The 60,948-nt window shown below is 37.5% G+C and overlaps 1 pseudogene; it reads right to left on the bottom strand.

Moving 5' to 3' along the window:
• Positions 1-18,871: 18,871 nt before the first annotated feature.
• Positions 18,872-30,671, bottom strand: LOC133081790 (serine/threonine-protein kinase D1-like; annotated as a pseudogene).
• Positions 30,672-60,948: the final 30,277 nt, after the last annotated feature.

Raw genomic sequence — 60,948 nt, 5'->3', positions numbered from 1 at the left:
GCCAGTCTGTGTCTTTTGGTGGGAGCATTTAATCCATTTACATTTAAGGTAATTATCGATATGTATGTTCCTATTCCCATTTTCTTAAATGTTTTGGGTTTGTTATTGTAGGTGTTTTCCTTCTCTTGTGTTTCTTGCCTAGAGAAGTTCCTTTAGCATTTGTTGTAAAGCTGGTTTTGTGGTGCTGAACTCTCTCAGCTTTTGCTTGTCTGTAAAGATTTTAATTTCTCCATCAAATCTGAATGAGATCCTTGCTGGGTAGAGTAATCTTGGTTGTAGGTTTTTCTCCTTCATCACTTTAAGTATATCCTGCCACTCCCTTCTGGCTTGCAGAGTTTCTGCTGAAAGATCAGCTGTTAACCTGATGGGGATTCCCTTGTGTGTTATTTGTTGTTTTTCCCTTGCTGCTTTTAATATGTTGTCTTTATATTTAATTTTTGACAGTTTGATTAATATGTGTCTTGGTGTGTTTCTCCTTGGATTTATCCTGTATGGGACTCTCTGTGCTTCCAGGACTTGATTAACTATTTCCTTTCCCATATTAGGGAAGTTTTCAACTATAATCTCTTCAAATATTTTCTCAGTCCCTTTCTTTTTCTCTTCTTCTTCTGGGACCCCTATAATTTGAATGTTGGTGCATTTAATGTTGTCCCAGAGATCTCTGAGACTGTCCTCAGTTCTTTTCATTCTTTTTTCTTTATTCTGGTCTGCAGTAGTTATTTCCACCATTTTATCTTCCAGGTCACTTATCCGTTCTTCTGCCTCAGTTATTCTGCTATTGATCCCATCTAGAGTATTTTTAATTTCATTTATTGTGTTTTTCATTGTTGCTTGGTTCCTCTTTAGTTTTTCTACGTCCTTGTTAAATGTTTCTTGCATTTTGTCTATTCTATTTCCAAGATTTTGGATCATCCTTACTATCATTATTCTGAATTCTTTTTCAGGTAGACTGCCTATTTCCTCTTCATTTGTTAGGTCTGGTGTGTTTTGACCCTGCTCCTTCATCTGCTGTGTTTTTCTGTCATCTCATTTTGCTTATCTTACTGGGTTTGGGGTCTCCTTTTCACAGGCTGCAGGTTCATAGTTCCCATTGTTTTTGGTATCTGTCTCCAGTGGCTAAGGTTGGTTCATTGAGTTGTGTAGGCTTCTTGGTGGAGGGAACTAGTGCCTGTGTTCTGGTGGATGAGGCTGGATCTTGTCTTTCTGGTGGGCACGTCCACGTCTGGTGGTGTATTTTGGGGTGTCTGTGGCCTTATTATGATTTTAGGCAGCCTCTCTGCTAATGGATGGGGCTGTGTTCCTGTTTTGCTAGTTGTTTGGCATAGGGTGTCCAGCACTGTAGCTTGCTGGTCGTTGAGTGAAGCTGGGTCTTGATGTTGAGATGGAGATCTCTGAGAGATTTTCGCCATTTGGTATTACGTGGAGCTGGGAGGTCTCTTGTGGACCAGTGTCCTGAAGTTGGCTCTCCCACCTCAGAGGCACAGCCCTGATGCCTGGCTGGAGCACCAAGAGCCTTTCATCCACACGGCTCAGAGTAAAAGGGAGAAAAAATAGAAAGAAAGAAAGAAAGAAAGAGGATAAAATATAGTGAAGTAAAATAAAGCTATTATAAAGCAAAGCTATACAGACAAAATCTCACCCAGAAGCATATACATATACACTCACAAAAAAAGGAAAAGGGGAAAAATTAATATATCCTGCTCCCAAAGTCCACCTCCTGAATTTGGGATGATTCGTTGTCTATTCAGGTATTTAACAGATGCAGGCACATCAAGTTGTTTGTGAAGTTTTAATCCGCTGCTTCTGAGGCTGCTGGGAGAGATTTCCCTTTCTCTTCTTTGTTCGCACAGCTCCCGGGGTTCAGCTTTGGATTTGGACCCGCCTCTGCATGTAGGTCACCTGAGGGCGTCTGTTCCCTGCCCAGACAGAACGGGGTTAAAGGAACAGCTGCCTCGGGGCCTCTAGCTCACTCAGGCGGGGGGAGGGAGGGATACGGATGCGGGGCGAGCCTGTGGCGGCAGAGGCCAGCGTGACGTTGCACCAGCCCGAGGCGCGCCGTGCGTTCTCCTGGGGAAGTTGTCCCCGGATCACGGGAGCCTGGCCGTGGCGGGCTGCACCGGCCCCCGGGAGGGGCGGTGTGGATAGTGACGTGTGCTCGCACACAGGCTTTTTGGTGGCGGCAGCAGCAGCCTTAGCGTCTCATGCCCGCCTCTGGGGTCCGCGCTGATAGCCGCGGCTCGTGCCCGTCTCTGGAGCTCGTTTAGGCGGCACTCTGAATCCCCTCTCCTCGCGCACCAGGAAACAAAGAGGGAAGAAAAAGTCTCTTGCCTCTTCGGCAGGTCCAGACCTTTTCCCAGACTCCCTCCCGGCTAGCTGTGGTGCACTAACCCCTTCAGGCTGTGTTCACGCCACCAACCCCAGTCCTCTCCCTGCGATCAGACCAAAGCCCGAGCCTCAGCTCCCAGCCCCCGCCCGCCCCGGCGGCTGAGCAGACAAGCCTCTCGGGCTGGTGAGTGCTGCTTGGCGCCGAGCCTCTGTGCGGGAATCTGTCCGCTTTGCCCTCCGCACCCCTGTTGCCGCGCTCTCCTCCGTGGCTCCGAAGCTTCCCCCCTCTGCCACCCGCAGTCTCTGCCCGCGAAGGGGCTTCCTAGTGCGTGGAAACCTTTCCTCCTTCACGGCTCCCTCCCACAGGTGCAGGCCCCGTCCCTATTCTTTTGTCTCTGTTATTTCTTTTTTCTTTTGCCCTACCCAAGTACGTGGGGAGATTCTTGCCTTTTGGGAGGTCTGACGTTTTCTGCCAGCGTTCAGTGGGTGTTCTGTAGGAGCAGTTCCACGTGTAGATGTATTTCTAATGTATCTGTGGGAAGGAAGGTGATCTCCACGTCTTACTCTTCTGCCATCTTCTTCTCAGTCTCCTATTACAAGATATTGAATATAGTTCTCTGTGCTATACAGTAAGACCTTGTTGTTTATCTATTTTATATATACAAGGGGTGTCTATTTTCTAATCTCAAACTGCTAATGTATCCCTCCCCTTCCCCCTTTGGTAGTCATAAGTTTGTTATCTATGTCTGTGAGTCTGTTTCCCTTTTTTAGATTCATTTATATTATTTTTAGATTCCATATTTAAGTGATATCATATGATAATTTTCTTTGCCTGAACTTAATTTAGTATGATAATCTCTAGGGCAATCCATGTTGCTGCAAATGGCATTATTTCATTCTTTTTTATAGCTGAGTAGTACTCCATTGTGTATATTTACTACATCTTCTTCATCTATTTCTCTGTCGATGGACATTTAAGTTGCCTCCATGTCTTGGTTATTGTAAATAGTTCTACTATGAATATTAGGGTGCATGTATCTTTTTGAATTATAGTTTTCTCCAGATATATGCCCAGGAGTGGGATTGCTGGATCATATTGTAACTCTTTTTTTAAGGAACCTCCATACTCTTTTCCATAGTTTCTGGGAATTTCCATTCCCACCAACTGTGTAAGTGGATGCCCTTTTACCCACACCCTCTCCAGCATATATTATTTTTAGACTTCTTAATAATGGCCATTCTGACTGGAGTTAGGTGATACCTCATTGTAGTTTTGATTTGCATTTCTGTGATAATTAGCAATGTTGAGCATCTTTTCATGTGCCTATTGGCCCTCTGTATGTCTTCTTTGGAGAAATATCTATTTAGGACTTCTGCACTAAATATCTATTTAGGACTTCTTATTGGTTTTTGGTGTTTTTGTTTACTGAGTTGTATAATCTGTTTGTATATTTTGGAAATTAATCCCTTGTTGGTCACATTGTTGGCAAATATTTTCTCCCATTCCATAGGTTGTCTTTTTGTTTTGTTTATGGTTTCCTTTGCTATGCAGAAGCTTATAAGTTTCATTAGGTCCCACTTGTTTATTTTTGCTTTTATTTCTATTGCCTTGGAAGACTGACTTAACAAAACATTGGTATGATTTATGTCAGAGAATGTTTTGCCTATGTTCTCTTCTAGGAGTTTTACAGTCTCATGTCTTATATTTAGGTCCTTAAGCCATTTTGAGTTTATTTTTGGGTAAGGTATGAGGGAGTGTTCTAAGTTCATTGATTTACATGCAGCTGTCCACGTCTCCCAGCACCAATTATTGAAGAGACTGTCTTTTCTCCATTGTATATTCTTGCCTCATTTGTAGAGGATTAATTGGCTGTAAGTGTGTGGGTTTATTTCTGGGTTCTATTCCATTGGTCTATATGTCTGTTTTTGTGCCAATACCATGCTGTTTTGATTACTGTAGCTTTGTAGTATTTCTTGAGATCTGGGATGGTTATGCCTCCAGCTTTGTTCTTTTTCCCTCAGGATTGCTTTGGTAATTCTGCTTCTTTTATTATTCCATATAAATTTTAGGATTATTTGTTCTAGTTCTGTGAAAAATATCATGGGTAATTTGATAGGGATTGCATTAAATCTGTTGCTTGCTTTTGATATTGTGGTCATTTTAACTACATTAATTCTTCCAATCCAAGAGCATGGGATATCTTTCCATTTCTTTAAGTTATCTTCAATTTCCTTTATCAATATTTTATAGTTCTCAGCACATAAGTCTTTCACCTCCTTGGTCAGGTTTATTCCTAAGTATTTTATTCTTTTTGATGTGATTTTAAAAGGGATTTTTAAAAAATTCCCCTTTTGGATATTTTATTGTTAGTGTAATGAAATGCAACTGATTTCTGTATGTTAATCTTGTATTTTGCTACCATGCTGAATTCCTTTATCAGTTTAAGTAATATTTGTGTGGGTGCTTTAGGGTTTTCTATTTATAGAACCATATCATCATCATATAATGACAATTTAATCTCTTCCCTTCCAATTTGGACACATTTATCTCTTTTTCTTGTCTGATTGCTGTGGCTAGGGGTTCCAATATGATGTTGAATAGAAGTGGTAAGAATGGGCATTCCTGCCTTGTTCCAGATTTTAGCAGGAAGGCTTTCAAGTTTTCACCATTGAGTATTATGTTGGCTCTAGGTTTTTCATAAATAGCTTTTATTATGTTGAGATATGTTCCCTCTATACACACTTTGGTAAGAGTTTTTATAATGAATGGATTTTGAATTTTATCAAATGCCTTTTATGCATTTATTGAGATGATCATGTGGTTTTTGGCACTTCTTTTGTTGAAATCGTGTATCACATTGATCAATTTGTGCATATTGAACCATACTTGTGACCCTGGGATGAATCCAAATTAATTGTGTTGTATGATCTTTTTTATGAGTTGTTGGATTCGGTTTGCTAATATTTTGTTGTGAATTTTTGCATCTATATTCATCCAAGTTATTGGCCAGTAGTTTTCTCTTTTGGTAGTGTCTTTTTCTGGCTTTTGTATCAGGGTGATGATGGCTTCACAGAGTGACTTTGGGAGTGTCCTGTCTTCTTCAATCTTTTCGAAGAGTTTGAGAAGGATCAGTATAAGTTTTTCTTTGTATGTTTGGTAGAATTCCCCACTGCAGCCATCCAGTCCTGGACTTTTGTTTGAAGGGATTTATTTTATTACAGATTCTATTTCACTTCCAGTGATCAGTCTGTTCATCTTATCTATTTCTTCTTGATTCAGTTTTGGTGGGCTGTATGTTTCTAGAAACTTGTTCATTTCTCCTAGGTTGTCCAATTTATTGGCACATAATTATTCATAGTATTCTCTTATAGTTTTTTTTTCCTGTGGTATCTGTTGTTATTTCTCCTCTTTTGTTTCTTATTTTGTTTATTTGGGTCTTCTCTTTTCTTCTTGGTGGGCCTGGCCAGAGGTTTGTGATTTTGTTTACCCTAAGACTGAGCTCCTGGTTTTATTGATTTTTTTCTATTGTTTTTTTAATCTCTATTTTATTTATTTCCTCTCTGCTCTTTATTACTTCCTTCCTTCTGCTGACTTTAGGTTTTGTTTGTTCTTTTTCTAATTCTTGTAAGTGGCAGATTAGGATGTTTATTTGAGATTTTTCTTCTCTTTTTTTTTTTTTTTGAGGAAGGGCTGTATCACTATGAACTTCCCTCTAAGAACTGCTTTTGTTGCATCCCATAGATTTTGTATGGTTGTGTTTTCACTGTCATTTGTCTCAAGGTATTGTTTAATTTCCTCTTTGGTTTCATCATTGGATCATTGGTTTTTAGTAGGATGTTGTTTAGCCTCCATGGAGTGATTTTTTCTCCTTTCTCTTTCTATGTTTGATTTCTAGTTTCATGCCATTGTGATTAGAAAGGATGCTTGAAATAATTTCTGTCCTCTAAAAGTTGTTGAGGCTTGTTTTTTGTCCTAGTATGTGGTCTATCCTAGAGAATGTTCCATGTGCACTTGAAAGGAATGTATATCCTGTTTTCATTGGATGTAATGTCCTGAAAATATCAATTAAGTCTAACTGTTTTATTGTGTCATTTAGGATGTCTCTTGCCTTATTGATTTTCTGTCTGGAAGATCTGTCCATTGATTTCAGTGGGGAGTTAACCTCTCTTACTGTATTCCTGTCAATTTCTTCCTTTATGTTAATTTGTATTTGTTGTATGCATTTAGGTGCTCCTATATTGGGTGCATATATGTTAACAAGTGAAATAGCCTCTTTTTGTACTGATCCCTTTATCATTATATAGTGTCCTTATTTATCTTTATGGCCTTTGGTTTAAAGTCTATTTTGTCTGATATGAATATTGATATCCCCCTTTCTTATCATTTCCATTTGCATGAAATATCTTTTTCCATCCCCTCCCTTTCAATCTAGGTGCATAGACATTTAATTTTGCCATGTGTTCTTAATTTATTGACCTATTTATTATTTTATAATGGCTCTCTGACTCTGGTAATTTTCTTTACTCTGAATCTACTTTATTTTATAGTAATATAGCCACTACCCTTTTCTTTTGATTAATCTTTCCATGATATATTGATTATTCTTTCACTTTTAACCTGCATATATTATTATATTATGAACTGAATTTGATGTAGAGACATATAGTTGGACAATGCTTTTTGACCAACTCTTCTTATCTCTACCTTTTAATTAGTATATTGCTACCATTTATATTTAATGTAATTATTGATATGTTGTCATAAGTTTGACATTTTATTTCTTTATTTTCTGTTTGTTCATTCTGTTTTTGTTCCTTTGTGTATTTTCCTACCCCCTGTGGATTATTTTTTCATATTTTAGAATTTAATTAATATTGATCTACAGTATTTTTGAGTGTACCTTACCTCATAGGGATAGTACAAAGTATAAGTCAACATATTTAAAGCATCTATGCATAGACCCAATTTTGGGAGAATAGCATTTATTGAATGCATGCTCACATTAGGCCCTATCCTAATTATTTTCACTTAACATCATTTTCATTTTGTTACCAAAACTCAGGTCCAGCTGTGTGCCACTTGAAAATTAATACCTGAGAGGCAGTTGTTGGTAGAAAGGAAAATTGCTTTTAATCAGAATACCAGCAATCTCAGGAGACGGTGGACTCAGTTTTCCTCAAAAAACAACTCTGAGCATTCTGTTTGGCCATGAAAGCTTTTAAAGGGAAAAAAGGAAGTAATTTCTGTTAACCATTGAGATAGGAGGTCAGAGTCATCGCCATTCCCCACTGCATGCAGGCTTGTCAACTTTTTGTGACCTTTGTTTAGATGCTATCTTTTTCACACAGTTTGTTCACAGAGTTTGCTTGTGAGATTACTGAAGGGAAACATAGGGAATAGATCTGGTCACCTGTTAATTACTTATTTTTCCTTTATACTTCTTTGATCTATGGAGATAACCAACAGGTTAGGCAAGGTATTGTGTGATTGAAAGATTTGAAAGGTGTGAAAGGGCTGAAGATGTGTAGAGCATGGGAGTGCCTTATTTAAAAGTTAGTTACAATGTAGCTTTGCTTAAATTGACAAGAAAAGGGGTTTCCTGCTAAGGGTCGTTTCCTGCAAAGAGCTGCTTATAGTTTAATTCTCACAAAAAAATCTTGTGTAGTACATATTGCCAGGCCCATTATTTTTAAATAATGAGAGATTCATAAAGTCTAAGTAACTTGCCAGGAATAATACAGGTAGCAAATGACAGAACCAGGGCTAAAATCCAATTATGTCTAACTCCAAAATCCATGACATTTCCAATACACATACTGCATCACATACATAGATAAAGTTGTATGGGGGGCATTGTGGTTCAATTCCCAGTGAGCAATATTTCCCCTGTGAAGTTGTCTGTTGAGAGTGAGGGAACTAGATGGTGTAAGGGCTTAGTGAGAGTTTAGAACAGTTACAGTAGGGAGCTGACTAGGAACAAATGAAATTATAAATGAGCTGCCTTAAAGATCAAGAATGATATCTGAGAGGAAGTATCAGGAAAAACTCATTCTGCACACAAAGTATGTCCCTCAGCAAAGAGTTAATGGAATCTACTTCTGGTGGCTACTAGAAACAGTTAAGGAACTACCTGACTTCTAGCAGTCAATGTGGGCACATTTCCAAGTTGTTTCTGAACCACAGTTTTGTTTCGCTGCCTTCAGCAGTCAATCTCCCTTGTCCAGAAAGTCCCTGATTACTCATCAAAGTGGACAGGTGGGTTGGTAATGTACCAATAAACTGGAAGATTGGCAAAGAGACAGATAAACAAATAGTACTAGAGAACCAAAAATATAGTTCTGTAAGAAAACAATAGTGATTGTTTTTGTTTCTCTGAGAAGTGCTTTAAGTCTCCCTCTATTCTGAGTGATAATCTTGCTGGGTAGAGTATCCTAGGTTGCAGGTTTTTCCCTTTCAGCACTTTGAATATATCATACCTGCAAAGTTCTTGCACAAAAAAAGCTGATAGCCTTATGGGGATTCCCTTAAAAGCTTTTGCACAGCAAAGGAAACCATTGACAAAATAAAAGACAGCCTAAGGAGTGGGAGAAAATATTTGCAAAGGATATGACCAGCAGGGGGTTAACATTCAAAATATATAAACAGTACATACAGGGAGGGGCAAGATGGCGGAAGAGTAAGACGCGGAGATCACCTTCCTCCCCACAGATACATGAGAAATACATCTACACGTGGAACTGCTCCTACAGAACACCCACTGAACGCTGGCAGAAGACGTCAGACCTCCCAAAAGGCAAGAAAATCCCCACGTACTTGGGTAGGGCAAAAGAAAAAAGAAATAACAGAGACAAAAGAATAGGGACGGGACCTGCACCAGTGGGAGGGAGCTGTGAAGGAGGAAAGGTTTCCACACACTAGGAAGCCCCTTCGTGGGCAGAGACTGCGGGTAGCAGAGGGGGGAAGCTTCGGAGCCACGGAGGAGAGCGCAGCCACATTGGTGCGGAGGGCAAAGCGGAGATTCCCGCACAGAGGAGCGGTGCCGACCAGCACTCACCAGCCCGAGAGGCTTGTCTGCTCAGCCGCCGGGGCGGGCGGGGCCTGGGAGCTGGGGCTCGGGCTTCGGTGCTAGCCGGGAGGGAGTCCGGGAAAAAGACTGCAGCTGCCAAAGAGGCAAGAGAATTTTTCTTGCCTCTTTGTTTCGCGGCGCGCAAGGAGAGGGGATTCAGAGCGCCGCCTAAACGAGCTCCAGAGACGGGCGCGAGCCGTGGCTATCAGCGCGGATCCCACAGCAACAGGGACGCAGAGGGAAAAACGGAGAGATTCCCGCACAGAGGCTCGGCGCCGAGCAGCACTCACCAGCCCGAGAGGCTTGTCTGCTCACCCGCCGGGGCGGGCGGGGGCTGGGAGCTGAGGCGCGGGCTTCGGTCGGATCCCAGGGAGAGGACTGGGGTTGGCTGCGTGAACACAGCCTGAAGGGTCTAGCGCACCACAACTAGCCGGGAGGGTGCACGAGAAAAAGTCTGCAGCTGCCGAAGAGGCAGGAGACTTTTTCTTGCCTCTTTGTTTCATGGCGTGCAAGGAGAGGGGATTCAGAGCGCCACTTAAACGAACTCCAGAGACGGGCGCGAGCCGCGGCTATCAGCGCGGACCCCAGAGACGGGCATGAGACGCTAAGGCTGCTGCTGCCGCCACCAAACAGCCTGTGGGCGAGCACAGGTCATTCTCCACACCGCCCCTCCCGGGAGCCTGTGCAGCCCGCCACGGCCAGGCTCCCGTAATCCGGGGACAACTTCCCCGGGAGAGCACACGGCGCGCCTCAGGCTGCTGCAACGTCACGCCGGCTTCTGCCGCCGCAGGCTCGCCCCGCCTCCTCCGTACCGCTCCCTCCCCCCGGCCTGACTGAGCTAGAGCCCCCGAACCAGCTGCTCCTTTAACCCCGTTCTGTCTGGGCGGGGAACAGACGCCCTCAGGGGACCTACATGCAGAGGCGGGTCCAAATCCAAAGCTGAACCCCGGAAGCTGTACGAACAAAGAAGAGAAAGGGAAATCTCTCCCAGCAGCCTCAGAAGCAGCGGATTAAAGCTCCACAAACAACTTGATGTGCCTGCATCTGTTGAATACCTGAATAGACAACGAATCATCCCAAATTTAGGAGATGGACTTTGGGAGCAGGATATATTAACTTTTCCTCTTTTCCTTTTTTTTGTGAGTGTAGATGTGTATGCTTCTGGGTGAGATTTTGTCTGTATAGCTTTGCTCTCACCGTTAGTCCTAGGGTTAGGTCCGTCCGTTTTTTTTTTGTTTTTTTTTTTGTTTTTTTTTTTTGGCTTAAAAAAATTTTTTTTCCTTAATAAATGTTTTCTTAATAATTTTTTCCTTATTTTCTATTTTTAAAAAAATTTTTAATAAGTTTTTTCATATTTTTTATTTTAAAAAATTAAAAAAATTTTTTTCTTAATAAATTTTTTCTAAATAATTTTTTTCTTATTTTTAGTACAAAAAATTAATAAATCTATTTTTAAAAATTAAAAAAAATTTTTTTTCTTAATAAATTTACTCTTAATAATTTTTTTTCTTATTTTTTATTATAATTGCTTTATTTTATTTTATTTTATCCTCTTTTTTTCTTTCTTTCCATTTTTTCTCCCTTTTATTCTGAGCCGTGTGGATGAAAGGCTCTTGGTGCTCCAGCCAGGCATCAGGGCTGTGCCTCTGAGGTGGGAGAGCCAACTTCAGGACACTGGTCCACAAGAGACCTCCCAGCTCCACGTAATACCAAACGGCGAAAATCTCTCACAGATCTCCATCTCAACATCAAGACCCAGCTTCACTCAACGACCAGCAAGCTACAGTGCTGGACACCCTATGCCAAACAACTAGCAAGACAGGAACACAGCCCCATCCATTAACAGAGAGGCTGCCCAAAATCATAATAAGGCCACAGACACCCCAAAACACACCACCAGACGTGGACGAACCCACCAGAAAGACAACATCCAGCCTCATCCACCAGAACACAGGCACTAGTTCCCTCCACCAGGAAACCTACACAACCCACTGAACCAACCTTAGCCACTGGGGACAGATACCAAAAACAACGGGAACTACGAACCTGCAGCCTGTGAAAAGGAGACCCCAAACACAGTAAGATAAGCAAAATGAGAAGACAGAAAAACACACAGCAGATGAAGGAGCAGGGTCAAAACACACCAGACCTAACAAATGAAGAGGAAATAGGTAGTCTACCTGAAAAAGAATTCAGAATAATGATAGTAAGGATGATCCAAAGTCTTGGAAATAGAATAGACAAAATGCAAGAAACATTTAACAAGGATGTAGAAGAACTAAAGAGGAACCAAGAAACGATGACAAGCACAATAAATGAAATTAAAAATACTCTAGATGGGATCAATAGCAGAATAACTGAGGCAGAAGAACGGATAAGTGACCTGGAAGATAAAATGGTGGAAATAACTACTGCAGACCAGGATAAAGAAAAAAGAATGAAAAGAACTGAGGACAGTCTCAGAGACCTCTGGGACAACATTAAATGCACCAACATTCGAATTATAGGGGTCCCAGAAGAAGAAGAGAAAAAGAAAGGGACTGAGAAAATATTTGAAGAGATTATAGTTGAAAACTTCCCTAATATGGGAAAGGAAATAGTTAATCAAGTCCTGGAAGCACAGAGAGTCCCATACAGGATAAATCCAAGGAGAAACACACCAAGACACACATTAATCAAACTATCAAAAATTAAATATAAAGAAAACATATTAAAAGCAGCAAGGGAAAAACAACAGATAACACACAAGGGCATCCCCATAAGGTTAACAGCTGATCTTTCAGCAGAAACGCTGCAAGCCAGAAGGGAGTGGCAGGATATACTTAAAGTGATGAAGGAGAAAAACCTACAACCAAGATTACTCTACCCAGCAAGGATCTCATTCAGATTTGATGGAGAAATTAAAACCTTTACAGACAAGCAAAAGCTGAGAGAGTTCAGCACCACCAAACCAGCTTTACAACAAATGCTAAAGGAACTTCTCTAGGCAAGAAACACAAGAGAAGGAAAACACCTACAATAACAAACCCAAAACATTTAAGAAAATGGGAATAGGAACATACATATCGATAATTACCTTAAATGTAAATGGATTAAATGCTCCCACCAAAAGACACAGACTGGCTGAATGGATACAAAAACAAGACCCATATATATGCTGTCTACAAGAGACCCACTTCAGACCTAGAGACACATACAGACTGAAAGTGAGGGGATGGAAAAAGATATTCCATGCAAATGGAAATCAAAAGAAAGCTGGAGTAGCAATTCTCATATCAGACAAAATAGACTTTAAAATAAAGACAATTACAAGAGACAAAGACGGACACTATATAATGATCAAGGGATCGATCCAAGAGGAAGGTATAACAATTGTAAATATTTATGCACCCAACATAGGAGCACCTCAATACATAAGGCAAATACTAACAGCCATAAAAGGGGAAATCGACAGTAACACAATCATAGTAGGGGACTTTAACACCCCACTTTCACCAATGGACAGATCATCCAAAATGAAAATAAATAAGGAAACACAAGCTTTAAATGATACATTAAACAAGATGGACTTAATTGATATTTATAGGACATTCCACCCAAAAACAACAGAATACACGTTTTTCTCAAGTGCTCATGGAACATTCTCCAGGATAGATCATATCTTGGGACACAAATCAAGCCTTGGTAAATTTAAAAAAATTGAAATCGTATCAAGTATCTTTTCCGACCACAATGCTATGAGACTAGATATCAATTACAGGAAAAGATCTGTAAAAAATACAAACACATGGAGGCTACACAATACACTACTTAATAACGAAGTGATCACTGAAGAAATCAAAGGGGAAATCAAAAAATACCTAGAAACAAATGACAATGGAGACACGACGATCCAAAACCTATGGGATGCAGCAAAAGCAGTTCTAAGAGGGAAGTTTATAGCAATACAATCCTACCTCAAGAAACAGGAAACATCTCAAATAAACAACCTAACCTTGCACCTAAAGCAATTAGAGAAAGAAGAACAACAAAACCCCAAAGCTAGCAGAAGGAAAGAAATCATAAAGATCAGATCAGAAATAAATGAAAAAGAAATGAAGGAAACAATAGCAAAAATCAATGAAACTAAAAGCTGGTTCTTTGAGAAGATAAACAAAATTGATAAACCATTAGCCAGACTCATCAAGAGAAAAAAGGAGAAGACTCAAATTAATAGAATTAGAAATGAAAAAGGAGAAGTAACCACTGACACTGCAGAAATACAAACGATCATAAGAGATTACTACAAGCAACTCTATGCTAATAAAATGGACAACCTGGAAGAAATGGACAGATTCTTAGAAATGCACAACCTGCCGAGACTGAACCAGGAAGAAATAGAAAATATGAACAGACCAATCACAAGCACTGAAATTGAAACTGTGATTAAAAATCTTCCAACACACAAAAGCCCAGGACCAGATGGCTTCACAGGCGAATTCTATCAAACATTTAGAGAAGAGCTAACACCTATCCTTCTCAAACTCTTCCAAAATATTGCAGAGGGAGGAACACTCCCCAACTCATTCTACGAGGCCACCATCACCCTGATACCAAAACCAGGCAAAGATGTCACAAAGAAAGAAAACTACAGGCCAATATCACTGATGAACATAGATGCAAAAATCCTCAACAAAATACTAGCAAACAGAATCCAACAGCACATTAAAAGGATCATACACCATGATCAAGTGGGGTTTATTCCAGGAATGCAAGGATTCTTCAATATACGCAAATCAATCAACGTGATACATCATATTAACAAATTGAAGGAGAAAAACCATATGATCATCTCAATAGATGCAGAGAAAGCTTTCGACAAAATTCAACACCCATTTATGATAAAAGTCCTGCAGAAAGTAGGCATAGAGGGAACTTTCCTCAACATAATAAAGGCCGTATATGACAAACCCACAGCCAACATTGTCCTCAATGGTGAAAAACTGAAACCATTTCCACTAAGATCAGGAACAAGACAAGGTTGCCCACTCTCACCACTATTATTCAACATAGTTTTGGAAGTGTTAGCCACAGCAATCAGAGACGAAAAAGAAATAAAAGGAATCCAAATCGGAAAAGAAGAAGTAAAGCTGTCACTGTTTGCAGATGACATGATACTATACATAGAGAATCCAAAAGATGCTACCAGAAAACTACTAGAGCTAATCAATGAATTTGGTAAAGTAGCAGGATACAAAATTAATGCACAGAAATCTCTTGCATTCCTGTATACTAATGATGAAAAATCTGAAAGTGAAATTAAGAAAACACTCCCGTTTACCATTGCAACAAAAAGAATAAAATACCTAGGAATAAACCTACCTAAGGAGACAAAAGACCTGTATGCAGAAAATTATAGGACACTGATGAAAGAAATTAAAGATGATACAAATAGATGGAGAGATATACCATGTTCTTGGATTGGAAGAATAAACATTGTGAAAATGACTCTGCTACCCAAAGCAATCTACAGATTCAATGCAATCCCTATCAAACTACCACTGGCATGTTTCACAGAACTAGAACAAAAAATTTCACAATTTGTATGGAAACACAAAAGACCTCGAATAGCCAAAGCAATCTTGAGAACGAAAAATGGAGCTGGAGGAATCAGGCTCCCTGACTTCAGACTATATTACAAAGCTACAGTAATCAAGACAGTTTGGTACTGGCACAAAAACAGAAATATAGATCAATGGAACAGGATAGAAAGCCCAGAGATAAGCCCACGCACATATGGTCACCTTATCTTTGATAAAGGAGGCAAGCATATACAGTGGAGAAAAGACAGCCTCTTCAATAAGTGGTGCTGGGAAAATTGGACAGGTACATGTAAAAGTATGAAATTAGAACACTCCCTAACACCATACACAAAAATAAACTCAAAATGGATTAAAGACCTAAGTGTAAGGCCAGACACTATCAAACTCTTAGAGGAAAACATAGGCAGAACACTGTATGACATAAGGCACAGCAAGATCCTTTTTGACCCAGGTCCTAGAGAAATGGAAATAAAAACACAAATAAACAAATGGGACCTAATGAAACTTAAAAGCTTTTGCACAGCAAAGGAAACCATAAACAAGACCAAAAGACAACCCTCAGAATGGGAGAAAATATTTGCAAATGAAGCAACGGACAAAGGATTAATCTCCAAGATTTACAAGCAGCTCATGCAGCTCAATAACAAAAAAACAAACAACCCAATCCAAAAATGGGCAGAAGACCTAAATAGACATTTCTCCAAAGAAGAGATACAGATTGCCAACAGACACATGAAAGAATGCTCAACATCATTAATCATTAGAGAAATGCAAATCAAAACTACAATGAGGTATCATCTCACACCGGTCAGAATGGCCATCATCAAAAAATCTAGAAACAATAAATGCTGGAGAGGGTGTGGAGAAAAGGGAACACTCTTGCACTGTTGGTGGGAATGTAAATTGATACAGCCACTATGGAGAACAGTATGGAGGTTCCTTAAAAAACTACAAATAGAACTACCATATGACCCAGCAATCCCACTACTGGGCATATACCCTGAGAAAACCATAATTCAGAAAGAGTCATGTACCAAAATATTCATTGCAGCTCTGTTTACAATAGCCAGGACATGGAAGCAACCTAGGTGTCCATCATCGGATGAATGGATAAAGAAGATGTGGCACATATATACAATGGAATATTACTCAGCCATAAAAAGAAATGAAATGGAGGTGTTTGTAATGAGGTGGATGGAGTTAGAGTCTGTCATACAGAGTGAAGTAAGTCAGAAAGAGAAAAACAAATACAGTATGCTAACACATATATATGGAATCTAAGGGGAAAAAAAAAAAAAAGAGGTCATGAAGAACCTAGTGGCAAGATGGGAATAAAGACACAGACCTACTAGAGAATGGACTTGAGGATATGGGGAGGGGGAGGGGTGAGATGTGACAGGGTGAGAGAGTGTCATGGACATATATACACTACCAAATGTAAAATAGATAACTAGTGGGAAGCAGCCGCATAGCACAGGGAGATCAGCTCGGTGCTTTGTGACCACCTAGAGGGGTGGGATAGGGAGGGTGGGAGGGAGGGAGATGCAAGAGGGAAGGGATATGGCAACATATGTATATGTGTAACTGATTCACTTTGTTGTAAAGCAGAAGCTAGCACACCATTGTAAAGCAATTATACTTCAATAAAGATGTTTAAAAAAAAAAAAAAAAAAACAGTACATACAATTTAATTTTAAAAATCCCAATCAAAAAAATGGGCAAAACACCTGAATAGACATTTTTCCAAAGAAGACATACAGATGTCTAATAGGTACATGAAAAGATACTCAACATTATTAATTACTAAACAAATGCAAATCAAAATATCAATGAGATATCACCTCACACCTGTCAGAATGGCTATAATAAAAAGTCTACAAATAAAAAATGTTGGAGAGGATATGGAGAGAAGGGAACCCTTGTACATTGTTGGTAGGAATGGAAATGGGTGCAGCCACTGTGGAAAACAGTATGGAGGTTTCTCAAAAAACTAAAAATAGAACTACCATATGACTTAGCAATTCCACTCCTGAGTATATATCTGAAAAAACAAACAAAAAAAACACTAATTTGAAAAGATACATGCACTCCAGTGTTCATAACAGCATTATTTACAATAGTCAAGACATGGAAACAACCTAAGTGTCCATCAACAGATGAATGGATAAGGAAGTTGTGGTATGTGTATATATAATGGAATACTACTCAGCCATAAAAAAGAACAAAATTTTACCATTTGCAACAACATGGATGGACTTGGAGGGCATTATGCTAAGTGAAATAAGTCAGATGGAGAAAGATAAATACTGTATGATATCACTTATATGTGGAATCTAAAAAAATACAACAGACTAGCAGACTCACAGATATAGAGAAGAAACTAGTGGTGACTATATATCATATATATATCTCTACCTATCTATCTACCTATCTATCTATCTGTCTATCTATCTATAGTATATATAGTGGAATATTAGCCATAAAAAAGAATGAAATTCTGTTATTTGCAGCAACATATATGGGCCTAGAGAATATTATGCTTAGTGAATAACTCAGACAGAGAAAGAGTAATACTGTATGTTATCACTTACATGTGGAATCTAAAAATATAATACAAATGAGTATATATGCAAAACAGAAACAGACTCACAGATATAGACAACAAACTTGTGGTTACCAAAGGGGGGAGGAAAAGGGGAGGGGCAAATTACGGGTATGGGATTAAGAGATACAAACTAATGTTTATAAAATAGATAAGCAACAAAGATGTAATGTATAATAACACAGGGAATTATAGCCATTATCTTGTAATAAATTTTTTTGACACGTGTATTTATTTGTTATTGTTGAAAAATACACAAAGGCAAAAGGTTGCTTAGCTGCTGATTTTCTATAGTACAGCAGAGTATTGCAAGAAAGGGGGAAATATGCCTGTTCTATACATGGCAGTTACATTTCTGAGGCATTTAGGCTTAAAAGTAATAGGTGCACCTAGGCCCATTTACTTGAGTTTAAATATGCTGAGGCACACCAGGCGGGCAAAGATTTGAAACTATACAGTAAAACTCTTTCATGCATTTGTGTCTTAGGATTGCATATCCATCCCCTGATCCCCCCAGCCCCCATCATTCGTTATTTCCACATGACTTTTGGAGTTGTTCATAGAACACTGTTAATAATCTACTCTTCAAGAGTTTGGTTATAGTGACAACACCAATGGGACACACAGAACAGTACTATTTCGTGGACAGCTTCTGTAGGCTCTCATCAAATTGAGGTTCCAGTAAGAAAAACACCGATTTGCAAAGGCACAGTGGAGACAGGTTTAATGCATTAAATATGAGTCATTCACAATAACAAGTTTAGTGTTTCAGGGAACTTTTGTTAATACAACACAGTTGGTCACACAAAATACAAATGTTTCTGTTAATTTGTCTTGGCAACTCAGATACATCAACAGTGCTAAAAGTTTAACGGCTTTGTTCTCATCTGACAGAAAATAATGGCAGTGACTTCCCTTGTGGCGCAGTGGATAAGAATCGCCTGCCAGTGCAGGGGACACGGGTTCGAGTCCTGGTCCAGGAAGATCCCACATGCCGTGGAGCAACTAAACCAGTGTGCCACAACTACTGAAGCCCAGGTTCCTAGAGCCCGTTCTCCACAACAAGAGAAGCCACCGCAATGAGAAGCCTGCGCACAAATGAAGAGTAGCCCCCGCTCGCTGCAACTAAAGAAAGCCCGCGCACAGCAATGAAGACCCAATGCAGCCATAAACAAACAAACAAACAAACAAATAAATAAATAAATAAAAAGAAAATAATGGCAAGGCAAATGTTAAACCTGGCCGTACGTATTTATTAATCCCACAGTGTTTTGATAGATTTTAAGGGATCGAACTCAGAGCATGCTGACATGCTCACTGAGGGCTTTCATCTCTGTTTCTTCGGTCTCAGGACTGTCAGTGTGGCTAGTGCTTGGATTGATCAGGTGTGCGGGGTGCTGCAGTCCCTGCTCGCCTGCGTACTGCTCCCACCTCGAGTCATCACTCTCGTGGGTGATGTAGCATTCCCTGATTTTGCATTCCAGCTCTTATAAATCTAACCACCCTGTATTCAAGGGTGACTCAAGGTCTTATCCACTCTAGCGCTTTCTCATTTTTACTTTCAGCAAGTTATTGATAAGATCAATGGCTTCGTGAGAGATTTCCTTCCAGGGATTCGGTGGATACATGAAAGCTTCAATCTGGATTTGGTCGTGTGTGTCCTCATCTTCATTAAATGGGAATGTGCCACTTGGGCTTGCACAAATGATGACCCCAACAGACCACATGTCTAGAGAGCGATTATAGTCCTTGTTCCTTAGAACCTCAGGAGCCAGATAAGCTGTGGTACCTACCACTGACCTCCGGAAAGACTTCTCTCCAATGATCCGGGCAAAACCAAAATCACAAATGTTCACCTGAGGGAAAGGATCAACTCATGCTAGCAACACGTTTTCTGGTTTAAGGTCACAGTGAACAATAATTTTAAAGTGTGGATGACCCAAAGCTACAAGTATCTGAGTAATTAAAAACTTCATTATGTGCTCTGGCAACCTGCCCTTTTCACTTGACAAGATCATCTCAAACATGTCTCCATGAAGTTTTTCCATAACTACAAACACTCTTTCAGTCATCTCAAACATACACTCCAAATTTACAATACCAGGGTGATGAAGGTTCTGAAGAATTGCAACCTCATTACGAAGCTGGCTTTCTTGTTTTGTTGGAAATCTTAACTTGTCAATGATCTTAATAGCTACATCTGAACAGTCAGCTCTACCCACCTCCAGAGCCTCCCATCAAGCCTCTTAGATAGCCTCAACCACCAGAGGGCAGACAGCAGAAGCAAGAAAAACTACAGTCCTGCAGCTTGTGGAACAGAAACCAAATTTACAGAAAGATAGACAAGATGAAAAGGCAGAGGGCTATATACCAGATGAAGGAACAAGAAAAAACCCCAGAAAAACAACTAAATGAAGTGGAGATAGGCAACCTTCCAGAAAAAGAATTCAGAATAATGATAGTGAAGATGATCCAGGACCTTGGAATAAGAATGGAGGCAAAGATTGAGAAGATGCAAGAAATGATTAACAAAGACCTAGAAGAATTAAAGAACAAACAAACAGAGATGACCAATACAATAACTGAAATGAAAACTACACTAGAAGGAATCAATAGTAGAATAACTGAGGCAGAAGAACGGATAAGTGACCTGGAAGACAGAATGGTGGAATTCACTGCTGCGGAAAAGACTAAAGAAAAAAGAATGAAAAGAAATGAAGACAGCCTAAGAGACCTCTGGGACAACATTAAATGCAACAACATTCTCATTATAGGGGTCCCAGAAGGAGAAGAGAGAGAGAAAGGACCAGAGAAAATATTTGAAGAGATTATAGTCGAAAACTTCCCTAACATGGGAAAGGAAATAGCCACCCAAGTCCAGGAAGCGCAGAGAGTCCCATACAGGATAAACCCAAGGAGAAGCACGCCGAGACACATAGTAATCAAAGTGGCAAAAATTAAAGACAAAGAAAAATTATTGAAAGCAGCAAGGGAAAAACGACAAATAACATACAAGGGAACTCCCATAAGGTTAACAGCTGATTTCTCAGCAGAAACTCTACAAGCCAGAAGGGAGTGGCATGATATACTTAAAGTGATGAAAGGGAAGAACCTACAACCAAGATTACTCTACCTGGCAAGGATCTCATTTAGATTTGATGGAGAAATCAAAAGCTTTACAGACAAGCAAAAGCTAAGAGAATTCAGCACCACCAAACCAGCTCTACAACAAATGTTAAAGGAACTTCTCTAAGTGGGGAACACAAGAGAAGAAAAGGACCTACAAAAACAAACCCAAAACAATTAAGAAAATGGTCATAGGAACATACATATCGATAATTACCTTAAATGTGAATGGATTAAATGCTCCAGCCAAAAGACACAGGCTTGCTGAATGGATACAAAAACAAGACCCATATATATGCTGTCTACAAGAGACCCACTTTAGACCTAGGGACACATACAGACTGAAAGTGAGGGGATGGAAAAAGATATTCCATGCAAATGGAAATCAAAAGAAAGCTGGAGTAGCTATACTCAGATAAAATAGACTTTAAAATAAAGAATGTTATAAGAGACAAGGAAGGACACTACATAATGATCAAGGGATCAATCCAAGAAGAAGATATAACAATTATAAATATATATGCACCCAACATAGGAGCACCTCATTACATAAGGCAATTGCTAACAGCTATAAAAGAGGAAATTGACAGTAACACAATAATAGTGGGGGACTTTAACACCTCACTTACACCAATGGACAGATCATCCAAAATGAAAATAAATAAGGAAACAGAAGCTTTAAATGACACAATAGACCAGATAGATTTAATTGATATTTATAGGACATTCCATCCAAAAACAGCAGATTACATGTTCTTCTCAAGTGCGCACGGAACATTCTCCAGGATAGATCACATCTTGGGTCACAAATCAAGCCTCAGTAAATTCAAGAAAATTGAAATCATATCAAGCATCTTTTCTGACCACAACGCTATGAGATTAGAAATGAATTACAGGGGAAAAAGCATAAAAAACACAAACACATGGAGGCTAAACAATACGTTACTAAATAACCAAGAGATTACTGAAGAAATCAAAGAGGAAATCAAAAAATACCTAGAGACAAATGACAATGAAAACACGACAACCCAAAACCTATGGGATGCTGCAAAAGCAGTTCTAAGAGGGAAGTTTATAGCTATACAAGCCTACCTAAAGAAACAAGAAAAATCTCAAGTAAACAATCTAACCTTACACCTAAAGAAACTAGAGAAAGAAGAACAAACAAAACCCAAAGTTAGCAGAAGGAAAGAAATCATAAAGATCAGATCAGAAATAAATGAAATAGAAACAAAGAAAACAATAGCAAAGATCAATAAAACTAAAAGCTGGTTCTTTGAGAAGATAAACAAAATTGATAAGCCATTAGCCAGACTCATCAAGAAAAAGAGGGAGAGGACTCAAATCAATAAAATCAGAAATGAAAAAGGAGAAGTTACAACAGACACCGCAGAAATACAAAGCATCCTAAGAGACTACTACAAGCAACTTTATGCCAATAAAATGGACAACCTGGAAGAAATGGACAAATTCTTAGAAAGGTATAACCTTCCAAGACTGAACCAGGAAGAAGCAGAAAATATGAACAGACCAATCACAAGTAATGAAATTGAAACTGTGATTAAAAATCTTCCAACAAACAAAAGTCCAGGACCAGATGGCTTCACAGGTGAATTCTATCAAACATTTAGAGAAGAGCTAACACCTATCCTTCTCAAACTCTTCCAAAAAATTGCAGAGGAAGGAACACTCCCAAACTCATTCTATGAGGCCACCATCACCCTGATACCAAAACCAGACAAAGACACTACAAAAAAAGAAAATTACAGACCAATATCACTGATGAATATAGATGCAAAAATCCTCAACAAAATACTAGCAAACAGAATCCAACAACACATTAAAAGGATCATACACCACGATCAAGTGGGATTTATCCCAGGGATGCAAGGATTCTTCAATATACGCAAATCAATCAATGTGATACACCATATTAACAAATTGAAGAATAAAAACCATATGATCATCTCAAAAAAAAAAAAAATAATAGCTACATCTCTTCCTGTTTTACGACGTTTTCCTGCTAGTGTTGGGGGGGTCTCCTGCAGAGGCAGAGGGCGGCAGTGGCTCACCGCAGGGACAAGGACACTGGCAGCAGAATTTCTGGGAAGTACTCATTGGCATGAGCCCTCCCGGAGTCTGCCATCAGCCCCACCAAAGAGCCTCTTGTAATAAATTTTAATGTAGTATAATCTGTAAAAATACTGAGTCACTATGCTGTACACCAGAAACTAATATTATATTGTAAATCAACAACATATTTTTTCCATTAAAAATACTTTAAAATTGAAAATTTTAAGAAGTATTTACGTAATATATATATATTTAATTATGATCTGCAGTAAGAAATACATTTTACCTTACCTTTGACCCCCTTTACCACCAAAAAAGTAATTGAAAGAATTTTGCAGCGAATACCTATATATCTACCATCTATGTTATGCAATTAACATTTTACAGTACTTATCAAATATCCATTTCTCCATTTGTTGATCCATCATTTTTTGTTGCATTTCAAAATAAAGTGAAGCTATCAGTGGTTCCATCTGAAAAAAAAGAAACAGTGGACAACAGTGTTCTCCTGAGAAGAGTAGGAATTCATGATTGTTTGATTTGAGAATGCAGGCTCTAAATCTCAAGGAAACCTTAAATAAAAAGGCTCTAGGCTTGTCCTTCCTGGGTTGTCCTTAGTGCTTCTATATTGCAAAGGTGGAAACGTTTATGTAAAGTCATGTTTTTAAAAAAAACCATTTTCTGTATGGGTTAATTCACCTCTTGTACTGCCAATAAGTGAGTTCTGTGGCAGAAACTCATACCTGGCATGCATGACAATCCAGCGTCACACCGCATTTGACATGTGTGGGAATGCAGTGTAGCAGTAGCACTGAGCATGGCAGGAAAGGAGAATAATTAGAGATGTTGTGTCTAAGGGGTAATAACCTAGCGATAAGAAAATTATTAAACATTTACTGTGGGCCAATCTCTGTGTGATGTACCTACATAGATGTTAACCTATTTAGTCATTACAAGTATCTGCCAGCAAGTATTGTTGTTTCCCTTTTATAAATGAGGGAACAGAGGGACCTTGCTCAATAGATGACCCCTGGACAGGAGCCTGTAGGCAAGGTCCCTATTCCAAGATCTTCCACTTAATGATTGAGTAGCATAGGGAAAGTCGCTTATTCTCTGTCATCAATGTGGACTTGGCCCTTATGATGCTGAAGTCCTATCCAGCTCTGACACCCATGGCTCTAGTCTATTCCACTGCTTACTATTCTACTCCATACACAGGCCAGAGACATTGCTGGCAGATGTTGTGTATTCCTTCAGATTTATGTGATCCTGGTTTACAAATATACTCATTCTATAAGCATGCCAACTGCTTTCTTCAGAATACACCAAAATCCAATACCCCAACAGAAGTTGGCTCAGAAAATGCTCCAGAGGCTGTTCATGCCTAGCTTGGAAACCCATTCTCTGAAATAAACCAAAGAAAGATGCCAATTTACTCTTCAGGGGCGAGAAGGCCTGATATAGACTCGGACGCAGGCATCTTGTGCTGCTCATTTTTTAAATACCAAAGGTAATTATCAACATGACATTTTTGATGCCAACCAAAAGCACTGGAGTTATTAATCATTAATACAATAAATGCAATCTTCAGATTATTACCCAGAGGGATTAAAAACAGCCAACACAACCACAAATGCCAACTGTGTAGCTCAGGCTGCAGCAGGAGCCCTGGAGAAAAGGCCAGCCTCCTTCCTTCAGAGCAGCCTTCACTCAGCCAGGAGGCTTCCTATCAACACTTTGTGGCATTCCTTGTATTCACATACAATAATTTATCTGTCACCAACAGAATGTGGTTTCTAAAACAGCAATCTTAGCAGCTGTGTCCTGAGGACTACTTCATGGGACTAGTTCGTGAGCCCCACCTATATGTTTACACTTTCAATATTAAATAAAATCATATGTCAGCTCTTGCAGAAGACACATTTGTATGACATGTTTGAAGAAATCTATAAAGTCTCTATTAGGCTATTTATTTATTTACTTTAATAAATATAAGGAAAAACAAAATGCTTGTCAGAGTTTTAAATATGTGCAAATCACATCATTCCTATAGTTCATCTTAGTGGATAAAATGAGGTGGCTAATCAAGATTTCTTGTCTTGCCACTAGGTTCTTCATGACCTTTTTTTTTTTTTCCCTTAGATTCCATATATATGTGTTAGCATACTGTATTTGTTTTTCTCTTTCTGACTTACTTCACTCTGTATGACAGACTCTAGAATGGACTTGAGGATATGGGGAGGGGGAGGGGTAAGATGTGACAGGGTGAGAGAGTGGCATGGACATATATACACTACCAAATGTAAAATAGATAGCTAGTGGGAAGCAGCCGCATAGCACAGGGAGATCAACTCGGTGCTATGTGACCACCTAGAGGGGTGGGATAGGGAGGGTGGGAGGGAGGGAGACGCAAGAGGGAAAAGATATGGGAACATATGTATATGTATAACTGATTCACTTTGTTATAAAGCAGAAACTAACACACCATTGTAAAGCAATTATACTCCAATAAAGCTGATAAAAAAAAAAAAGATTTCTCACACCCAGAAAAACCATTTTACATTATGATCATATATGTATGTATTTATTGTACATATATATGATCACAATACAAAATGTATTTCTTTAAAATAATACATACTATATACGTATATATGTATGATCATGATTTATATAAAATATATAAATTATATTTTAAAATATAATTATATGTAAATATTCACATATATATATATATATATATGATTTTTTATTGTGGGTCATGATGACAAATATTTGGATAACATAGGTCTCTGGTTTCTGTGAATGAGTCCTTTGCTAAGTACTAAGTAATAGGGTCAGGGATACTCAGGAGAAAAAGGGATAGTAAATTCACAAAATATACTTAATGCTTCCAATTATTTGACTTTCAAAAAATGGTCATATGGTTTATTTTACTTAAAACTTCCAATAGTTTATTAGTAGTATCTCCCCCTTTTCATAAAGAAATCATTTTTTAAAGTCAGAATGGTACAGGGAATAATAAAACAAATATCAATGTTCCTTTCAACAGGACTAACAGCTATTAACATTTTGCACTATTTGCTTCATCTTCTTTATTTTTTTGTAGTTCTAGAATTTCATATCTGTCTAGGAATATAGTAAATATTGTCTTAACTGAAAATGACTCATGGTATAACAATTTGTATACACTAACAATGTTAGCAATACTAGCATTAAATCATAGTTAACCAACATAATAAAAATGCACAGCAATTATAAAAAAAAGAATATAGTAAATTATTAAGTATGAGTAAACCCAAATCCTTTAAAAGTATATGTTTGGTCAGCTGTATAGCAGGGTGATTCAGTTATATATATATGTATTTTTTTAATATTCTTTTCCATTATAGTTTATCACAGGATGGTGCATATCTAATGCTTCATCTTCTTTAAAACAAAAGAAATAAAACATCACAAGTAAAGCTTAAATCCCCTTTGACAACAGTTACTTCTGCATTGGGCCCCCTCCCTCACCTACCTTAATTACTGCCCAGAAAAAAAACAAAAAACAAAAAACAAAAAAAACACTGATTATAATAAATTCCTTAAAAAGAGAAAAACATTGTCTTGAATTTAAAATTCACAGCTTTCCCTCATGTCCATTTTAATACATTTACATACATAAATAACTACAAACTATGTATAGTAAATTTTGTATTTTTGCAGTTTTATCATTCCGTAACTTCTTTTTTTAATGTATCAATATGCAACTGCCTTTTTTACTCAACATAAAGTTTCTGAGAGCAATCCATGTTCATTTATATAGATCTAGTCCACCTCCTTTAACTGCTGTGTAGTATTCCATTGTATAAATATCTACTCTACATTTATTATTACTATTTTAAAGATATTTAGGTTGTTTCTAGCTTTTTTCACTATTACAAAAGTGCTGCACTACAAAAAGTAAAATAGATAGCTAGTGGGAAGCAGCCGCATAGCACAGGGAGATCAACTCGGTGCTTTGTGACCACCTAGAGGGGTGGGATAGGGAGGGTGGGAGGGAGGGAGATGCAAGAGGGAAGAGATATGGGAACATATGTATATGTATAACTGATTCACTTTGTTATAAAGCAGAAACTAACACACCATTGTAAAGCAATTATACTCCAATAAAGATGTTAAAAAATAAATAAATAAATAAATAAATTTTTAAAAAAAGTGCTGCAATAAGCATTTTTGTACTTTCTTTGCATACAAGTATGAGAATTTTTCTGGCATTTATCTGGAAGGGGAATTTCTGGGTCTTAGAGTGTTCACAACCTTGGCTATATTAAATACTGTCAAATTGCCCTCTGAAGTAGTTTCACTAATATATACCCCTATGAAAAATAGATGAGGATTCTGGTTTCTCGACATCCTCACTAACACTTGATATTGTCATACCAAAAATTTTGGCAATGTGATGGTGTCCCAATGTCATTTTAACTTTTCTGATCACTAATGAAGTTTAGCATCCTTTTATATACTTATTGTCTATTTAATTTCTTATTCTGTGACTTGCCTCTTTATATCTTTTGCTTATTTTCTTCTGATTATTCATCTTTTTCTTATCAATTTGCAAGAGTTTTTAGTGATATCAATTTGTTAGAGTTTTATCATTGAATTATGATATTTTAAATTATGGATAAAATTTTGGTTATTATACCCATTACAAATCTAGCAAGTAAGGTCATTTGTTCTATTTTTCATACTATAACAATAATGACAGTTGTAGCCACCATCTATTAAATATCTACCACACCATAGTAAGTTGTACATCAACCCATTTAATCCCCTCTATAACTCTGTAAAGCATATGGCTACCACAAGATTAAGAGTGTTGTTATACTAGATGGAAGTGAATAGGCAATGTAGTCTGTTTTATGAGCTTGGAATCTGACATACATGGATTTGAACTCAGTTTTTTTACTTACTGGTTTAATGACTTTTTCTCATACTAACTATATGATTCTAGACAAGCTACATAATGTGTCTAAGTCTCAGTTTTTTCATTTATAAAATCTGGATAATGATACCAACCTTGCAGAGTTATTGATATTAAATAGGAGAAAAAACTGTACAGTGTGGTAGATGCTCAAGAAATGGTAACTACAACTGATACTATTTTTATGTCAAGGAAAATGGAACAGATGGCCTTACCTAATAGATTTGTTGCAGATATAATTACAAAAAGACTCATTAATCGTTTATAGTATCTAAAATCATTAACAGACTCATTAGGAACACTGATTTCCCCCAAGTTATCCTCCTTGTTTCTCAGTTCAAGTAATAAAAAACACTTGCACTGGAATAGTTTTCCATTTACAAAGCACATTCACATTCATAATGTCATTTAATTATTATAATGCCTTTGACAAATGCATAGTACTTTTACAGAATAACATATTTCACAAAGGATGCATTGGAGGTCCAGAAACTTGACAAAGATCACAAAGTCAGTAAATGAGAGCTAGGATTCAAAAACAATTCTGGACTCCCAGCTTAGTGTTCTTTCCAGTATACAACAGCTGTTGCTTCCTAAATGGCTGATATTCCTTTCTAAACTACATTTAAGAATGTGGACCTAAACATTTTTTTCTGCTTCCCAATTAGTGGTGGAAATTTTTTGCAGAATCATAGAGTATTAGAAAAATATGAGGCCATAGTTTATTCAATACAACTTCTTTCCAATGCACAATTTCCTGGCAGTTGATCAGTCATCCTCTGCCTGAATACATCCAGCTTTTGGTCCCAGATCCACCATTTGAAACCTTAAAGAACAAGTCTAATGCTACTTATAAAAACCAGCATTCCAAACCTTCGAAATGGTTCTTATTTACTCCAGGATAGGGATGTTACAGTCCTTTCAGCTGTACTTCATATAAAATGTTTTATCATCCTAATCACCTCATATGGACACACTCCACATAATCATTTAGCTTGCATAAAATTGTGCTCAGTGTTGTACACAGTTCAAGTAGAGCAAATGTTCTTAACCATAAATTGTATCTGAATTACATGAAGAAATTTTGAAAGTATACAAACATAAGCTATCCCTTCGAGAGATCCAGATTCAACAGCTCTGGAACTGAGCCAGGATGCATGATTTGAACAAGTTCTCCTGGTAATTCTATTATGCAGTCACAATTAAGGAATCACTTTTCTGGACGAAGTCCTTTCCTACAATATGGACATTTTGATTCTATAGTCTAAAGTCCGTAGGGTCAACCGAGTGGGAATTGCCAACACAGAAGGGTAACAGGCCACCAAGACTAAAGGTCATGTGCTTTGGGGTTATTTGTATATGAGTTTTGGGTGACTGGGACAGTAAGTAGGGACAAATGCACAGAGAAGCAAGCAAAAAAATGTGGTCATCTATAAGGTATGGCGAACAGTAAATACAGAGAGAAGCTGATAGAAGCAATTGAGAGTTATTCATAATGGCTTCTCAGTTTCTGGTTTCTTGTTCCTTTTTGAGACCCAGCTGAACTCCGACCCTGGGGTTTCCTAGTATTCTCCTGAATATTGGTATGCAATTCCCCCTTTTTGGATACACTAACATCAGTTGTTTTCTGATACTTGCTAATAAATAGTCTTAAGTTAAACAGTGGGATCTTCAGGACCTGGGGAAACTATTTTTAGAGTGCCTGGCCCTGATACCTCCCAAGAAACTTGAGCCCCCATCTATAGAGAAAATAATTAATGAAAGATATAGATTTTTAAAGTATATTCCACACCACTGAAACATTTTGAAGACAACTTAAGTATGGTCCACCCTACATATGTGCCTTTGAAATTTCACCTTGTTTAAATTTAAGTATTCAGTCAATTGAAATGTACTGATAGTAACAACATATTACTGCTTGTTAAAATCAGGGATTTTTGAGTGACACCTTTCAATGTTACACTGAAAGTTTTTGTTCTGCTTCAAAGGATGTGTTCTGAAAACATACAACACAAGACAATACATGCAGTAGAGGGGTGGAATTAAAGAGGAAGCACCTCAGCAGATGAGTAAAGGATAGAAATCTTGTTTGTATAAAAGTTTCTATGCAGGAAAATAAGTTCCTGTGCTGCCAAGAAGTTTGCAAAAGCTAAATATAAAGTGGTAGTTGTTGTTTTTTCAGCACACCCAGGAGTGCAGGAAGTCTTGCATTTGCCTATATTTAGTGACTAATAAAACATGAAAATTTTATCTTTCTTTCTTTTTTTGGCCACGCAGCATGGCTTGTGGGATTTTAGTTCCCTGGCCAGGGATTGAACCCAGGTCACCACAGTGAAAGTGCCAAGTCCCAACCACTGGACCACCAGGGAATTCCTGAAAAAAAAATTATCTTTCAAATAGGCTTTGAATATAAGGCATATAGAAGTTAGAAGTTGGAATAAATCAGTGAGAATCTCAAGTCATATATCCTCATTCTGCTGAAACAGATTTATTCTCCTTTAGGAATTTTTTGAAAGTTGGCTACATACAGAAAGCAAAATTTCAGCCTCCCCTAATCAATGGGAGGAAAGAACAAACGCTAAACATTGTACAACATTTATTATTCTTGTTTATAATTGACCTTCAAACTCTCAATAAAGGAGCAAGAATAACACCTTCCTACTGTGAGGTTCTTTTTCTTCCACATATCCAACACACCATCTAACCTATCCGCATGAATAAACTGAGATTTACCATTCAAGCCAATATCAAAGCTTCTCAAGGGCTATAGCTTTTCCTTTGCTACCTTCTTAGAGACAGGTTCAGTAAAGATACCCTACTCATTGTGTAGAAGTCAGTTCACATTTCACCTTCTCCTCAAAAACCTTCCTGATACTCGAAGTCTGAGTTAGACATCGCTCCTCAGTATTCTCCAAAATACCCGCAGCCATACTCTATCATTGTAGACTGTTACTTGAAAGCTAGGACTATGCCATTGTCTTCTAAACCTAATTTGTTGAGATTTGTTTTTTATCATAAATGGGTGTTGAATTTTGTCATATGTTTTCTGCATCTAATGAGATGATCATATGATTCTTATCTTTGTTCTGTTAATACAGTATATCACATTTGATTGATATGTGTGTGTTAAACAATCTTTTCATCACAGGATAAATCTCACTTGATCATGGTGTGTAATACTTCTCATGTACTGTTGAATTCAGTTTGCTTGTATTTTAACGATAATTTTTGTATCTGTCTTCATCAGAGATACAGGTCTGCAATTTTCTTTTCTTGAAGTGTTCTTGTTTGGCTTTGGTATGAGAGTATTGATGGCCTTAAAAAGGAGTTTGGAAGTGTTCCCTTCTCTTCAATTTTTTTTTTTTTGGAAGGGTTTTGGTAGAATTTACCAGTGAAACTATTTCGTCCTAGACTTCTTTGTTGAGAGGTTTAAGATTAGTGATTCAATCTCCTTACTCACTGGTCCATTCAGATTTTCAATTTTTTTTTTATTTGAGAGCTGTGGTTTATTTTCTTCCCTGAGTTAAATTAGCATCTGTACAAATAAAAACTGTGAAAAACTGTAATTGCAGGCTTAGGAGAATGTCAGTAAGAAGGAAAGGAATTATGTATATAAAAGCACAGGGTTGATCTATCTTTCTTTGTTCTGATCATTCTCACATTTTTTCAGCCTTTCTTGGCTGGAAGGCCAGGGCCAGTGATATTTGTGAGTCATCTGTATGAACCCGGTAAGCTAAGAGAACACCCTCTCCTGTCCTCCTTTCTTGGTATTGTTACAAGCTCTATATCAATTTACAAAATTTGTCTAAATCCATAAGAAAAGAAATTGTTCATTCTTTCTCCTTTGGGTGAAAATTGTGAAGATTTTCTATTTCTTTATGATTCAGTCTTTGTAGGTTTTATGTTTCTAGAAATTCATCCATTTATTCCAGATTATCCATTTCGTTGGTGTAAAATTTTTCATAGTAGTCTCTTATGATCCTTAGTATTTCTGCAGTATCTTCTCCTTCATTTCTGATTTTACATATTTGAGTCTTCATCTTTTTTTCTCAATTAGTCTAGTTAAAGGTTTCTCAGTTTTATCTTTTTAAAAAAACCCAGCTCTTACTTTGATTAATCTTATATTGTTTTTCTAGTCTCTATTTCATTTATTTCTTATCTAACATTTGTTATTTACCTTCTGCTAACTTTGGGCTTAGTTTGTTCTTTTTTTCTAGTTCCATGAGTTGTAAAGTTGGGTTGTTTATTTGAGATATTTCTCTTTTCTTAATGTTGATATTAACACTAATAGTAATTTTATTATTAACAATATAATTCATTTCTCTCTATTCCCCCATCTTACTGACATCACTCAGTATCCATTCATTAATTGATGGACATTTGAGTTGTTTCCACATTTTGGCTATTTTAAATAGTACTACAATTAAAATTTGCAAGTATTTATATAAACACCTGCTTTCAATTACTTTTGTTACATACCTAGAAGTGGAATTGCTGGGTCATAAGGTAATACTAAGTTTAACTTTCTGAGGCACTCTTAACTATTTGCTACACAGATATACCTTCCTACATTCCCACCGGAAATGTATGAGGCTTATAATTTCTCCACATCCTCCAAAGCAGTAGCTATTTTTCATTTTTTATTATACCCATCTTAGTGGGTATAAAGTGGTACCTCATTGAGGTTTTGATTTGCATTTTCCTAATGACTAATGATGTTGAGATTTTTTTCCTGTGCTTGTTTGCCATTGTATATCTTCTTTGAAGAAATGGCTATGTAAGTCTTTTGCTAATATTTTAATTGGGTTTTAACTTTGTCTTTTTGTTGTTGAGTTGTAAGATATATTCTGGGTATTTGACTATTAGCAGATACATAATTTGTGAATATTTTCTCCCATTACATAAGTTGTGTCTTTACTTTCTTGAGAGTGTTCTTTGATACACAGAAGTATTTAATATCGATAAAGTTATATATATTTTTTCTTTTTGTGCTTTCGAGGTCACTTCTATGAACCCATTGCCAAATCCAAGCTCATGAAGATTTCCCTCAGGTTTCTTGTAAGATTTCAATAATTATAGCTTTTACACTTAGGTCTTTGCCAACTTGAGTTAATTTTGTATATGGTATAAGGTAGGCATAAAACTTCATCATTTTGAATGTGGATATCCAGTTGTCTCAGCACCATTTGTTAAAAAGAAAATTCTTATTCAATTGAATGATCTTGGAAGCTTTATTGAAAATCAAATAACTATAGATGTGTGAGTTATTTCTAGAATCACAGTTCTATTCACTTGGCACATATGCCTATCATTATGCTGTCATTACACTTCTTTGGTTATTGTAGCTTTCTTTGTATCATGTTTTGACATCTGTGAGTCCTCCAATTTTGTTTTGCTTTTTAATACTTGTTTTAGCTATTTGTGGTCCCTTGCAAACCCATACAAATTTTAAGAATTGCTTTTCCATTTCTGGAAAAAAAAAAGGCTGTTAGGATTTTGATAAGAATTGCATTAAATCCATAAATCACTTTAGGGAGTATTGCCATCTTAACAATAATAAGTATTAAAATCCATGAACATGGGATGTTTTTTCATGTACTTGGCTCTTCTGTAATTTCTTTCAGAAATGTTTTTGTAGGTTTCAGTGCACAAGTCTTAAACTTCCTTGGTTAAATTTATTCCTAAGTATTTTAGTCTTTTTGATGCTATTATAAATGGAATTGTTTTCTTACTTTCTTTTGTGGATTGTTTATTGACACTGTATAGAAATGCAACTGATTTTTTTGTCTCATATTCTGTTACTTTTCAAATTGATTTATTAATCAATTTGAATTGATAGCTTTTTGCACTTATTTAGAATTTTCTGTATATAAAACCATGGCATCTGTGATAGACATAGTTATACTTCTTCTTTTCAAGTATAGATGGCTTTTACTTCTTTCTCTTGCCAAAATGCTCTGTCTAGAACTTTCAGTACTATATTGAATATAAGTGGTGAAAGCTGCACCATTGTATTGTTCCTGATCTTGAGGGGAAATTTTTCATTCTTTCACCACTCAGTATAATGTTAGCCATGGGTATTTCCATATGTGTGCTATGTCATAATGCGGCACTTCCTTTCTACTACTAGTTTATTAGTGTTTTTTTTTCTTTTTTTGTCATGAAATGATATTAGATTTTGTGAAATATTTTTTCTACATCAATTGAGATGATCATGTAGGGTTTTCTACATCACTCTATTAATTACGTACATAACATTGCTTTTTTTTGTTGTTTTGGTTTTTTGTTTGTTGAACCACCCTTGATTCATGGGCTAAATCTCACTTGGCCTTTTAATATACTGCTGGATTGCGTTTGCTAGCAAGCTGGAAAGGTTATCTGCAACTATTTTCATAACAGATGTTGGTGTTTTCTTTCTTTTTTTAAAATAAATTTATTTATTTATTTATTTTTGGCTGTGTTGGGTTTTCCTTGCTGTGCGTGGGCTTTCTCTAGCTGCGGCGAGCGGGGTTACTCTTCTTTGTGGTGCACGGGATTCTCATTGTGATGGCTTCTCTTTGTTGTGGAGCACGGGCTCTAGGCGCACGGGCTTCAGTAGTTGTGGCACACAGGTTTAGTTGCTCCACGGCATGTGGGATCTTCCAGAACCAGAGCTTGAACCCTTGTCCTCTGCATTGGCAGGTGGATTCTTAACCACTGTGCCACCAGGGAAGTCCTGACATTTTATTTTCTTGCGATGTCTTTTCCTGGCTTTAGTATTAAGGTAATATCAAATTAATTGAATGAGATGTGAAGTATTTCCTCGTATTCTAATTTTTTGAGAGGTCGAGTAGTGTTAACTCCTCCTTAAATGTATGGTAGAAGTAACAAGTTCAGTCATCTGATGCTGGTTTTTGATTTTGTTTTGTTTTGCTTTGTTTTGTTCTGTCTTTTGGTTGGGACGTTTTTTGATTGCTGATTCAATTACTTTTTCCCCTTTATTATATAAGTTATAAGTTTTAGGTGTACAGAATCACAATTTAACATCTGTATACACTACAAAGTAATCACCACCAAAAGTCTAGTTACCATCAATCACCATAGAGTTGACCCCCTTCACCCATTTTATCCACCCCCAAACCCCTTTCACTTCTGGTAACCACTAATTTGATCTCTGCATCTATGAGTTTCTTTTGTTTTATTTTGTTTCTTTATTGTTTAGATTCCAGATATGAATGAAGTAATATGGTATTTTTCTTTCTCTGACTGACTTATTTCACTTAGCCTAATACTCTTAGGGTCCATTCATGTTGTCACAAATGGCAGGATTTTACTGTTTTTACGGCCGAGGAGTATTCCATATTTTCTTTTTTTTAAACATCTTTATTGCAGAATAATTTCTTTACAATTGTGTGTTAGTTTCTGCTTTACAACAAAGTGAATCAGTTATACATATACATATGTTCCCATATCTCTTCCCTCTTGCGTCTCCCTCCCTCCCAACCTTCTCAATCCCACCCCTCTAGGTGGTCACAAAGCACCGAGCTGATCTCCCTGTGCTATGCGGCCGCTTCCCACTAGCTATCTATTTTACGTTTGGTAGTGTATATATGTCCATGCCACTCTCTCACTTTGTCCCAGCTTACCAATCCCCTTCCCCGTATCCTCAAGTCGGTTCTCTAGTAGGTCTGTGTCTTTATTCCCGTCTTGCCCTTAGGTTCTTCATGACAATTTTTTTTTTTTTAGATTCCATATATATGTGTTAGCATACGGTATTTGTTTTTCTCTTTCTGACTTACTTCACTCTGTATGACAGACTCTAGGTCCATCCACCTCACTACAAATGACTCAATTTAGTTTCATTTTAGACTGAGTAATATTCCACTGTATATATGTGCCACATCTTCTTTATCCATTCAGCTGTTGATGGACACTTAGGCTGCTTCTATGTCGTGACTATTGTAAATAGAGCTGCAATGAACATTTTGGTACATGACTCTTTTTGAATTATGGTTTTCTCAGGGTATATGCCCAGTAGTTGGATTGGTGGTTCATATGGTAGTTCTATTTTTAGTTTTTTAAGGAACCTTCATACTGTTCTCCATAGTGGCTGTATCAATTGATATTCCCACCAACAGTGCAAGAGGGTTCCCTTTTCTCCACACCCTCTCCAGCACTTATTGTTTGTAGGTTTTTTGATGATGGCCATTCTGACTGGTGTGAGGTGATAGCACATCGTAGTTTTGATTTGCATTGCTCTAATGATTAATGATGTTGAGCATTCTTTCATGTGTTTCTTAGCAATCTGTATATCTTCTTTGGAGAAATGTCTCTTTAGGTCTTCTGCCCATTTTTGGATTGGGTTGTTTGTTTTTTGATATTGAGCTGCATGAGCTGCTTGTATATTTTGGAGATTAATCCTTTGTCAGTTGCTTCATTTGCAAATATTTTCTCCCATTCTGAAGGTTGTCTTTGAGTCTTGTTTATGGTTCCTTAGCTGTGCAAAAGCTTTTAAGTTTCATTAGGTCCCATTTGTTTATTTTTGTTTTTATTTCCATTTCTCTAAGAGGTGGGTCAAAAAGGATCTGGCTGTGATTTATGTCATAGTGTGTTTTGCCTATGCTTTCCCCTAAGAGTTTGATAGTGTCTGGCCTTACATTTAGGTCTTTAATCCATTTTGACTTTATTTTTGTGTATGGTGTTAGAGAGTGTTCTAATATCATTCTTTTAAATGTAGCTGTCCAGTTTTCCCAGCATCACTTATTGAAGAGGCTGTCTTTTCTCCACTGTATATTCTTGCCTCCTTTATCAAAGATAAGGTGACCATATGTGCATGGGTTTATCTCTGGGCATTCTATCCTGTTCCATTGATCTATATTTCTGTTTTTGTGCCAGTACCATACTGTCTTGATTACTGTAGCTTTGTAGCTTAGTCTGAAGTCAAGGAGCCTGATTCCACCAGCTCCGTTTTTCTTTCTCAAGATTGTTTTGGCTATTCGGGGTCTCTTCTGTTTCCATACAAATTGTGAAATTTTTTTTTCTAGTTCTGTGAAAAATGCCAGTTGTAGTTTTACAGGGATTGCATTGAATCTGTAGATTTCTTAGGTAGTATAGTCATTTTCACAATGTTGATTCTACCAATCCAAGAACCTGGTATATCTCTCCATCTATTTGTATCATCTTTAATTTCTTTCATCAGTTTCTTATAATTTTCTGCATACAGGTCTTTTGTCTCCTTAGCTAGGTTTATTCCTAGATATGTTATTCTTTTTGTTGCAATGGTAAATGGGAGTTTTTTCTTAATTTCACTTTCAGATTTTTTTCACCATTAGTGTATAGGAATGCAAGAGATTTCTGTGCATTGACTTTGTATCCTGCTACTTTAGTAAATTCATTGATTAGCTATAGCAGTTTTCTGGTAGCATCTTTAGGATTCTCTATGTATAGTATCATGCAATCTGCAAACAGTGACAGCTTTACTTCTTCTTTTCCGATTTGGATTCCTTTTATTTCGTTTTCTTCCCTGACTGCTGTGGTTAAAACTTCCAAAACTACGTTGAATAATAGTGGTGAGAGTGGGCAACCTTGTCTCCTTCCTGATGTTAGTGGAAATGGTTTCATTTTTTCACCATTGAGGACGATGTTGGTTGTGGGTTCATCATATATGGCCTTTATTATGTTGAGGAAAGTTCCCTCTATACCCACTTCTGCAGGGTTTTTATCATAAATGGGTGCTGAATTTTGTTGAAAGCTTTCTCTGCATCTATTGAGATGACGATATGGTTTTTCTCCTTCAATTTGTTAATATGGTGTATCACATTGAATGATTTGCATATATTGAAGAATCCTTGCATTCCTGGGATAAACCTCACTTAATCATGGTGTATGATCCTTTTAATGTACTGTTGGATTCTGTTTGCTAGTATTTTGTTGAGGATTTTTGCATCTATGTTCATCAGTTATATTGGCCTGTAGTTTTCTTTCTTTGTGACATCTTTGTCTAGTTTTGGTACCAGGGTGATGGTGGCCTCGTAGAATGAGTTTGGGAGTGTTCCTCCCTCTGCTATATTTTGGAAGACTTTGAGAAGGATAGGTGTTAGGTATTCTCTAAATGTTTGATAGATTTCACCTGTGAAGCCATCTGGTCCTGGGCTTTTGTTTGTTGGAAGATTTTTTAATCACAGTTTCAATTTCAGTGCTTGTGATTGGTCTGTTTATATTTTCTATGTCTTCCTGGTTCAGTCTCTGAAGGTTCTGCTTGTCTAAGGATTTTTCCATTTCTTCCAGGATGTCCATTTTATTGGCATATATTTGCTTGTACTAATCTCTCAGGATCCGTTGTATTTCTGCAGTGTAAGTTGTTACTTCTCCGTTTTCATTTCTAATTCTATTGATTTGAGTCTTCTCCCTTTTTTCTTAATGAGTGTGGCTAAAGGTTTATCGATTTTGTTTATATCTTCTCAAAGAACCAGCTTTTAGTTTTATTCATCTTTGCTATCATTTCCTTCATTTCTTTATCATTTATTTCTGATCTGATCCTTATGATTTCTTTCCTTTTGCTAACTTTTGGGTTTCTTTTTTTTCTTCTTTCTCTAATTGCTTTAGGTGTAAATTTAGGTTGTTTATTTGAGATGTATCTTTTTCTTAAGGTAGGATTGTATTGCTATAAATTTCTGTCTTAGAACTGCTTTTGCTACATCCCATAGGTTTGGTGTCATCGTGTTTTCATTGTCATTTGTTTCTAGGGTTTTTTTGATTTCCTCTTTGATTTCTTCAGTGATCTCTTGGTTATTAAGTAATGTATTGTTTAGCCTCCATGTGTTTGTATTTTTTCCAAGAATTTTTCCTGTAATTGATATCTAGTCTCATAGCGTTGTGGTTGGAAAAGATACTTGATACAGTTTCAATTTTCTTAAATTTACCAAGGCTTGATTTGTGACCCAAGATATGATCTATCCTGGAGAATGTTCCATGAGCACTTGAGAAAAATGTGTATTCTGTTGTCTTTGGATGGAATGTCCTATAAATATCAATTACGTCCACCTTGTTTAATGTATCATTTAATGCTTGTGTTTCCTTATTTATTTTCATTTTGGATGATCTGTCCATTGGTGAAAGTGGGGTATTAAATTCCCCTACTATGGTTGTGTTACTGTCGATTTCCCCATTTATGGCTTTAGTATTTGCCTTATGTATTGAGGTGCTCCTATTTTGGGTGCATAAATATTTCCAGTTGTTATTTCTTCTTCTTGGATTTATCCCTTGATCATCATATAGTGTCCTTCTTTGTCTCTTGTAATAGTCTTTGTTTTAAAGTCTATTTTGTCTGATATGAGAATTGCTGCTCCAGCTTTCTTTTGATTTCCATTTGCATGGAATATCTATTTCCATCCCCTTACTTTCAGTCTGTATGTGTCCCTAGGTCTTATGTGGGTCTCTTGTCGACAGCGTATATACGGGTCTTGTTTTTGTATCCATTCAGCCAATCTATGTCTTTTGCTTGGAGCATTTAATCCATTTACATTTAAGGTAATTATTGATATGTATGTTCCTATTACCATTTTCTTAATTGTTTTGGGTTTGTTATTGTAGGTCTTTCCTTTTCTTGTGTTTCCTGCCTGGAGAAGTTCTTTTAGCATTTGTTGTAAAGCTGGTTTGGTGGTGCTGAATTCTCTTAGCTTTTGCTTGTCTGTAAAGGTTTTAATTTCTCCATCAAATCTGAATGAGATCCTTGCTGGGTAGAGTAATCTTGGTTTAGGTTTTTCCCTCTCATCAGTTTAAATATGTCCTACCACTCCCTTCTGACTTGCAGAGTTTCTGCTTAAAGATCAGTTGATAACCTTATGGGGATTCCCTTTTATGTTATTTGTTGTTTTTCCCTTGCTGCTTTTAATATTTTTTCTTTGTATTTGATTTTTGATAGTTTGATTAATATGTGTCCTGGCGTGTTTCTCCTTGGATTGATCCTGTATGGGACTCTCTGTGCTTCCTGGACTTGATTAACTATTTCCTTTCCCATATTAGGGAAGTTTTCAACTATAATCTCTTCAAATATTTTCTCAGTCCCTTTCTTTTTCTCTTCTTCTTCTGGGACCCCTATAATTTAACTGTTGGTGTGTTTAATGTTGTCCCAAAGATCTCTGAGACTGTCCTCAATGCTTTTTATTCTTTTTTCTTTATTCTGCTCTGCAGTAGTTATTTCCACTATTTTATCTTCCAGGTCACTTATCTGTTCTTCTCCCTTAGTTAATTTGCTATTGATCCCTTATAGAGAATTGTTAATTTCATTTATTGTGTTGGTCTTCATTTTTTTTTGCTCTTTAGTTCTTCTAGGTTATTGTTAAACGTTTCTTGTATTTTCTCCATTCTATTTCCACGATTTTAGATCATCTTTACTATCATTACTCTTAATTGTTTTTCAAGTAGACTGCCATTTTCTTCTTCATTTGTTTGATGTGGTGGGTTTTTACCTTGCTCCTTCATCTGCTTTGTGTTTCTCTGTCTTCTCATTTTGCTTAACTTACTGTGTTTGGGATCTCCTTTATGCACGCTGCAGGTTCATAGTTCCCTTTGTTTTTTGGTCTCTGCCCCCAGTGGCTAAGTTTGGTTTGGTGTGTTTTGTAGGCTTCCTGGTGGAGGGCACCGTTGCCTGTGTTTTGGTGGATGAGGCTGGACCTTGTCTTTCTGATTGTCAGGACTGCGTCTGGTGGTCTGTTTTTGTGTGTCTGTGACCTTATTATGATTTTAGGCAGCCTGTATCCTAATGGGTGTGGTTGTATTCTTATTTTGCTAGTTTTTGTCATAGGTTGTCCAGCACTGAGCTTACAGGTTGTTGAGTGGAGCTGGTTCTTAGCGTTGGGATGGATATATCTGGGAGAGGTTTCACTGTTTGATATTACATGGAGCGGTAGGTCTCTGGTGGACCAATGTCCTGTACGTGGCTCTCCCACCTCCATGGCACAGGCCTGACACTGAGCCAGAGCACCAAGAACCTGTCAGCCCCCTGGCTCAGAAGAAAAAGGAGAAAGAAAGAAAGAAAGAAAGAAAAAGAAAGAAAAAGAAAGAAAGAAAGAAAGAAAAAATAAAATAAAATAAAATAAATTTATTAAAGTAAAAAGTAAAGAAAAATATTAAAAATTCAAAATTAAAACGTAATAAAAAAAGAAAGAAGAAAAGAAACAAAAAGAAAGAAAGAAGAGAGCAACGAAACCAAAAAACAAATCCACCAATGATCAGAAGTGCTAAAAACTATACTAAAAAAAAATCAAAAAAATGACAGACAGAACTGTAGGACAAATGGTAAAAACAAAGCTATACAGACAAAATCACACAAAGAAGCATCCACATACACACTCACCAAAAGAGAAAAAGGAAAAATATATTTAACTATATATAAAAAAAGGAAGAGAGCAACCAAATCAATAAACAAAACTACCAATAATAATAAACTCTAAATACTAAACTACGATAAACTTAAAACCAGAAACATATTAGATACAGATAGCAAACACCAAGTCTACAGTTGCTCTCATAGTCCACCGCCTCAATATTTGGATGATTGTTTGTCTATTCAGGTATTCCGTAGTTACGGGGAACATGAAGTTGATTGTGGATTTTTAATCCGCTGCTCTTGAGGCTGCTGGGAGAAATTTCCCTTTCTCTTTGTTTGCACACCTCCTGGGGTTTAGCTTTGGATTTGGCACTGCCTCTGCATGTAGGTCGCCTAAGGGCGTATTTTCTTCACTCAGACAGGACGAAGTTAAAGTAGCAGCTGTTTAGGGGGCTCTGGATCACTCAGGCCTTGGGAAGGGAGGGGTATGGTGTGCCGAGTGATCCTATGGTGGCAGAGTCTGGCATGATGTTGCAACAGCCTGAGGTGCACCATGTGTTCTCCTGGGGAAGTTGTTCCTGGATTATGGGAACCGTGGCAGTGGTGGCTGCACAGGTTCATGGAAGGAGAGATGTGGATAGTGACCTGTGCTTACTCACAGGCTTCCTGGTGGCTGCAGCAGCCTTAGCATCTCACGTCCATCTCTGGTGTCTGTGCTGGTAGCCACGGCTCGTGCCCTTCTCTGGAGCTCGTTTAGGCGGTCCTCTGAATCCCTTCTCCTTGCACACCCCAAAGCAATTGTCCCTTGACTCTTAAGCAGTTCCAGGCTTGTACCCGGACCCCCTCCCAGCTAGCTGTGGGACATTAGCCCTCTTCTGGCTGTGTTCATTCAGCCAACCCCAGTCCTCTCCCTGGGGTCTGAACTCTGAAGCCCGAGCCTCAGCTCCCAGCCCCCACCTGTGCCAGTGGGTGAGCAGACAAGCCTCTCAGGCTGGTGAGTGCTGGTTGGAACTTATCCTCTGTGTGGGAATCTCTCTGTCTTGCCCTCTGCACCTCTGTTTCTGTGTTCTGCTCCATGGCTCTGATGCTTTTCCCCCACCCATGACCCGTCTCCACCAGTAAAGGGGCTTCCTAGTGTGTGGCAACTTTTCCTCCTTCACAGCTCCCTCCCAGAGATGCAGGTCCTGTCCATATTTTTTGTCTCTTTTTCTTTTCTCTTTTACCCTACCCAGGTACGTGGGGAGTTTCTTGCCCTTTGGGAATTCTGAGGTCTTATGCCAGCATTCAGTAGGTGTTCTGTAGGAGTTGTTCCACATGTAGATGTATTTCTGATGTATTTGCTTAGAGGAACGTGATCTCTATGTCTTACTCCTCCGCCATCTTGAATGTCTCCACTAGCACCATTTATTGAAAAGACTGTTTTTCTACCACTGTATAGTCTTGCCCCTTTTTCATGATTTCTTGACATAGGTGCATGGGTTTATTTCTGGGCTTTATATTCTCATCTGTTGTTCACTTTGAGCAGTAACTGTGAAGCAAACAGCAAAACTTAGCACTAGGAGCACGTACCTGTCAAAGTAATGAGTCACATAATAGGCTATCTCACATATCCTTTTTAGTGTCTATTGAGACAAGCACAGGTTTTTTTTTTCTTATTTAAGTTATTAATAGATTTCCTAATGGTGAATTATCTGCATCTTCCTCGAATAAAACGTACATGGTAACTCTGAAAAAGAAAAAAGTGCCCAGACTTTACATGAAAGAGACTCAGTTGCAAAACAAAGTATTAAGAAGAGAACTACAGGGGCTTCCCTGGTGGTGCAGTGGTTAAGAATCCTCCTCCCAATGCAGCGGACATAGGTTTGAGCCCGGTTCTGGGAAGATCCCACATGCCACAGAGTAACTAAACCTGTGCACCACAACTACTGAGCCTCCATTCCAGAGGCCATGAGCCACAACTACTGAGTCCACGAGCCTAGAGCCCATACTCCACAACAGTAGAAACCACTGCAATGAGAAGCCCTTGCAGTGCAACATATAGTAGACCCCACACACCGCAAGTAGAGAAAGCCCGCACACAGCAATAAAGACCCAACACAGCCAAAAAAAAAAAAAAAAGAACTATATACTGACACAGCAGAAATACAAAGGATCATGAGAGATTCCTACAAGCAACTATATGCCAATAAAATGGACAACCTGGAAGAAATGGACAAATTCTTAGGAAAGTACAACCTTCCGAGAATGAATCAGGAAGAAAGAGAAAATATAAACAGACCAATCACAAGCACTGAAATTGAAACTGTGATTAAAAATCTTCCAACAAACAAAAGCCCAGGACCAGATGGCTTCACAGCCGAATTCTATCAAACATTTAGAGACGAGCTAACACCTATCCTTCTCAAACTCTTTCAAAATATAGCAGAGGGAGGAACACCCCCAAGCTCATTCTATGAGGCCACATCACCCTGATACAAAAACCAGACAAAGATGTTACAAAAAAAAAAACTAAAGGCCAATATCACTGATGAACAAAGATGCAAACATCTTCAACAAAATACTAACAAACAGAATCCAAGAGCACATTAAAAGGATCATACACCATGATTAAGTGGGGTTTAACCCAGGAATGCAAGGATTCTTCAATATACACAAATCAATCAGTGTGATTCACCATATTAACAAACTGAAGGGTAAAAAACTATGATAATCTCAATAGATACAGAAAAATGTTTTGACAAAATACAACACCCATTTATGAAAAAACCCTCCAGAAAATAGTCATAGAGGGAACCTACCCAAACACAATGAAGGCCATATATGACAAACCCACAGCCAACATCGTTCTCAGTGGTAAAAAACTGAAGCCATTTCCTCTAAGATCAGGAAGAAGACAAGGTTACCCACTCTCACCACTATTATTCAACATAGTTTTGGAAGTGTTAGCCACAGCAATCAGAGAAGAAAAAGAAATAAAAGGAATCCTAATCAGGAAAGAAGAAGTAAAATGTCACTGTTTGCAGATGACATGATACTATACATAGAGAATCCTAAAGATGCTACCAGAAAACTATTAGAGCTAATCAATCAATTTGGTAAAGTAGCACGATACAAAATTTACTCACAGAAATCTCTTGCATTCCTATACACTAGTGATGAAAAAACTGAAAGAGAAATTAAGGAAACACTCCCATTTACCATTGCAACAAAAAGAATAAAATACCTAGGAATAAACCTATCTAAGGAGATTAACGACCTGTATGCAGAAAACTATAAGACACTGATGAAAAAAATCAAAGATGATACAAAGAGATGGAGAGATATACCATGTTCTTGGATTGGAAGAATCAATATTGTGAAAATGATTATACTACCCAAAGCAAACTACAGATTCAATGCAATCCCTATCCAAGTACCCATGGCATTTTTCAAAGAACTAGAAAAAAATTTTCACAGTTTGTTTGGAAACACAAAAGACCCCAAAAGGCAACACAATCCTGAGAATGCAAAATGGAGCTGGAGGAATCAGGCTCCCAGACTTCAAACTATACTACAAAGGTACAGTAATCTAGACAGTATGGTGCTGGCAAAAAACAGAAATATACATCAATGGAACAGGATAGAAAGCCCAGAGATAAACCCATGCACATATGGTCACCTTATCTTTGATAAAAGAGGCAGGAATATACAGTGGAGAAAAGACAGCCTCTGAAGTTAGTGGCACTGGGAAAAGTGGACAGCTACATATAAAAGAATGAAATTAGAACACTTCCTAACACCTTATAGAAAAATAAACTCAAAATGGATCAAAGACCTAAATGTAAGGCCAGACACTATAAAACTCTTAGAGGAAAACATAGGCAGAACACTCTATGACATAAACTACAGCAAGTTCCTTTTTAAGCCACCTCCTAGAGAAATGGAAATAAAAACAAATATAAACAAATGGGACCTAATGAAACGTAAAAGCTTTTGCACAGCAAAGGATACCATTAACAAGACGAAAAGACAACCCTCAGAATGGGAGAAAATATTTGCAAATGATGCAACTCAATATCAAAAAAACAAACAACCCAATCCAAAAATGGGCAGAAGACCTAAATAGACATATCTCCAAAGAAGATATACAGAGTGCCAAGAAACACATGAAAGGATGCTCAACATCACTAATCATTAGAGAAATGCAAATCAAAACTACAATGAGGTATCACCTCACACCAGTTAGAATGGGCATCATCAGAAAATCTACAAACAGTAAATGCTGGAGAGGGTGTGGAGAAAAGGGAACCCTCTTGCACTGTTGGTGTGAATGTAAATTGATACAGCCACTATGGAGAACAGTGTGGAGGTTCCTTAAAAAACTAAAAATAGAACTACCATATGACCCAGCAATACTACTCTTGGGCATATACCCTGAGAAAACCATAATTCAAAGAGACATATACCACAATGTTCATTGCAGCACTATTTACAATAGGCAGGACATGGAAGCAACCTAAGTGTCCTTCAACAAATGAATGGATAAAGAAGATGTGGGACATATATACAATGGAATATTACTTAACCCTAAAAAATAATGAAATTGTTCAATTTGCAGACACCTGGATGGATCTATAGACTGTCATACAGAGTGAAGTAAGTCAGAAGGAGAAAAACAAATACCACATGCTAACACATATATATGGAGTCTAAAAAAAAAAAAAGGTTCTTATGAATCTAGGGCCAGGATAGGAATAAAGATGCAGACGTAGAGAATGGATTTGTCGACATGGGGTGGGGGAAGGGTAAGCTGGGATGAAGTGAGAGAGTGACATGGACATATGTACACTACCAAATGTAAAATAGATAGCTAGTGGGAAGCAGCCGCATAGCACAGGGAGGTCAACTCGGTGGTGTTTGACCACCTAGAGGGGTGGGATAGGGAAGGTGGGAGGGAGATGCAAGAGGGAGGGGATATGGGAATATATGTATACATATAGATGATTCACTTTGTTATACATCAGAAACTAACACAACATTGTAAAGCAATTATACTCCCATAAAGATTTAAAAAACGAAAATAGAATTACAATTTGATCCAGAAATTCCACACTTGGGAAAAACACTAATTGAAAAGTTATATGCACCCCAATGTTCATAACATTATTACTTACAATGGTCTAGATATGGAAGCAATCTAAGTGTCCATCAATAGATGAATGGATAAACATGTGATACACACATGCATGCACACTCGTGTGCACACACACACACACAGTGGAATATTACTCAGTCATTAAAAAATTAAATTTTGTCCTTTACAACAACATGGATGGATCTGAAGGGTATTTCACTCAGTGAAACAAGTTGGAAAGATACATACAAATACAGTATGTTATCACTTATATGTGGAATCTAAAAAATGAAACAAACAAATGAATATAACAAAACAGAAACAGACTCACAAGAATAGAGAACAAACTGGTTATTACCAGTGGGAAGAGGGATGGGAGAGAAGCAAGACAGGCATAGTGGATTAAGGACTATAAACTATTATGAGTAAAATAAACAAGCTTCAAGGACATATTGTACAGCACAGGAAATATAACCAATGTTTTATAATAACTCTAAATGGAGAACAATCTATAAAAATATTTAATCACTATGTTTTACTCCTGAAAGTAATATAACACTTAAGTTTTAAAGTGTGTATATGCATACAAGGGAATATTATTCAGCTTTTTAAAGGAAATCCTGTCATATGCTAAAATATGGATGAACCCTGTGGGCATTATGCTAAGTGAAATAAACCTGTTACCGAAAAATGAACAATGCATCATTCCACTTATATGAGCTATCTAAAGTAGTCAAAATCATAGAAACAGTGACTAGAATGGTGGTTGCCAGGGGATGTGGGGAATATGAAGTGGGGAGTTGCTATTCAGTGGGTATTGAGTTTCAGTCATGCAAAATGAACAATTTATACAACGTGCATATAGTGAACAAGACTGTACTGTACACTTAAAAATTGGTTGAGGTTAGATTTTATGTAATGTTTTTTTTTTACCACAATAAAAAAAAGAAAAAGAATAAAAACCACGCAGACAAAGTGAAGTGATGGGAAAAGATGTTCCATAGAATTTAAAACCAAAAGAAAGACAACACAGCTATACTTATATTAGAGAAAATGTTTAAAACAAAGACTAATAATAAGTGAAGAAGGGCATTACATAATAATAAAGTGGTCGATCCATCAAGAAGATATGTCATTTATATATATTTATACACCCAATACAGGAGCACCTAAATATATAAAGGGAAAATAGAGAGAAATACTGTAATATTAGGGGACGTTTATACCCCACTTGCATCAATGGATAGATTATTCAGACAGAAATTCAGTAAGTAAGCATCAGCCTTAATTGAAATGTTAGACAAAATTGATAAAACAAATATATACAAAACATACCACTCAAAAGTAAGAAAATACACATTCTTCTCAAGCGCATATGGAATATTCTGCAAGACAGGTCATATGTTAGTACACAAAACAAGTCAAATTTAAAATGATTGAAATAATATCAAGCATCTTTCTGTCCACAATGGTATGATACTAGAAATCAATTCAAAGAACATTGCAAAATTAACAAATATCTGGAGATTAAATATGATACTGAACAACTAATTTTTCAATGAAGAAGTCAAAAAGAGAAATAAAAAAATAAAAATTAAAAATTAAGACAAATTAAAATGGAATTGAAATGGACAAGTTAAAATGGAAATACAACATACCAAAATGGAAATACAACATACCAAAATTTATGGGATGCAGCAACAGCACGTCTAATAGGGAAGTTGACACTGATAAATGCCTACCTCAAGAAACAAGAAACATCTCAAACAATCTGACTATACACTTCAAAGAACTAGAAAGAAGAACAAACAAAGCCTAAAGATAATAGGAGGAAAGAAATAAAGATCAGAGTGAAAATATGTGAGACAGAGGCTAAAAAGACAATAGTAAAGGTCAATGAAAATAAAAGCTGATTTCTTGAAAAGATAAACAACATTGACAAATCTTTAGCTATAATCATCCTGAAAAGAAGAAAAAGACTCAATCTCAGAAATAAAATAGGAGAAATTACAACTGATACCACAGAGATAAAAAGGATCATGAGACTACCACAAAAAAATTATATGCCAACAAACTGACAATCTAGAAAAATGAATACATTCCAAGAAAAATACAATCTTTAAAGACTCAATCAGGAAGAAATAGAAAATCTGTCTAGTCCAATTATTAGTAAGTTTGAATTGGTAATAAAAATCTCCCAACAGCAAAAGTCCACAATCAGAAACTTTCACTGGTCAGTTATACCAGACATTCATCTTTAGATGAATTAATTCCAATTCTTCTCAAATTCTTCCAAAAAATATAAGAGGAGTAAACTCTTCCAAACTTATTTTATCAGGCCAGCATGACTCTTGTACCAAAGCCAAACAAGAAAACCACAAAAAAGTATAGACCAATATCCTTCATGAACATAGATGCAAAAGTCCTCAAAAAAATTAGCAAACCAAATTCAACAATACATTAAAAGGACTATACATCATGATAAAGTGACATTTACTACAGGGATACAAAGATGATTTAACATTTGCAAATAAATCAAAGTGATTCACTACATTAACAAATTAAAGAATGAGGTATATATTATTATCTCAACAGATGCAAAAGAATTTGTCAAAATTCAACATTTATTTATGATTAAAAAAAAGCTCTCAACAAATTAGGAGAGAAGGAATATTCCTCAAAATAATAAAGGCCATATATAACAAGCCCACAGCTAATATCATACTCAAAGGTGAAAAACTGAAAACTTTTCCTCTATGATCAGAAACAAGATAAAGATTCCCACTCTCACCACTTTTATTCAATAGATTATTAAAAGTTCTAGGAAGGTCAAGTAAGGCAAAATAAACACGAAAAGCATCAAAATTGGAAAGGAAGAAGTAGGACTGTCAATATATGCAGATAAATGACATTATATATAGAAAACCCTACAGACTCCACCAAAAAATTCTTTAGAATTAATAAATGAATTCAGTAAAGTTGTAGGATACAATATCAATATACAAAAATCTGTTTTGTTCCTCTACACTAATAATGGATCATCAGAAATTTTAACTAAGGAGGTGAAATACATGTACACTGAAAAATAAGATATTGTTGAAAGAAATTAAAGAACACAAAAAGAAATGGAAACAAAATCCATGCTCTTGGATTGGTAGAATTAATATTGGTAAAATGTTCACAGTAACCAAAGCAATCTACAGTTTCAATGCAATATCTATCAAAATTCCAATGTCGGGAGAGGAGTCAAGACGGTGGAATAGGAGGATGCAGAATTCGTCGCTCCTCACAAGTACATCAGGAATACATCTACAAATGGAAAAGTTCTCATAGAGCACCTGCTGAACACTAGCGGAAAACTTCAGACACCTAAAACGACAAGAAAAATTATCTCACAACCGGGTAGGATGAAAGAAAGAAGAAAAAAAGAAAAGAGGAATCAAAAAAGGGGCCAGCAACCCTGGTGGAAAGCTGAAGGTGAGGGGAGGTTCCTGCACTCAGAAAAACTCCCTCACAGTGGGGAAATATGCTGAGACAGAAAAGGACCTTCAGGGGATCAAAGAAGGATGCAGCAGATTGTCTGTGGAAGGCAGGACAAGTAAGAACTGCACACATGGTCTACACTGCAGCATTCCAGCCTTAATCGTGAGTCACCTGTTAGGAAGGGGGTTGTGTGCTGGATAGTGGGGTTTGGAGCATGGACTCAGGGATCGGACAGCTGTTGACTGTGAAAAGACTGCATGAAGGGACAGGAATAAGGAACTCCACAATGCAGAAAGTCTGTGGAAAAAGCCCGGGACACCATAGAAGTAAGGCATCATTGTTGAATGGTATACAAGGGGTGGAGTTGCCATTTCAAACCCTTTCCCCACCCACAGACTTCTTCCACCTCCACGGACATGGGGAGGGGCTCCAATCTGAGCGGGTCTGCCTGCCCCTTTGGCCAGGGTAACCTCTGCCCACGTGAGCTACAGGGTCCTGAGTGCCACCCATCCCAAAGCCTCCTTGGGAATCAGCCCTGGGCACCCCTGCCTGGGACGAGAGTCTGCTGATGCTGGTGGGGGCTGAGTGCTAAAGCATGGGGTTGGGAGAACAGATCCAGGGAGAGGAGCACTGTTGGCTGCGTGGATACAGCAGAGAGGACGGGAGTGAGGGGATATGTGGCCGGGAATGACCCTAGAGGAAGCGTAGTCTGCCTGGAAAGTGAGGTGTCATTTTTGAGAGGTGTGCAGGGGTCGGGGACACCATTGCCCTCACACGGGCACTGGGAGGGACTCCCACCAGAGGGAATGCGCCAGTCTGCTGCAACTGCCTGCTGGTCCTCACCACCACAGGCAACTTGCTCACATCCCAACTGTGGCCACCGTATGCCTCCCCGACTTGAGTGAGTAAGTGTGCCCCAAGTGGCCGCTGCTTTCACTCCCTCTCACATGGGCAAGGAAACAATGCCTGAGGGTGGCACACATGCAGAGGTGGGGTCAAAACAAAAGCTGAGCCCCAGGGGCAGTGTGACTAAGGAAGCGGAACAGAAAAATTTCCACGCAGCTGCACAAGCCATGGCTTAATTCCCTGGGATCAGCTTGGAAAATCCTGCATCTGTGGAATACCTAAATAGACAATGAGTGTTCCCACAAGTGAGACCAGTCTAGCCTTCACAGCAGTGGACTTTGGGGGCAAGTACATGCAGGAGTTGGGCCAGGTCAGAGTCTGAGCTGGCCCCACAGTGCCCACAGAAGGTCTAGACACCTGCCTAGAGGTATTGGAAGGCCTCCTTGGGAGGCAGTGATTGGCTCTGGCTCACTGTGGGAGCAAGGAAACTGACAGAGGAGTCAACAGGAAAATATATTTATTACTATTATTCCTTTTTTGTTTCATTTTGTTCAGTTGTTGGGGTTGTTTTTATAATTTTTTTATCTTTTATTTTTATTTTTTATTTTATTTTTTAATATACATATTAGTTTTCTACTTTACTTTTTGTCATTTTGTTATTTTGTTCTTGTTTTCATCCTCTTTATTTTTTTCTTTTATGTGTATATTTTATGTTTTCTTTGCTTTTTTTTAAAAACAACTTTATTGGAGTAAAATTGCTTTACAAAGCTGTGTTAGTTTCTGCTTTATAACAAAGTGAATCAGTTATACATATACATATGTTCCCATATCTCTTCCCTCTTGCATCTCCCTCCCTCTCACCCTCCCTATCCCACCCCTCTAGGTGGTCACAAAGCACAGAGCTGATCTCCCTGTGCTATGCAGCTGCTTCCCACTAGCTATCTATTTTACATTTGGTAGTGTATATATGTCCATGCCACTCTCTCACTTTGTCACAGCTTGCCCTTCCCCCTCCCCATATCCTCAAGTCCATTCTCTAGTAGGTCTGTGTCTTTATTCCCGTCTTGCCACTAGGTTCTTCATGACCTTTTATTTTTTCCCTTAGATTCCATATATATGTGTTAGCATACTGTATTTGTTTTCCTCTTTCTGACTTACTTCACTCTGTATGACAGAATCTAACTCCATCCAACTGATTACAAATAACTCCATTTCGTTTTTTTTTATGGCTGAGTAATATTCCATTGTATATATGTGCCACATCTTCTTTATCCATTCATCCGATGATGGACACTTAGGTTGCTTCCATGTCCTGGCTATTGTAAATAGAGCTTCAATCAACATTTTGGTACATGACTCTTTTTGAATTATGGTTTTCTCAGGGTATATGCTCAGTAGTGGGATTGCTGGGTCATATGGTCGTTCTATTTGTAGTTTTTAAAGGAACCTTCATACTGTTCTCCATAGTGGCTGTATCAATTTACATTCCCACCAACAGTGCAAGAGTGTTCTCTTTTCTCCACACCCTCTCCAGCATTTATTGTTTCTAGATTTTTTGATGATGGCCATTCTGACCGGTGTGAAATGATATCTCATTGTAGTTTTATTTTTTTTATTTTTATTTTTTAATTATTATTATTTTTTAAACATCTTTATTGGAGTATAATTGCTTTACAATTGTGTGTTAGTTTCTGCTTTATAACAAAGTGAATCAGTTATACATATACATATGTTCCCATATCTCTTCCCTCTTGCGTCTCCCTCCCTCTCACCCTCCCTATCCCACCCCTCTAGGTGGTCACTAAGCACCGAGCTGATCTCCCTGTGCTATGCGGCTGCTTCCCACTAGCTACCTATTTTACATTTGGTAGTGTATATATGTCCATGCCACTCTCTCACCCTGTCACCTCGTACCCCTCCCCCTCCCCATATCCTCAAGTCCATTCTCTAGTAGGTCTGTGTCTTTATTCCCATCTTGCCACTAGGTTCTTCATGACCTCTTTTTTTTCCCTTAGATTCCATATATATGTGTTAGCGTACTGTATTTGTTTTTATCTTTCTGACTTACTTCACTCTGTATGACAGACTCTAACTCCATCCACCTCACTACAAATACCTCCATTTCATTTCTTTTTATGGCTGACTAATATTCCATTGTATATATGTGCCACATCTTCTTTTTTTTTTTCTCATTACCATTTTTTATTTAGGTTAATTTTTATTTTATTTTTATTTTATTTTATTTTTTTTAATTTTTTTAAACATCTTTATTGAAGTATAATTGCTTTACAATGGTGTGTTAGTTTCTGCTTTATAACAAAGTGAATCAGTTATACATATACATATGTTCCCATATCTCTTCCCTCTTGCATCTCCCTCCCTCCCACCCTCCCTATCCCACCCCTCTAGGTGGTCACAAAGCACCGAACTGATCGCCCTGTGCTATGCGGCTGCTTCCCACTAGCTATCTATTTTACATTTGGTAGTGTATATATGTCCATGACACTCAATCACCCTGTCACATCTCACGCCTCCCCCTCCCCATATCCTCAAGTCCATTCTCTAGTAGGTCTGTGTCTTTATTCCCGTCTTGCCACTAGGTTCTTCATGACCTTTTTTTTTTTCTTAGATTCCATATATATGTGTTAGCATACTGTATTTCTTTTTCTCTTTCTGACTTACTTCACTCTGTATGACAGACTCTAACTCCATCCACCTCATTACAAATACCTCCATTTCATTTTTTTTATGGCTGAGTAATATTCCATTGTATATATGTGCCACATCTTCTTTATCCATTCATCTGATGATGGACACCTAGGTTGCTTCCATGTCCTGGCTATTGTAAACAGAGCTGCAATGAATATTTTGGTACATGACTCTTTCTGAATTATGGTTTTCTCAGGGTATATGCCCAGTAGTGGGATTGCTGGGTCGTATGGTAGTTCTATTTTTAGTTTTTTAAGGAACCTCCATACTGTTCTCCACAGTGGCTGTATCAATTTACATTCTCACCAACAGTGCAAGAGTGTTCCATTTTCTCCACACCCTTTCCAGCATTTATTGTTTGTAGATTTTTTGATGATGACCATTCTGACCGGTGTGAGATGATATCTCATTGTAGTTTTGATTTGCATTTCTCTAATGATTAATGATGTTGAGCATTCTTTCATGCATTTGTTGGCAATCTGTATATCTTCTTTGGAGAAATGTCTATTTAGGTCTTCTGCCCTTTGCTTTTTTTGTTGTTTGCTTTCTGTTTTTCTTTTATTTTTCATTTTTTGTTTTTGTTAGTTTTGTCCTTATTGACTCTTCTCATTTTTTAATTGTTTGTTCTCTTTTTTTCTATGTGTGTGCGTGTGTGTGTTGTGTTGTTGTTGCTTCTGTTTATTTGCTTTTGTTCCTGCTATTTTTCTTGCATTTTGTTTGTCTGTCTGTTTTGTTTTGTTTTCTTTCTTTATTTTTCTTTCGTTATTCTCTGGCTGCTCTGTCCAGCTTGCAGGCTCTTGGTTCCCTGGCCACGGGTCGAGCCTGAGCCTCCAGGGTGGGAGTGCTGAGTCCAGGATGCTAGACCGCCAGAGTATTCCTGGACCCAGGGAATATTAATCAGCATTTGCACTCCCAGAGGTATCCTTATCAACCCCAAGACCCGGCCCCACACAACTGGCTGCAGGCTCCAGTGTTGGACACCTCACAACAAACAACCAGCAAGATAGGAACACAGTTCCACCCATCAGCAGATAGGCTGCCTAAAGTTGTACTAAGCTCACAGATACCCCAAAACACACGACCTGATGCACCCCTGCTCATCAGAGGGAGAAGACTCAGCTCCAGCCACAAGAGCGCAAGCACCAGTGCCTCCTACCAGGAAACCTACTCAAGCCCCTGGACAAATCCCATTCACCAGGGCATAGACAACAGAAGCAAGAGGAAAAACGACCCTGCAGCCTGTGGAAAGGAGACCATAAACACAGTAGTTAAGATGAAATGAGATAACAGAGAAATATGTTGCAGATGAAGGAGCAAGGTAAAATCCCACAAGACCAAATAAATGAAGAGGAAATAAGCAATCTACCTGAATAAGTAATCTACCTGAAAAAAGAGTAATGATAGTAAAGATGATCCAAGATCTCAGAAATAGAATGGAGGCATGGATCAAAAAGACACAAAAATGTTTAACAAGGGCCTAGAAGAACTAAAGAACAAATATCAGTGATGAACAACACAATAACTGAAATGAAAAATACACTCGAAGGAATCAATAGCAGAATAACTGAGGCAGAAGAATGGATAAGTAAGCTGGAAGATAGAATCGTGGAAAAAACTGCTGAAGAGCAGAATTAAAAAGAAAAAGAAAGATAAGAAATGAGGACAGTCTCAGAGACCTCTGGGACAACATTAAATGCACCAACATTCGAATTATAGGGGTTCCAGAAGAAGAAGAGAAAGGGAAAGGTACTGAGAAAATATTTGACAAGATTATAGTCAAAAACTTCCCTAAAATGGGAAAGGAAAGAGTCCCCCAAGTCCAGGAGGCACAGAGAGTCCCATACAGAAGAAACCCTAGGAGAAACACACCAAGACACGTATTAATCAAAGTAACAAATATTAAACTCAAGGAAAAAATATTAAGCAGCAAGGGAAAAGCAACAAATAATATACAAAGGAATCCCCATAAGGTTATCAGCTGATTTTCCAGCAGAAACTCTGTAGGCCAGAAGGGAGTGTCAGGATATACTTAAAGTGATGAAAGGGAAAAACCTACAGCCAAGATTGCTCTACCCAGCAAGAATCTCATTAAGATTCGATGGAGAAAGCAAAAGCCTTACAGACAAGCAAAAGCTAAGAGAATTCAGCACCACCAAACTGGCCTGACAACAAATGCTAAAGGAACTTCTCTAGGCAGAAAACACAAGAGAAGGAAAAGACCTACAATAACAAACCCAAAACAATTAAGAAAATGGGAATAGGAACATACATTTTATTAATTACCTTAAATGTAAAGGGGTTAAATGCTGCAACCAAAAGGCACAGACTGGCTGAATGGATTAAAAACAACAACACCCATATATATGTTGCTTACAAGAGACCCACTTCAAACCTGGGGACATATACAGACTGAAAGTGAGGGAATGGAAAAAGATATTCCATGCAAATGGAAATCAAAAGAAAGCTGGGGTAGAGACACTTGTATCAGACAAAATAGACTTTAAAATAAAGACTATTATAAGAGAAAAGGAATGGCACTACATAATGATCAAGGGATCAATCCAAGAAGAAGATATACTAATTGTAAATATTTATGCACCCAACATAGGGGCACCTCAATACATAAGGCAAATGCTAACAGCCGTAAAGGGGAAATGGAAACTAACACAATAATTGTGGGGGTTTTCAACACTCCACTTACACCAATGGATAGATAATCCAGACAGAAAATTAATAAGGAAACACAAGTCTTAAATGACATATTAGACCAGATAGACTTAATTGATATAAATATGACATTCTACCTGAAAGCAGCAGAATACACTTTGTTCTCAAGTGCACATGGAACATTCCCCAGGAAAGATCACATCTTGGGTCCAAAACAAGCCTCAGTAAATTTAAGAAAATTGAAATCATATCAAGCATCTTTCTTGACCACAATGCTGAGATTAGAAATCAATTACAGGGAAAAAAACCCCTTAAAAACCACAAACACATGGAAGCTAAACAATATGCTAGAAAAAATGACAATGAAAACACAATGACCCCAAACCTTTGGGATGCAGCAAAAGCAGTTCTAAAAGGGAAATTTATAGCAATACAATCCCACCTCAAGAAACAAGAAAAATCTCAAATAAAAAACCTAAACTTTCACCAAATGCAACTAGAGAAAGAGGAACAAAAAACCCCCTATTGTTAGTAGAAGGAAAGAAATCTTAAAGATCAGAGCAGAGATAAATGAAATAGAAACAAATAAAACAATAGCAAAGATCAATAGCACTAAAAGGTGGTTCTATGGAAAGATTAACAAAATTGATAAACTTCAGGTCAGACTCATCAAGAAAAATAGGGAGAGGACTCAAATAAATAAAATTAGAAATGAAAAAGGAGAAGGTACAACTGACACTGCAGAAATAGAAAGATTATAAGAGACGACTACAAGCAACTATATGCCAATAAAATGCACAATCTGGAAGAAATGGACAAATTCTTAGAAAAGTACAACCTTACAAATCTGAACCAGGATAAAATAGAAAACATAAGCAGACCAATCACAAGTAATGAAATTGAAACTGTAGTTAAAAACCTTCCAACAAAAAATTCCAGGATCGGATGACTTCACAGGTGAATTCTATCAAACATTTAGAGAAGAGCTTACACCTATTCTTCTCAAACTCTTCCAAAAAATTGCAGAGGGAGGAACACTCCTGAAGTCATTCTAGAGGCCACCATCACCTTGATACAAAAACCAGACAAAGATATCTCAAAAAAAAATTACAGGCCAATATCACTGATGAACATAGATGCAAAAATCCTCAACAACGTACTAGCAAACTGAATCCAACAACATATTAAAAGGATCATACACCATGATCAAGTGGGATTTATCCCAGTGATGCAAGAATTCTTCAATATGTGCAAATCTATCAATGTGATATATCATATTAACAAATTGAAGAATAAAAAACATATTATCATCTGAATAGAGGCAGAAAAAGCATTTGACAAAATTCAACACCTATTTATGATAAAAACGCTTCACAAAGTGTGCTTAGAGGGAGCCTACTTCCACATAATAAAGGCCGTATATGACAAACCCACAGCAAACGTTATTCTCAATGGTGAAAACCTGAAAGCCTTTACTCTAAGATCAGGTAAAAAACAAATTTGTCCACTTTCGCCACTATTGTTCAACATAGATTTGGAAGTCCTAGCCACAGCAATCAGAGAAGAAAAAGAAATGAATGGAATCCAAGTTGGAAAAGAAGAAGTAAATCTGTCACTGTTTGCAAATGACATGATATTACACATAGAAAATCCTATATATGACAGCAGAAAACTACTAAAGCTCATCAATGAATTTAGTAAATTTGCAACATTAAAAATTAATACACAGCAATCTCTTGTATTTTTATACATTATTAATGAAATATCAGAAAGAGAAATTTAAGAAACAATCCCATTTACCATTGCAACAAAAAGAATAAAATATCTAGGAATAAACCTACCTAAGGAGGCAAAAGACATGTACGCAGAAAAGTATAAGACAGTAATGAAAGAAATCAAAGATGAGACAAACAGAGGGAGAGATATACCATGTTCCTGGATTTCAAGAATCAATATTGTGAAAATGACTATAGTAACCAAAGCAATCTACAGATTCAGTGCAATTCCTATAAAATTACCAATGGCATTTTTCAAAGAACTAGAACAAAAAATTGTATAATTTTATGGAAACACAAAAGACCCTGAATAGCCAAAGCAATCTTGAGAAAGAAAAATAGAGCTGGAGGAATCAAGCTCCTGACTTCGGGCTCTACTACAAAACTACAGAAATCAAGACAGTATGGTATTGGCACAAAAACAGAAACATAGATCAATGGAACAGGATAGAAAGCCCAGAGATAAACCCATGCCCGTATGGTCACCTAATCTATGACAAAGGAGGGAAGAATATACAGTGGATAAAAACAGCCTCTTCATTTAGTGGTGCTCAGAGAAGTGGGACAGCTACATGTAAAGGAAGTAACTTAGAACCCTCCCTAAAACCATAACCAAAAATAAATTCAAAATGGATTAAAGACCTACATGTAAAGCCAAACACTGTAAAACTCTTAGAGGAAAACCTAGGCAGAACACTCTTTGACATAAATCACTGCAAGATCTTTTTTGACCCACCTCTTAGAGTAATGCAAATAAGAACAGATACAAATGGGACCTAATTAAACTTAATAGCTTTTGTGCAGTAAACCATAAACAAGACAAATATACAACCCTCAGAATGGGAGAAAATATTTGCAAATGATGCAACTGACAAAGGAGTAATCTCCAAAATATACAAACAGCTCAGGCAGCTCAATAATTTAAAAAAAAACAAAAAAACAACCCAATTAAGAAATGGGCAGAAGACCTAAATAGACATTTGTCCAAAGAAGACATACAGATGGCCAACAAACACATGAAAAGATGCTCAACATCACTAATTATTAGAGAAATGCAAATCAAATCTACAGTGAGGAATCACCTCACACCTATCAGAATGGCTATCTTCAAAAAATCTATAAACAATAAATGCTGGAGAGGGTGTGGAGAAAAGGGAACCCTCTTGCATTGTTGGTGGGAATATAATTTAATATAGCCACCATGGAGAACAGTATGGGCATTTCTTAAAAAACCTAAAAATAGAACTATCATATGACCCAGCAATGTCACTCCTGGGCATATTCCCAGAGAAAACAATAATTCAAAAAATACATGCCATTGTTCATAGCAGCACTATTTACAATAACCAGGACATGGAAGCAACCTAAATGTCCATTAACAGAGGAATGGATAAAGGAGATGTGATACATATATACAATGGAATATTACTCAGCCATAGAAAGGAACGAAATTGGGTCATTTGTAAAGATGTGTATGGATCTAGAGACTGTCATACAGAGTGAAGTATGTCAGAAAGTGAAAAACAAATACTTTATATTAATGCATATATGTGGAATCTAGAAGAATGTTATAGATGTTTGTATTTGCAAAGCAGTAACAGAGACACAGAAGTAGAGAACAAACATATGGATAGCATTGGGGAAGGGTGTGTGGAATGAATTGGGAGATTGGGATTGACATATATACACTATTTTGTTAAAAAAATTTATTTATATTTTTTTGGCTGCATTGGGTCTTCATTGCTGCACCAGGGCTTTCTCTAGGTGCGGTGAGTGGGGGCTACTGTTCGTTGTGGTGTGCAGGCTTCTCATTGCAGTGGCTTCTCTTGTTAAGCAGCATGGGCTCTAGGGCACATGGGCTTTGGTAGTTGTCCCTCGTGGGCTCCAGAGCGCAGCTCAGTAGTTGTGGTGCATGGGATTAGTTGCTCCGTGGGATGTGGGATCTTCATGGACCAGGGAATGAAACCACGTCCCCTGCATTGGCAGGCAGATTCTTAACCACTTTGCCACCAGGGAAGTCTCGTATACACTATTGATAACATGTATAAAGTAGACGACTAATGAGAACCTACTGTGTAGCACAGGGAACTCTACTCAATGTTTTGTGGTGACCTAAATGGGAAGGAAATCCAAAAAATAGGGGATTTATGTATAAGTAGCATTGATTCACTTTGCTGTATAGTAGAAACTAACACAACATTGTAAAGCAAGTATACTCCAATAAAAATTAGTAACAATAAAATAAAATTTTAAAAAAGAATTAAAAATTAATAAATAAACTGATGTTTGATAGAATTCCCCTGTAAAGACATCTGGTCCTGGACTTTTGTTTGTTGGAGGTTTCAAAATCACTGTTTCAATTTCAGTACTTGTTATTAGTCTGTTCATATTTTCTAGTTCTTCCTAGTTCAGTCTTGGAAGGTTGTATGTTTCTAAGCATTTGTGTATTTCTTCTATATTGCCCATTTTATTAGCATATATTTGTTTGTAGTCTCTTATGATCCTTTGTATTTCTGTGGTGTCCGTTGTAATTTCTTCTTTTTCATTTCTAATTTCTTTGATGTGAGTCTTCTTCCTCTTTTTCTTGATAAGTCTGTTAAAGGTTTATCAATTTTGTTTATCTTCTCAAAGAATGAGCTTTTAGTTTCATTGATCTTTGGTATTGCTTAATTCGTTTCTATTTCATTTATTTCTGTTCTGATCTTTATGATTTCTTTCCTTCTACTAAATTTCGGTTTTGTTTGTTCTTCTTTCTCTAGTTGCTTTTGGTGTAAAGATAGGTTGTTTATTAGAGATTTTTCTTGTTTCTTGAGGTAAGATTTTATTGCTATAAATTTCCCTCTTAGATCTGCTTTTGCTGTGGTCCATAGGTTTTGGATTGTCATGTTTTCATTTTCATTTGTCTCTAGGTAGTTTTTGATTTCCTGTTTGATTTCTTCAGTGATTCACAGTTGTTTAGTAACATATTATTTAGCCTCCAAGTATTTGTGTTTTTTAAAGTTTTTTCCCCCGTAATTGTTTTCTAATATCAGAGCATTGTGGTGGGAAAAGATGCTTGATCCAATTTCAATTTTCTTAAATTTAATCAAGGCTTGATTGTGGCCCAAGATGTGATCTATCCTGGAGAATGTTCCACGTGCACTTGAGAAGAAATTGTATTCTGCTTCTTTCAGATGGAATGTTCTATAAATATCAATTAAGTCCATCTGATCTAATGTGTTATCTGAGGCCTGTGTTTCCTGATTCATTTTCTCTCTAGATGGTCTGTCCATTGATGAAATTGGGGTGTTAAAGTCCCCCACTAT

The sequence above is a fragment of the Eubalaena glacialis genome, chromosome X, assembly GCF_028564815.1.
Source record: "Eubalaena glacialis isolate mEubGla1 chromosome X, mEubGla1.1.hap2.+ XY, whole genome shotgun sequence".
In the NCBI taxonomy this organism is placed as follows: domain Eukaryota; kingdom Metazoa; phylum Chordata; class Mammalia; order Artiodactyla; family Balaenidae; genus Eubalaena; species Eubalaena glacialis.
Note: the sequence above shows the minus strand (reverse complement) of the source record. Positions and strands in the feature narration are given on the sequence as shown.